The sequence below is a fragment of the Dipteris shenzhenensis genome, chromosome 29, assembly GCF_047967505.1.
Source record: "Dipteris shenzhenensis isolate YYH24624 ecotype China chromosome 29, Dip_SZ_1.0, whole genome shotgun sequence".
NCBI lineage: Eukaryota > Viridiplantae > Streptophyta > Polypodiopsida > Gleicheniales > Dipteridaceae > Dipteris > Dipteris shenzhenensis.
The window spans coordinates 34,161,704-34,233,496 of record NC_141624.1 but is presented as its reverse complement, the minus strand read 5'-3'; the positions used below and the strand labels follow the sequence as shown (position 1 = coordinate 34,233,496).

At 44.7% G+C, this 71,793-nt stretch overlaps 2 protein-coding genes across 4 annotated transcripts; one reads left to right on the top strand and one right to left on the bottom strand.

Moving 5' to 3' along the window:
• The first annotated feature begins 14,061 nt into the window (after positions 1–14,061).
• Positions 14,062–47,973, top strand: LOC147882747 (uncharacterized). Of its 3 annotated transcripts, XM_087400879.1 has the most exons (7): positions 14,109–14,126; positions 14,192–14,284; positions 23,058–23,215; positions 23,444–23,976; positions 24,139–24,339; positions 47,127–47,221; positions 47,337–47,973. In XM_087400879.1, the coding sequence occupies exons 3-6, from the start codon at positions 23,065–23,067 to the stop codon at positions 47,154–47,156; spliced, it is 915 nt and encodes a 304-aa protein (XP_087257005.1). In that variant the 5' UTR covers positions 14,109–14,126; positions 14,192–14,284; positions 23,058–23,064; the 3' UTR covers positions 47,157–47,221; positions 47,337–47,973. The 3 variants fall into 3 exon arrangements, with proteins under 3 accessions (XP_087257003.1, XP_087257005.1, XP_087257004.1); XM_087400877.1 differs by lacking the exon at positions 14,192–14,284 and having other exon boundaries at positions 14,062–14,126; XM_087400878.1 differs by lacking the exon at positions 14,109–14,126 and having other exon boundaries at positions 14,148–14,284.
• A 6,678-nt stretch (positions 47,974–54,651) lies between these two features.
• LOC147882746 (helicase-like transcription factor CHR28) lies at positions 54,652–67,688 on the bottom strand. The gene is made up of 11 exons (XM_087400179.1): positions 67,287–67,688; positions 66,923–67,031; positions 65,766–66,805; positions 65,580–65,657; positions 65,146–65,220; positions 64,055–64,961; positions 57,677–57,807; positions 57,305–57,526; positions 55,816–56,352; positions 55,181–55,390; positions 54,652–55,001 (listed from the first exon to the last, which is right to left on the bottom strand). The coding sequence occupies exons 1-11, from the start codon at positions 67,461–67,463 to the stop codon at positions 54,897–54,899; spliced, it is 3,591 nt and encodes a 1,196-aa protein (XP_087256305.1). The 5' UTR covers positions 67,464–67,688; the 3' UTR covers positions 54,652–54,896.
• Between the last annotated feature and the right edge of the window lie 4,105 nt (positions 67,689–71,793).

Here is a 71,793-nt window from a genome sequence, read left to right as displayed (position 1 = left end):
GCTACATAAAAGCTGGGGTAGAAGGTGCAGGTGTGATACACTACTCTGCTGAAGAAGAGGCCCTAAAACTGACAAGGTATGGCAACTTGTCAAACTTGTATGCTCAATTGTCATGAGCTAAAGGTCTTCTAAAATGTGCATAGCTAAACATCCATTGGCATGGGATGTAACATCTATCATAGGCTCGTCAAGAAGGAGCTGATAGTGTAAAGGCCTAAAAGCCTAGAATATCTTTGAGGAAGCATAAGGTATCCCTGAGGCATATGCGGTGCCGAATGTTGATGTAGGGACTGATCTATAGTTGTGGATCCAACCACTAATCTGCATCATGTAAGGATTGTATACTATAGCCATAAGTGCATGATGAAACACTAAGTCTCCCCAGGTTGCACGATGGCTAAACTTGATGATGCCTATTGGACTGGGGCAGGAGCGCACTGATGCATAGATATCCTCATGCTAAGGAATGATCTATTGATAGAAGGAGGTGGTGATGAGTGAATGGAATCACCTGAAGAGCTGAATACGCTATGGCATGTATCTCCCACATGCGGCTAGAGATGTGAGTGCCTTGTACTAAGGACTTACCTGCTACTGAATAAATGCATGATCACTGAACTCCTCTTGAGTATCTACATCTGATGTGATAGTAGATGGAGTTGGATCCATGCATAAATGTGATGGTTGTACATCACTAGAATCAGGCTATGCTAATGTAGATGGGACTATCTCATGTTGAGGGCTTATTGTGTTAAATGTGCCTCATGCTGAGGGCTTACTACCAAATGTGCCTGATTAGAATGTGTGAGTTGATTCATGCTAACATTTGAAGCATCTGTGTTCGATCGCTCAAGTTCGCATCATAAACTGATACATACCCTGTGGTAATGAATGGTTGAAGAAGGTTCTCTTTCCACTCACGGATCTCGTCCGGAGTCATGATTGGTGTATCATTAATAGCATGATGTGAATAGCTCCATGCTGGAGGTAGTCTAGTGCTCTGTGCAAAAGGCTTACCCATGTACCAAGGAGAGTGTCTACCCATGAGAACACTGTAAAAGAGCTACCATGGTGGGGCTTATGCTCGAGCTACCACCGGGGGATTATGCTAGACCTATAAATCTGAACCTAGTCATGGTGGAAGAATTGCAATGTGCCACTATAACATAATGGTGACAACTGTGTGTTGGGAGGTTGTACAAGGCTGATGTATATGCACGAACTAATGCCAAAATATAGTCAACAAATGTAACTATACATGGGTGGCATATGTGCATGTCAGAAGAATGCAACAATCCTAAAACTAAGAACAAGAACTCTGCTAAGTGTCAAGCTGGTGTGGTGAACTACCGAGTGCTAAGGGACTAAGCTTGTGTCAGTGTGTGAGTGTGTATACTGATGATAGAACCAAAGGGCTGACACCGGTGGGAACTAATCGGGTGATGTGGCAATGGCTGACTTGGCTTGATGGAGTTAGATATCCTCTATGGTGGTGCTAGTCTACAATTATACTACACATGGAAGCGTCAAATGTAGCAAAATGAGTTTTATCTCATCCATTTTTATGTGCTAGATGCACTGCAATGGATCAGGAGGTGGTTTTCGATGAAGAGGATTCAATGATGCTAACCTGTGGAAATGTTAGATGGTAGATCTAAGATGCTCAACACGTAGAGCATGACCTAGCAATCAATTTTGCTTTTTGGAGCACTGTGAAATTCCTTCTGGATTAGAAGTTATGGCCATTTTAAATATGTACCAAATCTTTGTGCCAAAATGATGATGTGGCATGTGGTGACATGGCAGTGGGAGGTCACATATAGAATACAAAGAGTGTGCCTATGTGGCACTCAGTGCTTAGGAGGCAGTGCTAATGTGGACTGTGTGTTCACATGGAGAGGCCAACAGTGTAGGGTGTGCCACTTAGCACTATTGAGGTGTGTTGGATGACAAGGCAACTGAGCTAGCAAGATGCTGAGGTGGATGCTAATGTGGCAAGTGCTCAGAGCAGATGGCATGGGGCCAATGATGTGGCATGAGGACGTGCAATGATGATGTGGCACTAAGGAATAGTCTACTGATGTGTAAGTCAAGATCTGCCATGTGGTAGTAGATAAGGCGATTACGTGGTGTTATGGTGATGTGGCAGGGCAGTTGAGCTACTGACATGGATGTAGGGCTAGTGCTGATGTGGCACTGAACCACTTATGGTACAATGGAGCATTGCTAATGTGGTAGATGGAGAAGGCCACTCTCAACTCCTATCCTCCATGTGGCAGTTGGATATGGAGAGTTTAAAAAGTAAAATATAATAAAGTTTGAAAGTGACAAAAATAATTAAATTAGAACGAAAAAATAATTAAGAAGAAAAGACATTAGGAAGAATTAAAAAAGGGGAAAAGGTAAAATTTTAATAATTAATAAATAAAGGAAAGAAAGGGAAATTTTGGAAAAAAGGACAATTCAAAGGAAAGTAAAATTATTCAAAAAATAGAAAAGTAAAAAATTGAACAGTAAAATAAAGAGAAAAATAAGGGATAAGGGAAAAAAATAAAAAGAAAATAAGGGGCCTTAAGGAAAGCAATAAAAAATAAATTAAAGAAGGGAAAAGGGGAATTAAAGGAAAATGAAAGAGAAAAATTAGAATTATAAATGACTAGGAAGTGAAAATGAAGTTGAAAAAAGTTAAATTAGGAGAGCTAAGTGTGGAATGAGGGGGGTGGTTTGGGGGGGGGGGATGTAGTGGGAAGATGAAGGAACAAGGGTTTAAACAAAAGGAGGAAGGGGTAGGAAGGGTGTGTGTGTATGAGAGAGAGAGATTTTACAACACCCCTTTGCACAGTGAAAAGACAAAAGAGCAAAGCTAGACAATGAAATAGGACTAATTGCATTAACGAAAAAGTTTGCACAAGTCGGTGAATCCATGTTTATAAAGGAAACTAGCAATGGGCCCTTTTATAGAAATGACTTTGTGGAAACTGTATAGAAGTTGAGCTTGAATAAGTCCCAGCAAGCATCACTTTTATTGAAGAGGGGAGTCTACCTACTTGCCACCATCCAAGAAGAAAAACATGGTGAGAACCAGTTAAACCTTAGTTGGGAAGACATGTGTCATAAACACCACTCCCTTGTTATCGGAGTCACAATAAAAATAGACACTTAACCACTGACTTACGAAGCTAGTTATACAAATTATGAATTCAAAGTTATGTGGAGTAATGGTATGATCACTAGAAGTGTGTAGACTTATGTTAAGAGAATTATGGGGGTGATAAAGTGGAGATACAATGAAGAAATAGACATAAGCATTTCCAAAGAATGAATGAAAAATTAAGTTTAATGGACAAAATTATAGTTATGAGCATATAGAAGGTAGGGAGAGAGAAAATATTTAGGAGAGACCATTTAGAAAAGATTAGGCTATATACATAAAGAAGATTGATAAGGGATGTGACTATTTAAAAAGTTTTGCAATATTATGAAACAAAAAAATGGAAAAGAAGGGAAGGGAGAAATTTGAAAAAGTGATAAGGTTTAGAAGTAATATTTACAAACAATTACATAAAAATTATGTTTAAGAAAAAGGGAAAAATTAGGGGGATTAAGGGAAAATATAGGGGGGAAAATAATGGAATTTAAGAGAGATTGCTGAACAAGGAGAGAAATTGAAAGAGGGGTTTGGAAGGGGGGGTTGTCAGGGGGAGATCTAATGAGCAAGTGACCAAACCAATGGAGGAAGGGATAGTAAGTGTGTGTGTGTGCCCACCTTTGCCCTATGTGTGTGTGTGTGTGTGTGTGTACCCACCTTTGGCCCAGTAGGATACAACACACTAGGTGAGACAGTAGGTTATCACCTAGTGTGATGACCTACTATCTGCTCAAAGAGAATAAGAAGTATTGACAAGTAAGTAATGGAAAAGGAATGGAAGAGAAGTACTTGAGTGAGGTAGGTAAACAGTATGGAAGCAAAATGGTTTAACAGATATATGGGTAAGTTGGGGTTATAGTAATATTAGGCAAGAAAAGGAAGTGGACAGTTTTGATAATAATGCAATTTAGAAGAGTTTTATATAAAAAGGGAAAAAATTAACAAGGTAAGTGTAATAAAATAGTGTTTCTAAAAGAGACATGAAAGGAGTCAAAAGGCCAAAAAGCCATAACAACTTAAATGTATTGTTTGGGAGGTGGGAGCCGAAATCAGGGTAGGGTTGTAGAGAGTTTTAGATTCAGAGTGTGACATCTGATGAATAATTCTGCAAGGACAAGAGAGGGATTAGAAAGATGTTTATTAGAAAAAAATAAAACAAATAAAGAACAAGTTAAAGAAGGGAGTCAAGAAGCCAAAACAGCCTTAATGACTTAAGTGTACTATGTGCAACCATCCAGAGTTGTAGGGGAAACGACCTATGTGTGGAAAATTTTACAACACCCCTTTGCATAGTGAAAAGACAAAAGAGTGAAGCTAGACAATGAAATAGGACTAATTGCATTAACGAAAAAGTTTGCACAAGTCGGTGAATCCCTATTTATAAAGGAAACTAGTAGTGGGCCCTTTTGTAGAAATGACTTTGTAGAAACTATATAAAAGTTGAGCTTGGATAAGTCCTGGCAAGCATCACTTTTATTGAAGAGGGGACTCAATAAAAGTGGGGACTCTGCCTACCTGCCACCATCCAACAAGAAAAACATGGTGAAAACCAGTTAAACCTTAGTTGGGAAGATAGGTGTCATGAACACCCCTCCCTTGTTATCGGAGTCACAATAAAAATAAACACTTAAACACTGACTTACGGAGCATTATAAAAATTATGAATTCAAAGTCATTTGGAGTAATGGTATGATCACTAGAAGTGTGTAGAAGTATGTTAAGAGAAGGGAAGGAAGAAAAATGAAAAAGTGATAAGGTTTAGAAGTAATATTTACAAATAATTACATAAAATTTATGTTTAAGAAAAAGGGAAAAATTAGGGGGATTAAGGGAAAATATAGCGGGAAAAATATTGGAATTTAAGAGAGATTACCGAACAAGGAGAGAAATTGAAAGAGGGGTTTGGAAGGGGGGGGGTTTGACGGGGGAAGATCTAATGAGCAAGTGGCCAAACCAATGGAGGAAGGGATAGTAAGTGTGTGTGTGTGTGTGTGTGAGAGAGAGAGAGAGAGAGAGAGAGAGGAGGCAGGGGGTAGGAGGGCTATGTGAGGTGCAATGGAAACCATAGTCCCTCTATGACAGTTTGTATTACTGTCATTCTTAAATATGATAGAGATGGTTAATCTTAAGGATGCCATTGCAGAGGTTTGTTATGGAGTCAAAGGTTTGTGGGTATCATCCACATAGATGACATCTCGCTTATGGGTGTAATGGAGACCTTCGGGACTTTGACATTCTTAAGCACACAAGCTAGGTTTGAGCACCTCTTGAATACCACAAGGCCTTACACGATAATTGACGATAGTAATCTTCTATAAGATGGTGAGGGTGAGGAGTTAAAGGGTGCACAAGTGGTTGATATGAGACAATGCATCATCAAAGAGTGCATCAATTGCAAGAAACATATATGCATGAAATGCCTTTAATGTATACTCCTCCCCCCCTCTACCCTAATCTATATGAAAGGCCTCCCCCCCTACCCTAATCAAGTGCTATTGCAAGGAACATAGATGCATGAAACACCTTTAACATATACTCCTTTGCTCCCTCCCCCCCCCCGACCGTAATCTTTATGAAGGGCACCAACCTTGCATGTTGGCACATTTTTAGGCATGAAAACATAGTGGTGAAAGTACATTGAAGCCTCAAATTCCTTCCTAATTGGATATACCCAATTAAATCTTGAGTAACCATTGATGAAGGTCACAAAATAGAGGTATCCCCCAATAGATAGTGTCCCCATTGGACCTTATACATCACTATGCATCAACTATAATTTTCTAATAGCCTTAATAATCCATCCTTTGGGAATGATTCCCATTTCATTTTGCCCAAAATGCACCCCTGACAAACATGCTTAAAAAGGGGCTCGAGATGTGGCAACTCTAATACGGTATTTTGCCTTTTCAAATATACTATAATACCAAAATTCAAATGATCAAATCATGCACTATATCTGTCATAGCATCTATGATAGTAATGTGATCATGCATCATGTGTCAATATCCCATATTTGTTTAGCTTTTCAAGGCAATGGCAAAATGTGGCCAAGGTAGTCATTTGTCACCATCATTCTTATCATGATGCATGCATCTTTTATCCACGAACTTCACCACTAGTCCTATCCTAGCAATGGCTAAACTTATATTAGGTTCCTCTTTATTTGAAGAACAAATAGAACATTTGAGAATGTAATTGTCTCACAATTTGTAGCAATGAGACCAACCTCACCAACTCCTTCTACCAAATAAGAGGAGTGTTGGAATGGTCACCTCCCCATTTGTAAGCCCCCATATGAGGAGAGCATGGGAGAGGTAGACCAAGGCATGATTAGACTGCTACATGGGCAGCAGAAAGGAGACATTGTGCAGGAACTATGGCGAGGGCATGTAGCCCTAAATCTGGCCTAGCAAGAAAGAGCTTCAAGACAGGTGTACGGGGGCCCTGTGAAGGGCGTGCTGATGGAAACTTCTTTGTTCTCCATCAAAGAAGCCTCCGTACAGCCCTCGTATAATGGGCCCATATAGTGAAGGCCATACGGGGCTGTACAAAGGCTTCTTTGATGGAGAACAAGGCTGCTAGAAGCCTAACAGAGGGCAAGATCTGAAGTGGCCAAAGGCGCCTCCATGGCAGGGCCTTTGGGCCTTGTATGGAGCCTGCAACAAGGCTGGAACAGGGCAAGTCAAAGGACAGAGGCCTACACCTATGGCGGGCTACCACATGGCCAGGTGGGTCTGTGGAACAACCCCCAACCAAAGTCGGTTTACAGACTAGGAGGGGGTAGACTGATCGACCCAAACAGACCTAGGGATCAGCCCTACCAAGTCGGTCCATTTCAGGGCCCCTTGGGCCTATAAAAGGAGTAACATTTGGCCTCATAACATATCACTTGGAGTAGCCCTCAACCAGCAGATAGGACTAGCAGAAGGACCTACCTTGGGCCTACATTCAAGAGGTGAAGGTGACCTAGAACAAGCTATAGACTAAGCTAGAGGTGCTGCCCACCTAGGCTGGCTTCCGGACAGCAAGGTGGATGGGATCTAGATAGAGAGTCTACATACATATGCTCGAGGTGGAGCATGCAAGCTCAGAGATCTAAAAGTGCTTAGCATCTAGTAGGAGAACTTGTTGGTATTGTATCCTATCCTACTTTGTGGATGGATGGAAATATAAAGAGTTGCTTCTATATTTGTCTGTGAGCATTGTCTATTTACTGGCTTGCACATCTATGCACATAAATTAAGAAGTTTGTGATTCCACACCCCACACACACACTGTGTGAGCTCTTGGGCATTACTATCAGTCTTTCATTGTGCATACCCTTTGTTGGGTAATTTCTAACATGGTATCAAAGCCCAAGTAGGAGGCCCACAAGTGTGGGAGCTTGAAGGCAGGGACCTTGTTGAAGGACGACCCTGATTCAGAAGCTCTTGGGAATCAACTTCCACGACTGGAGGATAGTGCCCTTGCGAGATGGAGGGTGACTCAGGTTCAATTAGGTGCATTTGAAGTTCGTGGTCTAAGTGATCCGGAGATGTTCTCTTGTTACAGACCCTCAGAGCATGGTGCCTAGAAGACGCCAAGTTGTTCATTCATTATGAGGGGGACAATTGGAATATTGTTACGGTTGGATTGCTCGAGTTCAAAGGCAAGAATGTGACTGAAGATGGTAGTGCCAGGAGGTGCTACCAAAGATGGACATGTGTACCAGGATGGTGTGCAAAAGTCGAACCAGGCCTAGTGGAGCAGGAGCCACTGGATGAGAAGCCAAGAAAAGATTTCGACATCGAAAAGTTCTAGACGATGACCAGGGAGTACTGGAGCATCATCATCAACGTGTTGGCATTGGGCCTGGATGTGTCGGTGAGAGGGGGTGTTGGAACGGTCACCTCCCCATCTGTAAGCCCCCATATGAGGAGAGCATGGGGGATTAGGTTGCTACATGGGCAGCACAAAGGAGCAGCCCTCAACCAATAGATAGGACTAGCAGAAGGACCTTCCTTGGGCCTACATTTAGGAGGTGAAGGTGACCCAGAACAAGCTGCATACTAAGCTAGCAGTGTTGCCCACTTAGGCTGGCTTTCGAATAGCAAGGTGGAAGGGATCTAGACAGAGAGTCTACATATGCTCGAGGTGGAGCACGCGGGATCAGAGATCTAGAAGTGCTTGGCATCTAGTAGGAGAACCTTGTGATATTATATCCTATCCTACTTTGTGGACAGACAGAAATATAAAGAGTTGCTTCTATATTTGTCTGTGAGCATTGTCTACTTACTGGCTTGCACATCTATGCACATAAGTTAAGAAGTTTGTGATTCCACACCCCACACACACACTGTGTGAGCTCCTGGGCATTACTATCAGTCTTCCACTATGTGTACCCTCTGTTGGGTAATTTCTACAAGGAGTTGTTTACTCGTGTAACTATACTTCCCTGAGGAGGAGATGCAAGTGAAGAAAAAAAATGATGTTGTGAAGTGACGAGCTTTCTAGCACCACTATAAAAATACCAAACATGAACATTTGAAACTTAAAGACATACATCATAAATAGAAGGATTTATATTTGCATTATACGACAAAGGCCGAATAAAGTCTTGTTATCTAGTAGATGCTACTACATTTGTCACTACCATTCCAGCTTCCTTCTACTTCTCCTTCTCAAGCCTCATTCTATGCTCATTAATGTAATGATTAGGCTTACGATATTAATTGAATTTCCCTTTCTTCTTAAATTTCTCACCCTCTTTATTGGCATCCTTGCTGGAAGAATGGGCTAACTCATGCTTGGGATTGCTACCCCCATGTGATGAGGCTTTTCCCTTGCCTCTTTAAGTAGCAACAAAAGCTTGATCCCTAATGGGCAACACTAACTTGTTCTACCATGATTGCTCTTCCTCCAAGAGCATTGAAACTAGCTCATCAAATGTGAGGGAATTAGAAATACATGTCATCAGGAACCTAACAGTAGAGGAAAATTCCTAATAAGTGTTTAGCAATTCACTGAGAACCATGGGATCCAATTAACTATCCACATTGGTTACTCTTTGAATTCCTTAATTTTAGTGAGAAACTTGTTCTGTCTCCTTCCTACATGTATAAGGACTCATGCCTTAGTGAATATGCAACCCATACTTCATTATGCACATGGTATTGACTTGCAAGAACATCCCATGCCCCCTTGGTAGTCTTGCCTTATAATAAACGAGTCGCACACCCGTCTACAACGGGTTAGAGACCCGCTCTGCTGGGTCTCAAGGTGGGATTTTAAAATATCAATAAACAAAAATTCAAGTTTCATATAACCCAATTTACTCAACAAACGCAATTCAATCTATTAGGGGAGCTCTATGTAGATCTATTGTATCCTTTTGAATTTGTTGTCTTTGCTCTATACTCAACAAACACAATTCAACTTATTCGGAGAGCTCTCTCATAGCATACATACACATGAGCATGTGTGCACATCTGTGACATACAAATGTATATATATGTGCATATACACACATATATACATAGGCATATAGCAAGTGCCCCCCCCCTCAAAAACACACACACACACACACACACACACACACACACATATATATAGAGAGAGAGGCTCCTTTTGGCACATGCATTCTAAATTGCTAATCAATTCACCTTGCATGCTTGGATTGGCTTTTGAAATTTTGGCTAACTCTTAACCCATAGCTTTGAGACCTTCCATCTCCTCCTTTTATTACATTAACCTTCAATCTCCTCCTTCCCCCTAAAGTTGAAATTCCATCTCCTCCATTGCATTGACCATCTGTCTCCTTCTTCCTCCCAAATCTTCCTCTTGCCTTTCCACCTCCTCCCCACTCAAATCCTACCTCTTGTCTTTCCACCTCCTCCCCTCTCCAAGCCTCCATCCAAGAGCTTCTTCTTTGTGACACATGGTAAGCTCTTCGCCTCAAAGTTGCCATGTATCCTCTCTTTTTTTTTATCATGCCCATGGTTGATAGGTCAAAGATTTTGGAAAATATCCCTCGTCACTAATTTGCAATCAATTCATGTCCATTAGCACCTCTATGATTCCATCGTGCTTGCTTTGGTGTAGGAGGTGTGGTGGGATCTACTATCATATCATATGTAGATTTGCCCTCTAAATCCTTAGGGGCATAGTACGTTAATGGCAAGACAAGACGTGTTTCAATGCTAGAAGACATGTTCCAAAAGCCCTTGGCAGCCACATCATGTATGACCCCATAAAGGATAGTTGGCACCATTCAATTTAACCTCAATAAAAAGAACATCCCAAAGACATTATTCTAAATGGTAGGCATTATTGCATATCCATTAGAAATGAATTTGAACACAAAAACCTCTACAAATAGGAAACCATAGCAACAAATGCTTGGAAAGAAACAGATTTGATATAAAATCCTCAAATTTTTGATAGGCAAATTGCACATCTATGCTTAAAAATAAGAAAACTTAAACCAAGATATCTCCAATCCATCCTCTATGCTCAGATTGATCAAATCTATACCAACTAGTAATATCAAACTCAAACAACACCTTAGGTTGAGCAAAATAACATGGGAAATGTGTCAAATAAGAAAAATAATTAGATAGAGTACATCAAATGAGTAGTAACAAGTTGACTAGGTCAATTAATTGTCAAATGAAAAGCCTTTATTTTTAAAAGATAGTGTGCTTATGTTAATTAATGTTTGCAATGAATCCTAAGTTAATTGATAATGTGTCCTAAGCTAATTGATGTATGGAATAATCCTATTGAGGGGATTCTTCAATAAATACAGTTGGTTGGGTCGTAAGATGGCTTAGGGTTGAAGGGGCATTACTTGGTAAATATTTACGTAATAAGATTTTGTATGCATGTTCATGTTATGTAATATGACTATCGATCATTGTTAGAACATTATTTACTATGGGTAGTGGTTGTTATTAGTAAATTATCTACTATGAGTGGTGGTGATTATTAGTACATTATTTATTTAGAGTACTGGTCATTATTAGTACATTAACATACCTAAATATATTTTTCATAATGAAAGAGCAAATAGAGGTAGTAGCCCAAGACATCCAAAATCTAAACGGTAAAGCACCAATGGTTGAGGTACCCCAAGAATTGCTCCAAGAGGAGTCAAGCCAATCTACTTGAGAACCAACAACCTCTGACTAAGCAATGCACATAGAGAAACCTGATTCAAGATTCAAGTAGACTAGTGATGAGAAGCAATCCTCACAATAGCCTCATCATTGAGCACACAAGTGCAACCAAGAGATGACGAGACAAATAAAAATGACACCACTAAAACTATCAGAGATCTTTTGAGATCTCAAAATTAATATTAACATAGAGCACTAGATCGAATAACCTTCTTTGCCAAACAATTCACAAAAATGTCATAACCAACTTTAGGCACAATGGATAGGCTAACTACAATTCTTGTTATAAATACCCCGGTGGTAGATGAGGCAACACTTGTAATCACGATGAAAATTAAGAAGCACAATATTCAAGGGGTGATTGTGGATGGTGGATAGGACTCAATATTACATCTAAGTGCTCGATGGATAAGGCTTAAAAATTTTGAAAGCCTTCATATTTTCAAGTCCAAGGACGAGTGTTACCCAAAGGAATGATGCCCAATGTAGTTATCAACATTGGGGGTTTGTACTACATAGTTAGTCTAATTCTCATTCCATGGAGGAGAATGTATACCCTTGCTATTGTGCTGACCCATTGCTATTTTGATGACCCTAGCTAAAAAATGCTAAAGTCATGCATGATTAGGGATTAGAAATAATGACTACCCAAACTAAGGATGCAGAGGTCCCGATCTGACAAACCAAAATAGGAACCCAAAGTGATATAGGCCACAAGAGTTATAATTGGAGGATTAGTTCCAACAAGATGTAGAAATGTTCCTCGTGGAGCTTAACATCCCACTAGTGGGTGAAATTGATTTACTTCAAGTTGCAACTGAGGTAAAGTAGAAATATTGAGTTGAGCTGATAGCTAAGCAAAAGAATATCTATCCCAAGAACTTTATGGAAGATCAAAAAGGCAAAAGGGAAATCAAAGAATTAAGAGCAACCATACAATGTCTAGGGATTGAAAAAATCATCATAGAGTCAATACAATTAAGAGCAACCATACAATGACTAGGGATTGAAAAAATCATCCTAGAGCCAATAAAAGATCTTAATCTAGGACCCAAGGAGACACCTTGAATGGTTGAGGTAGGTCAAGCAGTGATACCTCTCCAATTTAAGCATATCTATTTTTGAAAAATAGGGAAATATTTACATAGATCTTTAAAGAATACCGCTTGAAGTGAACAAATCCCTTTAATAGATGAAATGATCCAAGGTAAGTTTGAGCGACTATCAAGCCCTCAAAATTTGCATGTGATGTGATGATGCTGAAGGTGCACATGGCAATTTGGGACTCAATCGCGTTGATGTCATACTCCATGGTAGGAATCAAGCAAGAACAACGTCTGATGGGGGAAGTGTGAAACTTGGACTTGGGGTACGAATATAGAAGCACACACCTAGTTGCAAGGATGCAAGGATGCTTGAAGAATTAGATGTGGATGAGAAATTATATCACATAGGCCACACCATTCAAGGAGGATTGAGTGAATACACACACAATGGGAGAGACGCATGTATATGTTTATTTTTGTGCTACATTTCATTCAAGGTTTCAAATGTCCTTTAGTTCATCATTTCTTGGGGACGTGTCGTTTTCACCTTTCTCCTTTAAAATGATTTTTTTAAATTCGAGACCATTCGACTATCGATAAAAACTCTCTTACAATAATGAAGATGTGTGTTTCAATAAAAGGTAAGAGTCAAAAGGTTTGGTTTGATTTTGAGAAGCAAAGTAAGAAAATGATTGTAAATAACAAAGTGGGGCATAGTTCATAACAAACACTGATTTGTTGAGTACGATGGTAGCAGGTCACATGCATTTAAGAGACAATGAAGACGATGATTGTGAAATTCCCTCACTAGGGAATTGGTTTTGTGATGTATTAACAGAACCTAGATTGGTTTTGAATGTGCCCCACATACTAGTGAGGATTTTAGGAAGTCGGTGATGTCAAAGTATTGACAGAACTTTGAAATCATTTTGTGATGTCAAGTATTGACAGAACCTAGATTGGTTTTGAATGTGTCCCACATAAAAGTGAGGATTTCACAAAGTTGGTAACACACAAATGTTTGGACTTGTGCAAATGGGGAAACAAGGTGAATGAGGCCCACCTGAAAAAAAATAATATTCATATGGTTTATTCTTTTAAGAAAGCTGCAAGGGAAATTTATTTTCTCACTCTTGTAAAATACCACTTAGAATTCCAAGTCATCACTTAAGCACTAACTAAGGATGCAATGCCAATAATAAACCCATGTACATCACATTTCACCATTGTATAATGCAACAACATCGGATATTCATTCTTGTCCTTTCTTTTCTGAAGGAGGTACTTACATGTCCCTCCCTCTTCATATGTCAATCAAAAAAGTGGTGAAACACACCCCCTTTTGTAGTAAAGAAAGTGTACATGTAGTGATAGGAGGAGCTTGCCTACCTACAACATACACACATATTGCAGCTAGCATTCTTGAAGGCAGGCCAAAATGGTGTGGAGTTCGGTAATGGCAAAGATTATTTTGGAGAAAGGCATACGAAAGAGAAGAAAGAGTGAATGAAGGGAGAAAGTGTAGGAAAAAAGTATGCCAAGTCTTGATAAGCAACAAGGTGAAAATGTAACTAAGTGTGCCAAAGGGGATGGGACAACGTGACCATTAGATGAGGAAAAACCTTTAAATCCCCTCTAACATTCTCCTATTCTTCCATAGGCATTTGCCTTTGGCATGCCAAAAACATATATACGAGAGGCAACAGAGAGGGGCACTGCTCCATCAAAATCGCCCTGAAATCGTTCGAAGACCGACCGCCAGCAAGAGAGAACAAGGTGCTCCTTTTCAATCCTCTCAAATGCTTTTGCCATCCCCTCAAAAAGTTCGTGTCGCTTTGTAGGTGGAAATTCGTATGGCACTTCCATCTCCCGGCTTTCCCAGGGCCTATGAGAAGCCTGGTGGTTCCTCATCCCTAGACCGCCTGACATCCTCGGTAATCCTTCCAACCATCAAGACATGATCGCCGCCTCCGTTTCGTTTCCAATAATGCTTACCCTCCCACAAAAATGGAACATAGACACCGGAAACTAGCTCAGGTTTATATGTAAGGCAAGGGTGTTGGATGGAACACTACCTCAGCAGTGAACTGATCGGAAATACACCTCGAGCCTGTCTGCCCAAGAGGAGAAGCATCCCCAAGAGATTCACCCAGACCCCGTTAGCTAAAGAAGGGCAAACTTCCATCCATGGATTGCGATTCGCTACGATGAGGGGAGGTAGTACTCATATATTTGGCCAAATTAGATACGACACGAGACATTAAACAAAATTATTTGCTAGCATATCCCAATTCGCTCCTTTGTTTCTGATTTTGGCTCTGCTTCCATGGGTCCTGGTATCACGCCAGAGGAGAACGATTCTTGGCGTGCTAGCTGAAGAGCAATTCAAAGGGCCTTTAGTTTCTTGTGATGATTGAGGGTTATACTTGATTCATGTGTCACACTCCGTTTCCTTGACGTCCTCAGTCGTTGCATCACAAATTCTAGAACAGTTTTCACTTTGGCAAATCAATAAATCGTAGACTATCAAATTTAGATCGTGGGCTGACTGGCTCTTTTATGGCAAGTTGCGCTTTTACTCACCGGGATTGCGGTGAAACATAGTATTAGCGTTGAAAGATTTTCTGAATCTGGCGAATAAAAACTATAGGAAGGGTCATGTCGGAGCAGAACTAGTCTTGGCGTGGCAATTCTTGCGAACAGGGCCTTGTATAAACAATGAATACAATGGATGCAAAGACTTTTAAGCCAGTCTAATCCTACAGACTACCCGACTTGTACATGCAGGCCAAAACTCCTCCGAATGTGCAAACCTGCCATGTGGCAGCACACCACTTCTCCTCCTGTCTGCTGGATGTTCCTGCACTGCCCCAACGTCCAAATCAGCTCCAAACATGTCCAATCTAATCCGGGATGCTGCGCAGCTATGCTGCTCTGTCTGCAGACCGTTTCCAACCTGTCCTGACCTGGAGAACACCTCCAGACATGCCCTGGATGCAGTGCAGGTCTGTAGACCTGCTTGCTGCCTTCTTTCCTGGACCAGACAGCCTCGTGTTGCTGCCTTTGCAGCTCCAAATATCCCCTGGGTGCTGCAGTCTGCTTGCAGACCTTTGACATGAATCGGACAGCTTTGCATTGCTGTATCTTCACCGCTCCAGGTACTCCTGCAAAAGTCGCAGTCATCTGCCAGTCTTTGGGTGACGGAGGAGGGGAAGGAGAGGAAGAAGAGCTCGTTGGATTTCTTGAAAGGGCAGCTATATGTGACGTTGTGAGGGCAGATTGCTGGTGGTCAGCAGCTTTGTGAAGCGGGGTTGGGGTTAGAGGCAAAGAAAGTGCCTCTTCAGGGAAGGACATAAAACCAGGAGGAGCTTTTCCAGGGTTCCAACAGTGAACAGGTGTTGTCAACAGTGCAAGGGAAGTGAAAGTCGGATTCGCCTTCTACATGCAATCCCGGAAAAGGGCCAAGATCTTTGTCACGGAAGAGGAAGGTGCGAGGAGGCCTGCTCTCACGGTGGCGAACGGCTGGCTATTAGCGTTGTTGATGCTGAGGGGAACAACTAATTGTGCATTCACTTGTACACCATGTGGAGGTTGTAGAACTTGTCTTCTTGGAGAGGTAGAGGCATTTGAGGCAACTATGAGAGTAATCATCTGGCAGTAACATGGTGAAGGATGCATTGTTGTGTGCTTTGATATTTTAAGCCAAGAGCTATGGAGAGGACATGGGCCAACATCCCATAACTATCTCTGAAGAGGCAGTAGAAACGCCCTCGGATCTCATAGTAAACAGGACACCTGAAGATAAAGTGCTCCTCTGTTTCAACCTCCTGCATGTCACACAATGTGCATATGCGCCTTTCCTTAGGTAACCGCTCTGCTCGATACGAAGTCTATGTGAAGAGACCCGGAACTGCCCAAGGGAGATCCTCAGCGAGTGGGGTAGGTGAATTTGCGTGTATCCTGGTGGATCAATGAAACCCTCCACTGTGATATGTAGGAAGTGATCTCTGTAGAAGCTCATCTTCACTGGAAGATCACTCGGGCCCAACCAAGTCCAGAATGTGTGTAGCTGTAGTAGATCCTCACAGATAACTTGGTTGACCTCATGTAATAGGAGGGGAGAGAAAGGAGCGTCCATGCTGTACTAGAAAGGAGGTAGTCTGTCCATGTGGAGCCCTAGTCTTGCAAACCATCTCTCTGTGTGTGCATACCAACACCTCTGATCTCTCCCTGCTGCGAGTGCCATAGAAAAGGACAGTGCTAGCCATGGTATCTTGCTACGTTCGGATGTGTAATCCCCATACTCCTTGACTCGGTACAGATATGTAATGACCTGTAGCTGTAATGGGGGTGACCCAAACTCCGCCCGAATGATCTGGTGAGGGACAGATGGCTTACCACGGATCATTCGTGATAACATGAGAACCTGTAGCCGCTCCACCCTGGCCCACTCTGTATCCAACAAATCTGGCCCCTAGCATGGGCTGCCGTACATCTGTGCAAGGCGGACCAAGGAGTCAAAAAGCAACCCTTTGGTCCGTGGATCCTGAAAATGAGAGCGGAAGCACTGTCTCTCTAGCCAATGAAGCATATCCTCTGCTTAGGCGCGCCTACATCATGGGTCTCATGGTGAAGGTGGGTCTGTATGATGAAACTATCTCAACAGGGGACTCATCAAATGTGAAATGCTCATTGCGCATGACGACTCAAGATGTATTGAAGATCATAACCTGGTTTTACCCAAGTTGACCTTCAAATCATGAGACTCACAAAAGGATTGTAGTGCGTCAAGGTGTCTCTGGAACCCCTCTGTTGAGGAAGACAAGAGAGCCACGCCATCTGTAATACCCGGATCAGCGTGCCTGCGAGAGAGCAGCCTACCCCACCCTGTGCGTGCATCACTGTCTCGAGCTCGTCGATGTAGAGGCCAAACAAGGTAGGTGATAATGGGCATCCTTGTTTGACCCCGATCGTGCTCATGATCTCGTCTGTCCATCCAGATCCTGTTCGGACTCTGCTTGAAACTCGCTCATAAAGTGCCATGACAGCCCAAATGATATCCTAGTCGTAACCGAGATCCTGTAGGCATCGTATGAGGCGGCTCTCGGAACGGTGTCGAATGCCTTGCGGAAGTCCACAAAGCAATAGTAAACCCTCTGCTTCCGTGCCCTCGCCTCCTTGATGATACATCTGAGCGTGAGAATGTGGTCCATGGTCCCATGATCCCGCCTGAAACCGGCTTGTCTCGTTGCTTTGAGTCCTCGACACTCCGCAAATTTGCTGACCTCAGAATCAAGTACTCATGCATAAATCTTGGACATGACATGTCCAATCATGATGGTCTTGTAGTTCTCCGGGTTCATGGGATCCTCTGCCTTGTGGATGGGTGAGATAGTGTTGATGGTCCAGGTGCGTGGAAACCCCAAGCAAACGGCTTCATTAAATAGCTTGGCTAAGATCGGGGCTTGGAGGTTAATCCCATATGCAATAAACTTAGTGCATAGTCCCTCATGATCCTTTGCTCGGCCATTATGAAGTTTCATTACGGCATCCTTTACCCCCCCTTAGTGAAGAGGGTGCAGGATGTGGGGCATGGCATATGTGATAGGTTAGGGGTTGGCTGATTTGGGATATCATAGAGCGTGCGTGCATAATTAGACCACACCTGAGTGTGAGTGAGTGATGGGGGGGACCGTCCCTATAGAAATCTCCGCCAGAATTCCTTAGAGTTGTTACTGAACAGAATGTTTAGTAGCTCCTCGTTCCGACGCACGAAGTCAAGTTTCTTCCTGCGTACCAAACGGCGGTACTCGCATAGTGTCTCTGGTTTGCTCGGAAGGCTGTTTTTTGTTTCGAATCTGAGCTGATGGCGTAAAGCCTTACACTCATCATCGTACGAGCTATTATAGGGTACGGTCCTAGGAGGTGGTGGGTGGGTGGAAGTGTGGGGAAAGGCGTGAAGAGCGGCCTCGTGTAGTGAGCAAGTGACTAGGGCAGCACGGTCTTTTAGTAAGGGTATAAAGTCAATGTATGCGAGAAGTATGTATAGACGGCCAGAGTAAGTAGGTGAGTGATCGCGATCAAAGCGTATATCATGGTAAGTGGAGTAAGAGCTCAACGGGGTCGAAAGTAATGTGCGGCGGGAAGTAGAAATGCTAAAGAAAAGATAGGTATGGTCGGCCCCTAGAGGGAGACGTGCTATGGTAAAGTCAGTGATGCAAGATGTGAAGGCAGGGAATCCCATGATGTAGTCCACAACACTGAAGCCTCCCCCATGTTGAAAGCAAGTGAAGCCACTTGATGCGGGCCATCTGTCAAGACCATTATAAATAATGAGATCATGCATCCTGTCGAGGTCTAATAGGGCCTGCCCATAGGATGTGAGCGGTCCTCGTCTATCAGCCGAAACTCATAGCATACCTGCCTCCTCAAGGTCAATGTCTAGCAGTAGAGTGGAATCATCCCTGAAGTCGAGGAGTGGTGCCTGACAAGCGCATGTTCTCGCGTTGAAGTCCCCAACTAAGAGGACTTCCCCGCGGCTAGAGAAGTCAACGATGGACTGATACAGAGCAGCAAATGGGGATGTCTCATCCTCCCCTCGAATATCTCTGGCAAAGCGGAAGGTCTCGGGGGGAAGTAGCAAACTACGATAAACAAATCTCGGCTATCCACGTGTCGGATTCGAATTCAGAGAAACCTGGAGTGTGGATCTCTCTGCTCCACTAAGATGGTCCCCAAAAGTGTGGACCTGTAAAGGACTGCGACTCTTCTGATCCTCAAACCCCTCCTGTATCCCTTGTCTCATCTCTGTAGGCAGACTCCCATATATACCCGCTGACTACTGGTAGTGGGCGCTCTGGACTCTGATGTGTCTCTGTGTAAAAGACTATGTCGTGACCTGTATGGGATTCCGAGAAGTTCCCTGGTTCTAACCATAAGGTACCATTACAGTTCTAGATGGTACAAGATAGGGTCTCGGATGTCTGGGTCTCATAGACCCCGCCCCCCTATGCGGGAGGAGAGGTGGGTGCCCGACTGGGCCTGTTAGGAGTCGTCCGTCCCGTACTACTGTCCACTTTCCCTCTTTGCGGGCCTGATCCTACTGCTGCAATAGGAAACGCCTCTCCTCAACCTGTAGTGGAGTGAGGTCCTCGTCCATGGAGATTGCTGGCTGGTCTTGTAAGGCTGACCTACGATGCAAAGCCGAAAGCCGTGCCTAGGCATCATGGAACCGGATGATAAGGGGTTGCTCTCGGTTGGGGTCCCTCCCAACCTGCCACGCTCTCTCAATCTTGTGCTCAGTTGCCCCTAGGGTAGTGGTCACGAAGACCTGTGCATCTGCCATCGGGGTAGCCTCAGTGCGGGGAATCCCACGTACTCTGATGTTGAGAGCCTTGCTGGCTCTCTGTTGCTGCTCCAAGAGGGTAGCCGAAACGGTTACCCTTGTAGGTTCTCATTTGGCTACGTCGACCCATCTGGACGTCTCCTCGATTGGCAGATTGCATGCTCGCAATTTGTGCCTCCACCACTGGGGTGCTTCTTGGGACTGTACGTACAGTAGTGACCTCCTGTCGGAGCTGTGAGATCTAGTGTCTGAGCCCCTAAATAAGATCAGCCTAGGCTCGGATAGCCTGAGATTGCTCCTATATGAGTCGTGCTTGTTCCTAAGTGAAACGTGTCTGCTCCTGTGCGAAGCGTGACAGCTTGCTCTCGGATGCTCTGGACCTCCATCAACAAATACTCCCAAGCCTCTAATGGGTCATCTCGTCCGTGCTCTAACGGAAACTGATAGGAATGTGGTCTGAAGGTGAGTAAGAGACTGGAGACTGGGTGATGACTGGGTAAGATGGGTGCGGTATGGGGATGATGAGGCGATCCCAGCAGGGTGAGGGAGTGTGGGCTGACTGAGAGGCACGGAAGAGAGAAAGGTCGAGTAGTGCGGAACAGTGTATGACCCCTCCAAAGTAGGTGTCATAATCGGAGAGAGAATTGTAGCGGGAGAAGAAGGGAGAGATGATGTCAGTGACAACCCCTCTCTCCTAGGGGAGGATGGAACAATTGATGTCATGGGTAGGGGTATATCAGAGCCAGTAGTTGTAGTAGAGGCTGTGGGCGGAACTGGAGCTGAGAGAGGGGCTGGAACTGGAACTAGAGCTGACACTGAGGCTGAAGCTGAGGCTGGCGCTGAAGCTGAGTATGAGGATGTAGCTGAGACCGAGACTGAAGCTGAAGCTGAAGCTGAGGCTGTGGCTGAAGCTGAGGCGGAAGTGGGCCGCGCCTTTGCTTTGCTGTCCACTCCAAGTCCACTACGGTTGTATCGTGTGTTCACATCTTCGGGTTTCAGCTGTGTCTGTTTTTTTTTTGTGGCTTTATCTGTATCCTTGCCACCTTTTCCCATTTCGTTTGATTGACCTGTGTTCGGTGCAGGTCTTAGTGCAGGAGCGGGAGCTCCCTCCCCATGATGGGAGGTACCTGGGGGGCTGAAAAGAGGCTGAGGGGTGGCGGGGGGCTAGTAGGGAAGGGGGAGGTGACTGGAGAGCAAGCGGGGGTGGCTGAGGGGTAGCGTGAGTAGCTGAGGGATCGCGAGAGGGTGGATGAAGGATGGCGGGGAGCTAAAGGGTGGCGGGGTGGCTGGAGTGGAGGAGGCAGAGTGGAAGGGGAGGAGGGGGCACAGCAGAGGGAGCTGCAGCAGGCGGGGGGAGCAGCAGCAGATGGCTGGAGTGGAGTGGGGGGAGCTGCAGCAGACAGGAGGCGAGGCAGGAGGGGTGGAGGCGGCGCTGCAGGAGGCGGGGGGAGCTGCAGCAGGTGGCGGGGGCTGCAGGGGCGTGCTTCCCAAATGATTCACTTCAGTAGGAGGTGCAGTAGGCTAGCTAAGATTTGGCAACATCCAGAGCATGGGCCTAGGGATGGGTAGGCTTTTTGGATGGTAGATGCGACACAAAGGAGTAGCAAGGAGCTTCCAGTCCCAGGCCCTTAGACGGAGACACACTCTGTAGGAGCGAGAGAGAGCCTTGAGACATGACTTAGTCTCCATAGAGAGACTCAGAGAGCAAGATCTATGCTCCCTGTGGCTCAGTGATATGTACGAGAGTGCGAGCAGTGACCTCCAGGCCATAGAGGTTCGGTGAGCTGAGTTCTCATACCAGTCCTTCCAAGCCAAATGTGTTTAGCAAGGAGACAGGATGACCAGGCGGTTCTTCTAGACCGTTGGTCCATGTTTAGCTAAGACGCAGCTTCAGTGGGTGCGAGATGCACACGGACCCTCAAGAGATTCTTGAGATGACCACAGACTCCTATCGGTATTTGTTCCAATCTGAGGAGTCGTCTCCCTTGGTTCTTCTAGCTCGAGAGGCCGTGTGGGATTAGGTGCTGACAGTAGTACCGCCAGGCTTGAGCAGGCAGTTAGAGGCACCATTCACTGATGAGGAGCTTTGGAAGGCCCTCAAGTCCCTCCCACCTCAGAAGTGCCTTGGGGAGGATGACTTCACCCCCAGCATTCTTTCAGAGCTTTTGGGAGCTCATTCTCACCCCACTGCGGCTGGCTTGTCAGGAGATCTTTGTCTCAGGCTCACTTCTCAGTCGTTGAGCCGGGGTTGGATTTGTTTGATCCCAAAAAGGGGAGATAGTTCAGCCAAGCTTGTGGTTGAGACCCCACCTTTTCGACATCATCCATGGCAGCAGTGGGTTGGGCTTGGGAGGAGTCACCGCCTCTAGCTATCCTTCTCAAGAAAGGATATTTCTTCAAGAGATGTGTGATAGGGGCTTCCCTTTTGGCAAATGAAATGCAGATAGGAGGAGGAGAAAAATGTTGGCCAACTGTTTAAAGATAGATTTGTGGAAGTTACTAGGCTTGCATACCCTTTGTTGGTGAGGAGTTTCTGTCCATAGTAGCAACGTTTCGTTAAGGTTTCCAATATCTTCCATCATTGCAGCAGGCTCTTGCGGATTTGCTCCATTTTTAGGAGGTTCTCGTGGGTCGACTGCTATGGAGTTCGACTAAATGCCGCATTGAAGCAATGGTTTTGTTTTTCCTTGTGGGAAAACTCACCAAGGCCTTGAAATATCGTTGCCTTGCCCTTTGTTCACCTTGCAGTAGGTTCTTGTGTTACTACTCCCTTCTTAGGAGTAGGTTCTTGTGTAGCTACTTCCGGTTTATTCTTCGTTGGTGGTGTTGTAGACTCAAACCTTTTAGGGTCTCTCTTCTATATGTCATGGATTGGCTCTAGGTCAATGACGATATAACATGGATATTATTGTCACAAATCGACTGGAATGTGTATGGCTGACATTATCTACTACTTAGTTGTGCGGTCATGGAAAAAGGCATAAAATGTGATAGGGCGGTTGTCAAAGCTGCTGTGTATTTTTCGATTGAAGCATTGACGCATGGCACTACTTGCCAAGATGCAAGAAGATGCTCCCACCTTCCCCCAAACCCAGCTGAAGATTGTTTTGTGCTTTGCTTGGATTATTTTAACAGGCATATGATAATTTGAATGCCTATGTGGTTATTTTGATTACTGGTCTTTGTGTCTGGTCTGGGAAAAAAATTTTGGTTCTTTTGGCTTACCAATCTTGTTGTGAAGGATGGTGCAATATATCTTAGTAGCTGGCTGTGGTCTCTTCACCACTGTTTTTTCACCTTCCTTTTTTGTGTACATTTGGGGTGATTTCAAGGACGGAAGAATTTTTTTTCCTTGTTTGCAGTTTTCCAATGGAGGAAGAGGAGGACTACTACTTGATCCTCGGCCTAACAGCTGGACTGCAAGGGGGAAATACCACTTCAGTTGCAGCAATACGCAAAGCATACCATGCTCGAGCATTGGTTTGCCACCCTGACAAAAGGCCTGATGATCCTCTTGCAGGTAATTAAACCCTGCTGCGCTGATTGAATAAATGATTGTGTAGCTTGTCACAGATGTATCTGATGAGAAGATAGCTGCATCACAATGGTTGTGAGTTCAAGCCATATTTCCCATTCTACATATTTTGTTGCACAGTTTCCTGGTCATGTTTTGAGAAAACTGACTGCTGGTTTTGTACATTTCACTCAAACTTGTCAGAGAAGACACTGATACTATCTATCTTTACAGCTGCTGAATTTCAAAAACTACAAAAGGCATACGATGTGTTGTCTGATGAAAAAGCTCGCAAAGCTTATGATGACCTGCTCAGTGTCAGGAAGGCCAGATTGGAAAGAGAAAATCAGATCAGCTCCAAGCGAAGAAAGATGATGAAGGATCTAGTGGAGCGTGAGCGTGCCTTTGAAGCCCAACAGAAAGAAAAGGCCGAAGAAGAAAGGGCTTCCAAGCGTTTGCAAGAGGAAATAGAACGGATTCGTGCCATGCGTCGTCAAAAGGTTTCTCGTGGCATGTTTCCTGAATCAGATAAACAGCCAAACACAGACAAGTCAAAAACATCAGCAAAGGGAGTGGAAACCACAGACAAGGAAAAAATATTAAAGGTATCATGGCTGCCATCAGACAGTGGAGGTAGTGACTATTCTGCAGTTAGATTGAAAGGTATTTTCCAGCAGTTTGGAAGGGTTGAAGACATTGTTATTCGACCAAAGAATGCCAATAAGAAAAGCTCTGCATTGGTGGTTATGAGTTCAAGAGCAGAAGTGGTAAATATGATCAATGTAGACCTAGCCTGTCCTTGTTGTGGAATTTGACGTGCTTTGTTAGCCGCTTTCAGTATGTGTAGTTTCTAATGTGCTTCTCGGCTTCTATGGTACCTGTGATGTGAAAATAGTTTCTGATCCTGATCGCTGTCTGGCCTGGAGTAGGTTGCTGCCACAAAGAGTCATTGTGGAGATACTGCAAATCCTTTGCTTGTTGTGCCTTTGGCAGCTCAGAGTGCTTCAGGTGAAAACTTTGCCTCAGTAGCTGCTGCAGGAAATAGCACTCATGCAGAGGGGAGTTTGGGCAATATAATTGGTTCTGGTTACCATGACTACGAAGATGCCATTCTCAAAAAGATGCGGAAAGTAAGTTCACATGGGCTTATCATTACCATATTTGCAACAGCTAGAACCGAGAAATGTTCTGAAAACTGAATGACAGTTCCACAAAAATTCATTTAAACTGGATAGGCGCCCAATGGAAAACTAGCAACAGTCTAATTGCACAATTCTATAGGTTCTCTCATAAAAAAAGGCTATAATACAAGAAAAGTAATGAAGAAACTACGCTCTATCTTGTCATTGGTCTTTAGAATTTTGGCTGGAATCAAATTCCGAAGTGGGGAGCTTCAAAGCCCATGTTCTTTTGAGTTCTTAGGTTTCTTCTATGTTTGAATGTCATCTGCTCTTAGGTACCTGTTTAGTTTTGATTTTTCCCCACTTCCTTATCTTATTAGTTTTTATTACAATTAAATATTATATAAATAACTAATTTAAAAATTATGAGAATAATTATTTCCTTGGTGTTTCATTTGTTTTCTGATATGTGTTTTGCTTTATCTTTGTTTCCTTGTGTTAACACGAGTGTTTCTTTTGTTTTTGATATTTTAACCTAATTTAACTCCCGTCATAGACATCGAGCCGTGGGTAGGGGTGCCCAGTTAGTGGCCCTTGTTAAAGTTTAGTATCTCCTGATGTATCATCTGTAGAGTACGAGTGAGGATGAGGAAAGAATAGGTGGGGGTTGGCTGTGTACCTGGGCATGTGTCTTTGCCAGGGTCTTGTGGAGGATCCACCCTGGGGCAGATCTGGCTGCTTGCAGGCTGCACCTAGGTGCGACACAGGTTGTGGGGGTCTGTACAGCTCAGGTCAGAGGTCCTTTGGGCCTGTTTGCAGGCCACCTTCGAGAGGCACTGATTGCGGCTGTTGCAGGGGGTGTAGGACAGTTTAGGCCTGCCCCTGGGCTCTTTTGCTGCTGCCAGGTGGTTGAAACATGGGGGGGGGGGCAACCAGGCCCCTAACCATTCAATGACCCGACCTACAGGTCGGGTTACAGCCGTCGGCCAGCCTGGTCAGCTGGTTGCCCAGGCTGGCTAAGTGTGACAATTGTCTTGACCAGCAATGGGGGGTCCAAGGGCTCCGTAATCCCTCCCGCCAAGAGTCCAGGATCGCCTCGTCAATCTCCTATATCCTGGTGCTTGCTTATCGGAGATAAGAGAGAGCTTGTCTACGAGCCTTTGTCTCTCTGGGAAGTCATCTCCAAGTCCCGAAGGATCTGGCCGGTCCACTGTCCCATTGTGTCCACCCGATATGAGTCCGATGCCCAAGCATGTGCCCCTTTGAGTCTCTGACCTCCGGGTGCCAGATGAGCGGCTGTCTCTCAAACTCCTCTCTGCAAGACATCCTAGCCCGGATGAGTCCTGCCAATCTCTACCACACTCCGTAGAGGCTCCGCATCAGTGGAGAACCCTTCCCTATTAGCGGAGCCTCGAAGAAAATCCACCTATAGGACTGCTGCCACTGGCCCCCAATGCGAGGCGTGTCCCAAGAAGCCCCCATTGTAGTAGGAGCTTCCAAGGCTCCACCCCCGGGGTGAGGCCTTGCGCTATCAGCTTGCCCAAGAGGGCTCTACTTTGCATCTCAAGATCAATAATGCCAAGTATACCTTGTGCCTGGGGCAAAATCACTATCTGCCAAGCCACCCTGGCCCCGGTGTTTCGGGTGCCATCCGATCCCTACTAGAGAAGTACCGAACCAATCGGTGTAGCTGCCCCATGCAACCTCGGTGAAAGAACCAACAAGAAGCGATGTACCAAGATGTGGCAAGGAGTACCTGGTTCACCACTAGAGCATGCCTTGCAGGAGAGTTTCGAAGAGCTGCAGTATAGGAGCTTCTACCGAACACACTCCAGGACGGGGCTGAACTGCTGCTCTGCCGAAATATCAATGCCCACCTGACAGCCCAGATATCTAGCCATCTCTCCTTTCGGGATCCATCGAAAGCCAAAATCTTTGCCCTAGCCTCGAACCTCCTGGCTCTCCTCCGTGCCTGTGAAGAAGCCAACAGATTTGGTCCAATTTATGCAAGCTACGGAGGCTTCGCAATAAATGGATAATGCACCTCTGTCCCTCTCTAGACTAGCTGTAGAACTATCAACATAGAGTGCTGTATCATCTGTGAACTCCGAATCTTGGAGCTCCTCCTGTCGGATCGGCAACCTCATCCTTGTAAGGCCAAGTGTCTGAGAACGCAGAAAATAGGCCAGGGATTTTGCCACAAAAAGGAAAAGATAAGGAGCCAAGGAACATCCCTGTCTCATTGAACGGGAGAGCTGGAAGGTCTCGCCTATATGGCCTCCGATGATCACCTGGTTGGAGCTGCCTGTATATAAAGCTGGGATCCCTCTGATCCACCTCTCTGAAAAGCAGAGTCTCTGCATAGTCCCCTCCAGGAAGAACCACTCAACTCTAACATACGCCTTCTCGAAATCCAGGAGAAGGATAGCGAGAGGCTGTGCCTTCTCTCTGGCCCAGTCAACTACCTCCTTGAAGGTGAAGATATTATCCAGGATGCTGCATTCCTGGACAAAACGGTTACGCGTCTCTTGAATGACATCCGGAAGGTGGGGTCTCAAGCACACTCAAGCGCAGACTCAAGACTTTAGCCAATCTTGTAAGCTGTGTCTAGAAGGGTGATTGGTCTCCATTGTTGAATATCTGCTCTGTCTTCCCCCTTCAGAATCAGGCATATCCAATCTCTGCTCAGGGAATGAGGAAGAAGTCATTAGTCAAAGATGCTGACTTCAAGCGTCAGACAACAGTGCCATCCCCTCTCGAGGAGAGTTGCGGAGATTTGGTCTCCAGTAGTGGACAGAAGCGGGGGTGTTTGCACTTCCATAGCCCAAACTCTAGGCCCATATGTGTTTGATCTGAGAGAGCTCATAGGAGGTGGACTGGTTTGAGGATGGGAGACTCTAGGTTCGGGATATTGAACATATATGCACACGCTTGTCAATAGCATCGGTTTTCTTTCTGGAGAGGGCTTACCAAGAGCCTCCCCAATGTGGACTCCTGAATTTGTTGGGAGGAGACTTTGACAATCTAGAGTTTGAGGAGGACAAGTAGGATGGAACTTCCCTCTTAGTGATGCCGTTGTTAGAGCACGGTACTTGGGAGTAGTTCATCTTCACGGTTAGTGGCCGTGATCCTTGGTGTGAGGCAGAGTTTTCTAGGCTTTTGGGCAGCCTCTGCTGATACTCCTTCGGCCAAAGATGGCATGATGGACTACTTGAGACTAAATAGATCATACGTGGAGAATTGGGCAATGCTTAGAGCCAGAGCCATGAGCATTTTGGCAGCGACAGTACTGTCAGGACATTCCCCCCTCCCCAATGGTGCTTCACTTGGAGCAGCCCGATCGTGGACTCCCTTAGAAGGGGGTTTGGATTCCTGATGTGTTGCAGGGCGTCCAACAGGCATTGCAGAGATGTGGCAGCAGACAAATGTTTCCCCACAGAGAGATGGGCCAATTGGTAGCAGATGCATGCTGAGTTACAGCCACATGCAATTCAAAGACGGCACTCTCTCCGGAAGCGAGAGAGAGCATTGAGACGAGACTTGGCATCCACAGAGAGACTCAAAGAGCAAGATCCGGCCTCTCGCTTGGAGACAGATACGAGAGTGCACGGCTTAAAATCCATGCCATAGAGAGACTCCAAGAGCAAGATGCAGCCTCCCGCTTGGAGACAGATATGAGAGTGCACGGCTTAAAATCCATGCCAGAGAGATCTGTGGGGCAGAGTTTTGCCACCACTCCTCTAGGGAGCACTGGGTCTAACAGGAGGATCGAATGATGAGGCAGTTTTCCAGAACACTAGCCCACTCTCATCAGGAAACCAGCTCTAGCATCTATGTGATAAGAGTGGCTAGATTTGCTCGGACCCCGAGAAGATTCTTGAGATGGCCACCTCCTTCTATTGACAACTCTTTCAATCAGAGGAGGAGTTCTTGCAACCAGGGACTCAATTTAGGTGCACACTTCTGTACTGGTCTTCCCGTGCACTAGCAAGCAAGTGGAAGCCCTGTTTATAGATGGTGAGCTCTTGGAGGGCCTCAAGACCCTCCCATCATAGAATTGCTTGGGTCAGGAACAACGTCCTTCTTCAAGTGCTTTTGGGAGTGCATTCATACTTCCCTGCGGTTGGCCTTCGAGGAGATCTTTGACTCTCGATTGCTTCCCAAGTCACTCAGTCAGGGCTGGATTTATTTGAACTCGAAGGGAGAGACCACTCAAGTATTTGTAAAGGACACTTGATCCCCCTTTTTTTTTTTTTTCAAAGAAAGGAACCTTCTATTAATGCTTGAAAGATTTTGTACACGAAGGTGCTGAGTATGAAAAAACCAGAAAAGGCTGAAAGAAAAACCGACCTGTTCGAGAGAAGCCCAGCTCACTGCCTAGGGGATCTTTGGAACTGGGGTTAACAGCCCAGTGGGGGGACTATACAGCCAGCGAATCCCTCACGGAGTGAAGATGTAGAAAACACCTGCAGGCCAAGCCTTGTAAAAACGAGCACGCCTCTCAATAGTCGCCCTGGAGCCTGGAGTCCCGCGCTCCCAAGTGGACCGTAGAGTGTAAATGATATCCTGCCAGATGGCAACCAAGGTAGCCGAGGGTGGAACCGGGTGCTCTCCCATCACAAGACTGCACCGAGCCACGCAAATGTTCCAAGCCGTGATGCTGGCTACCACCTCCCAAACACTATCCTCCCTAGGAGGAGGAGCTAGGGTGTCAAGGGGGACTGCCTTGTGGAGTGCAATCCTCTGAATGGTGTGACACTGTATCCGGTAGGCTAGGGAGATCTCATCAATCTAAAATGCGTATCCTCCCTTTGTCAACCAAGCCACCATCCCCCAGGTGTAGTCTCTGTGTATGCTCTGCATGCGTGTCATGATTCTGACGACTCTCATCTAGATCCTCGCTGCGCTACGACAGCTCCATAGGCAGTGTGGGATAGTCTCCAGGACACCATCTGAGCAGCAGTCGCACTGCCCCTCCACTTGCATCTGCTTCAACCACGGGCCGATGGGCAAGCCTCCGTGGGCTACCAGCCAGAAGAAGTATGAAATCTTCCTCGGCAGAAGAAGTATGAAATCTTCCTCGGCCGCAAGCTGGACCACATCCGCATCCAAAACCTGGAGCGAACATCAACGGGGCACTCTCTGGGTCACCCAGTGTCTTTCCCTTGAGGGAGTCCACCTCAACGAGTCCATCTGAAGGCTCCTGCCAATCCATGTGGTGTAGGAAAATAAAGGCACCTCATCTATCGTCTTAGCTAGGCCGCCCCTGGAGGGCCAGAACCACTTCCCTGGGTCCCACTGGACCTCCCTCAGGGGTCTATCCTCCCATAGCCAAAGGCGCCATCGAGAGGCGTCGTGCTCTGAGATACTGGGATCAATGTGCCACTCCTTCCCCAAGCGTCCTACCACTCTGATCATCTGCCAATGTATTATATCAAGACTCCCATCCATCTCAGGGTCACTCCCAGTGAGTGGTTGAAGCAGGCCTCCAGGTCCTACGCGGAAGAAGCCGGGGTGCATGTTGCCGCTGCATCAAAATCCTCAAGGGAACACTAGTACGGGAAAATTGCCCCAACCATCTGCTGTCTCTCCAAATGTGAAGTCCTTCCCACCAGGACTCAGGAATGGCTAGGTCAATCTCGCCCATCCGCTGCCCTGCCCCTCTCAAATGCGCTAGGGCGTCAAGCCTCGCCTTTGCCTCCATAGGTAGTCTGCTCCAACGACCAAAAGACCTTGCTGGACCATTGTCCCATTGTGTCCAGCCAATGTGAGTCCGCTGCCCAAGCATACGTCCCTCTTGATCTCTGACCTCTAGGTGCCACATAAGGGGCTGGCGCTCAAACTCCTCTCTGCATCTGGGCGGAGCACGGATGAGGCCCCTTGCTAGTCTCTGCCAAACCCTGTGGAGGCTCCTCTTCAAGGGGGAGCCCTTCCTCGTAAGGAGGGCCTCTGAGAAGATCCATCTATGTGAAGGCTGCCACTGTCCCCCAGTGCGTGGGGTGTTCCTCAGAAGCCCTGTCTGTAAGAGGAGCTTCCAAGACTCGGCACCTGGGGTGAGGCCACGAACCACCAACTTGCCCAGAAGGGCCCTGCTCTGCATCTCCGGATCAATGATACCCAAGCCTCCCAGTGCCTGCGGCATGATCACCGTCTGCCAAGCTACTCGAGCCCTAGTGTTCCTCGTGCCATCTGAACTTGCCCAAAGGAAGTTTCATACCAACCGTCGGAGCTGCCCAATGCATCCTCTGTGCCAACAGGAGGCAATATACCAGGCAGGTTTGCCACTAAGGTGTGACCTACGAGGGAGAGTTTGACCGAGCTCCAATAGAGAAGCTTGCATCGAACACACTCAAGGACCGGGGCAATCTACTGCTCTGCTGAGATGTCAATACCCACCTGGCATCCGAGGTATCTCGCTGTCTGGCCCTGTGGTATCCATGTGAAACCAAAGTCACTCCCTCACTCATGGATCTCCTGTGTCTCCTCAAAGTGTTGAGACTAGGCATCTCCAGGGGTGGCTGGCCAACCAGCTCCCACGCAGCAAGGGGGGCCAGAGGGGGTAGGCTGGCCGACCAGCCAGGCTTTGGCCGACCAGCTGGTCGGCCCAGTTGGCTGACCGACCAGGCTGGTCGGTCTAGGCAATCTGGCCGACTCCCCCCTGGCCTTCCCTATAAAAGGGACTCCTTCCCTTCACTTCCCTTACTACTCCCTGCAGCTCCTCAAGGCCCAAGTACACAGCCTGCTCCTGACCATCCCCTCAGAGCCCCCTCTCAGCTGCTCAGTTGGCTGCCCACACTCCCGCAGCAGATCTTCCCTCTTCAGGGCTCCTGCCTCCTCGCACAGGCCTCTACAGTTCCCTTTGTTCGAAGGTTCCTGCCTCTTCACCCAGGCTCCTTCAGCCTCCTCTTCTCTAGGCTCTTGCCTCCTCAGTTCAGGCTCCTCTAGCCTCTTCACTCCAGGCCCCTGCCTCTTCGCTTCAGGCTTCTCCTGCCTCCGTGCTCTCAGGCTGCAGCCTTCTTGTGCCCCCCTTCTGATGTTTCAGCTTAGCCTCTTCTGCAGCCTCCTTGTGCTCCCTTTCCTCTGCTTCAGTTCAGCCTCTCCTGCAGCTCCTGTTTTCTTATCTTATTCAAGATATCTTGTATTTCAGTTGCTGCCCTGGTTTAAGGGCTGAGTTACAGCAGATCAGTTGTGGCACATTTTGTTATCTCTAGTGTTCTCTGTGTGGTTCTATAATTTCAGTTTGTTTGCATCTTCCGCTGCCATTTTTAATATGGTATCAGAGCACCAGGATACTCTCTGATCTGGGAACTTATATTGATGAAGTTGAAGAAGTTTGTCCTCGTCAGCAACTCTCTTTCCCACTGACTACAGAGCTCTCTTCTTCCCCCCCTATATATATATTTTTTTGCTGCCTGTCGGCAGCCCTGTTCTAGACCTTGATCTTTTCTTCAGCCCCTTGTTGCTGTCCACTCCCTGGTTTTAGTTATGGCTGATGAAACAAAGGATTCTACTCCGGATCTTCGCGTTTCCCCTATGTCCAGTTTCTTTCAAGAGTCTGACAAGCCTGTACGTATTCCCACTCTTCCTACATTTCCAGATGCTCGGCAGTTAGATGGGACCAACTATTCTCTTTGGAAAATTCAGATGGCGTCTGTATTGGAATCTTATGATCTTGCTGAGTTTGTTGATCCCGGGATCCCTCGTCCGTCACCTGAGGAGGAGCCACATGCTTCTCTTATCTGGGATAAATTGAATGCTCGTGTACGCTCGTTCATCTTTCTCAATTGTCAACCAGGGGTTCTCAATCATATCAAGCATCTTACTTCTGCACGTGCTATTTGGGAATTTCTTGATGGCATGTATCTTCGCGTCACTCCCATGAAACGTATTTCCTTGGAAGTTCAGCTTCGTCGCCTCGATCCGGCTACTTCCCCTTCCATACGGGACCACATCAACAAAATGCAGAGCATGCATCAGGACATTCTCCATGCAGGCAAGGCTATCTCCTCCGAAGATATGGCTATTACTCTCTTATCTCATGTTATTACTGACAGTCGATATGCAGCATTCTATTCTTCTCTTATTACCTCTGGCCGCCTCAGCACCATCACTTGGGAGGAACTTGTCCCCATGATGATGGATCAGGAGGAACAGTTCACTAAAACCTCTGATGGTTCTTCTGAGGCTCTTGTGGCCCACCGTCCCAAATCACGATCCAAGAATGCCCCGTCCTCTGCCAATAACTCATCTCCTTCAGATCCCTCCACCAGTGACCGTCCTGCTCCCAAAGGTAATTGCAATCACTGTGGCACTCCTGGCCATTATTGGCACAATTGTCCCTACCGTAAACACAAACGAGCTGACGCACCCCTGGCCGCTGCGGCTGATGCTTCCCTTACCCCCACTCCTGCATTTGTTCACCTTGAGCTCTTGAATTCGGTACCCCTTCCTGCAACAGAGTCATTGGCTCTCCATAGCTCCGATGCTCGTGAATGGATTGTTGATAGTGGGGCCTCTCGGCATATGACCCCCTCCTCCTCGCTGCTCCAGGATCTCACTCCTCATTCTGGTCGTGTCTGCATCGGCGATAAGCACTCTATTCCTGTTCATTCAGAGGGCTCTCTTGATATTATTCCTGATGGCAAAGGGGGTAAACACTCTTCTCGTGTTCTTTATGTTCCGTCTCTCGGCTTTCATCTCCTTTCGGTTCATCAGATTTGTCAAAACAATATGAAGGTTGAGTTTGAAGCGGCCTCTGTTACCATCCGCGATCGTGCTACTGGACAGCCGGTTTGGACCGGCCATTCTACTAATGGTATCTACAAGCTTGTCGCCCTTCCCTCCCTTACAGGAACCTCTCTTGGCGACCTTTGGCATTATCGGTTTGGTCATCTACACATTGATGCTCTCCATCGTGCTTTCCGTGATCAGCTTGTCCTCGGCCTCCCTAACGTCGGCACTCGCCAAGGTCTCTGTCCCTCTTGTATATTGGGCAAACAACATCGCGAGCCGTTCGCCCATCATGCCTCTCGCCGTGCCACCGTTCCGCTTAGTCTTGTTCACCTCGACCTATGTGGCCCTATGCAGATTATGTCACTGGGGGGAGCCTCGTACTACATGCTCCTTGTTGATGACTTCAGTCGCTATTCATGGATCTATTTTCTTTCCCACAAGGATCTGGCTTTCAGTCGTTTCCAGACCTGGCTAGCCATGGTGGAAAAAGAATCCAATCACTCTCTCAAAATTCTTCGTGCTGATAAAGGTGGTGAGTTCACCTCTCTCGAGTTTGATCGGTTCTTGAGTAGTCATGGTGTCAAACGGGAATTTGCCAACACAGGTACCCCTTCTGATAATGGCGTGGTTGAACGTAAACATCGTACCGGCGTTGAAATGGCTCGGACCATGCTAACTCACAGTCAACTCCCTCAGTCTCTCTGGGCCGAGGCCATGATGACCGCCATCCATACTCTTAACCGCTCTCCGACATCAGCAACCCCAGGCATGACCCCTTATCAGGCTTACTATGGATCTAAGCCCGATGTTTCCCATTTTCGGGTATTTGGCTGTGATGCTTATGTTCATATTCCTAAATCTGATCGTGGAAAGCTTGATCCTAAGTCCCACAAGCTCTTGTTCGTAGGCTACAACTCCGTCTCCACTGGATATCGCCTCTATGATCCTCGCTGCCGCATTATCTCCGTGAGCAGGATGTCCTTTTGTTCCTCGTCCCTCACACCGTTCCGTAATTGGTGTCCGGTGGATATTCAAAACAAAATACGCCTCTGATGGTTCTGTCGACAAGTATAAAGCTCGGCTGGTGGCTAAAGGCTATGCCCAACGACCCGGCATCGACTATGGGGAGACCTTTGCACCTACCGCCCGGATGAGCACCATCCGAACGATCCTTGCTCTTGCAGCCCACCATCATTGGCCCATCTTTCAAATGGACGTCAAATCTGCATTTTTGAATGGTGATCTTCATGAAGAGGTATATGTGGATCAGCCACCCGGCTTCATTAATTCTCGTTCTCCTTTCATGGTCTGTCGCCTTCGCAAGGCCCTCTACGGTCTCAAGCAAGCTCCTCGGGCCTGGAATCAGCGTATTGATACCTTCTTCTGTCGCCAAGGACTTCTTCGCTCTCTGGCTGATCCCAATCTTTATCTTTTTCATGAAGGACAGCTTCATACCTTCATCATCCTTTATGTGGATGATCTAATCCTTACTGGGAGTCATACCAATCATATCCTTGCCATTAAAGTTGCTCTTCAAACTGAATTTGAGATGACGGATATGGGCCTTCTCCATTTTTTCTTGGGTCTTGAGATTTGGCAGACTAAGAGGGGGTATTTTGTCTCTCAGCAACGCAATGTTCACGAGCTCCTCGAAACTTTCCACATGGCTGACTGTCGGCCCATCACTTCTCCCATGGATCCCAACTCTAAACTCTCTGCTTCTGGGTCCACTGCTTATCCTGATGCCTCCCTCTACCGCCAGCTTGTTGGATCTCTTCTCTGGCTACTTGACACTCGACTGGATCTCGGCTTCTCTGTCGGCACCCTCAGTACCTTCATGCAAACCCCTTCGCTTTCTCATTGGCAAGCTGCTTGACGTCTCCTCCGCTATCTTCAGGGGACCTCTACTTTCGGGCTCTTATATACTGCCGGTGGTTCCTCTCCTTCCCCGCTCACTCTTCGAGGTTGGAGTGACTCCGATTGGGCTGGCGACCCCGATTCTCGCCGCTCTACCACGGGCTATGTTTTCTCCTTTGGCTCTGCGGCTATCTCCTGGTCCAGTAAACGCCAACCCACGGTCGCCCTATCTTCCACCGAGGCTGAGTATCGGGCTATGTGTAGTGCCACCTGTGAGGCTGTGTGGCTTCGGCGCCTTCTTCTCGATTGTGGTTTTCAGCAACCCACTCCTACCACACTTTTTTGTGACAATCAAAGCTGTATTGCCCTTGCTCGCAATTCGGTTTTCCATGCTCGGACAAAACACATTGAAATTCAGTACCACTACACGCGAGAGAAGGTTCTTGACGGTACCATTGTGCTCCTATTCAGCACCACTTCCGACAACGTCGCCGACATATTTACCAAACCTGTTTCTCCTCCCCTTCTCCAACGTCATACCAGCTCTCTGGGTCTTGTGCCACACCCTGGAGCTGAGAGGGGGTGTTGAGACTAGGCATCTCCAGGGGTGGCTGGCCAACCAGCTCCCACGCAGCAAGGGGGGCCAGAGGGGGTAGGCTGGCCGACCAGCTGGTCGGCCCAGTTGGCTGACCGACGAGGCTGGTCGGTCTAGGCAATCTGGCCGACTCCCCCCTGACCTTCCCTATAAAAGGGACTCCTTCCCTTCACTTGCCTTACTACTCCCTGCAGCTCCTCAAGGCCCAAGTACACAGCCTGCTCCTGACCATCCCCTCAAAGCCCCTTCTCAGCTGCTCAGTTGGCTGCCCACACTCCCGCAGCAGATCTTCCCTCTTTAGGGCTCCTGCCTCCTCGCACAGGCCTCTACAGTTCCCTTTGTTCCAAGGTTCCTGCCTCTTCACCCAGGCTCCTTCAGCCTCCTCTTCTCTAGGCTCTTGCCTCCTCAGTTCAGGCTCCTCTAGCCTCTTCGCTCCAGGCCCCTGCCTCTTCGCTTCAGGCTTCTCCTGCCTCCGTGCTCTCAGGCTGCAGCCTTCTTGTGCCCCCCTTCTGCTGTTTCAGCTTAGCCTCTTCTGCAGCCTCCTTGTGCTCCCTTTCCTCTGCTTCAGTTCAGCCTCTCCTGCAGCTCCTGTTTTCTTATCTTATTCAAGATATCTTGTATTTCAGTTGCTGCCCTGGTTTAAGGGCTGAGTTACAGGAGATCAGTTGTGGCACATTTTGTTATCTCTAGTGTTCTCTGTGTGGTTCTATAATTTCAGTTTGTTTGCATCTTCCGCTGCCATTTTTAATACAAAGCCCGTGAAGAAGCCTATGGATTTCGTCCAGTTGATCCGTGCGCCCGACACAAGAGATAGCCAAGGCGCCTCTGACTCTCTCTAGACTCGCTATGGTGCCCTCAACATACAAGGCTGTGTCATCTGCAAACTCCGAGTCAAGGAGCTCCTCTTGCTGTCTAATTGAGAGCCTCAACCGTGTGAGACCCGCCACCTGTGACCTCAAGTAGTAGCCCAGAGCCTCCGCTACAAACAAGAAGAGGAAGGGAGCTAGGGGGCAGCCCTGGCGGACTGAGCGAGAGAGAGGAAAGGCCTCGCCTGTGTGTCCTCCGACATATAGCGCTGAAACTCCTTTGACCCATCGGTCTGAGAAACCCAATCTCCTCATAGTGCCCTCGAGGAAAGACCACTCCACCTTGTCATAGGCCTTCTCGAAGTCCAGGAGAAGGATGGCAAGTGGCTGTGACTCCTCCCTGTACCAATCCATTGCCTCCCAGAATGTGAAGATGTTGTCCAGGATGCTGCGCTCCTGGACAAACCCAGTCTGTGTGTCATGGATGATGTCGGTAAGATGGGGCCGTAACCGCAAACTCAAGACCTTGGCGCGGATCTTGTATGCAGTATCAAGCAAAGTGATCGGCCTCCACTGTCGGATATCTGATCTATCTCCCCCTTTCGGGATCAAACAAATCCACTCTTGCGCAAGGACTGAGGGAGAAGGCTTGTGTCGAAAATCTCTAGGGAAGCTAAACGGAAAGGGGTGGAGATAATCTCCCAAAGGTTCCGGAAGAAGGCCGGAGTCAAGCCATCCTCCCTCGGGCATTTCTAGGTCGGGAGAGCCTTGAGGGCTTCCCAGAGCTCCTCATCTGTGAAAGGCTCCTCAAGTCTGCTGCATAGGTTCCGCGAGACTACTGTTGGAACGTGATCCCAAACTAGCTCTCGGGCCACAAGACCGGTTGGGATCATCCTCTCTGTCTGAAAGAGCTGGCTATAGAAACCGGTGGTCATGTCAAGAATCTCCTACAGGTTAGTGTGCATGATACCCTGCGAGTCGCGGAGATGCTGTAGATGTGTGTCAGTCAATTGGGGCCCAATGGTCTGAAAGAACTGCTTCGTCATCCTATCCCCTTGCTGTACCCATGAGGTTGGGAGGAATGATAGGAGAACTCAGCCCGCCGCAGCTCCGTGTCCTAAAGCTCGAGACGAGCGCTCTCCAATCTATCATGAAGCCACTGAGACACTGGGTCCTGCTCCCTGAGCCTCTCGATGGAGGTGAGGTCTCTCCTCAAAGCCCACTCGTGCTCTTGAAGGGTTTTCCTCCGCCTGAGGGCGTGAGCCTGCAGCTCCATACTGCTCTTTTGAATCGCATCGGCAACCCACGCGGCCCAGCCCTCACTCGGTGCCATCTCGTGCTCCCAAATCTCTGCCATAACCTGCTGAATCTCCTCGTCCTGCAAGAGGTCCTCTGGGATGCGAATCCCCTTCTGGGGGAGACCTCGGCGGGGCTGATCCTAGTGAAGTACCACTGGAAAGTGGTCGGAAACTCACTATGGTTGAGCTCATGAGGACAGGGGAGTCGGGAACAAGGCTCTCCTGTGGGTGGGTGCCTGTCTTAGAAAGACTGACTTGTGTGATTTTGCCGAGGGTTTGGAGGGCGAGTAGTCAGTGTTTGTGCGGTGTCATACTAGGGTGGATACCGGCTCAGTACCGATCTTCCGTGCCCACTTCATCATGAAGGAGGCTTCCACCCCGAACAAATCTGCACACGTCTGGAGGGGCGAGGAGTGTGCTTGGTCCACCTTTGCCTCCATCGGCAATCTGATAACTCCCGTCGCTAAACCACACATCGGCTCCTCCTACGTGAAGCTCAGCTGAAAGTTCACCTCCGCGCCATGGGCGTACCAAATATCTAGTCCCTGTGGTCCCATCCACTCGTCCATCATGAGCATAACCTAATTACCCAAAATAGCATCAAACACGTCCAGGGACCACTTCTCCAACCTTGTGGAGGCAAACAAAAATCTCCAAATGGGGTGTGTCTGAGATCCCACTGCATTGATCAAGCCCCCCTTGCGGGGTTGAAGGACCATGAGCGTGATCTCCAATGGTAGAGGGTATGAGTCCGGAATCTCCAGATAGTTCCAAGGTCCTAACCTTCGAAAGTCCCGTGGTAAGGGACGCCCAAGCTGGAGGTTGGGAGCTGCTGGCCGGGGGGATGAGCCTCGTCTCTCAGGATCCCTCTCTAAGCGGATCTGTTGTTGCGATGAGGCAGCAGAAGGGGCGGTCGTCGTTCCCTTGCCTGATGGCAGGGGTATCGAAGCGGAAGAAGCTACTACTGAAGCGGAGAGGGGAGCGGCAGGAGAGAGAGAGGTCGAGACGCGGGGGACAGAGGGCGGGGGGCGGGTGGTGAGAGATCATCGGAGGAAGGGGGAGAAGAGGAGGAGGGAAAAGGGTGACCTCAAGCCCCTCCGCTGATCAGGCTTGCCAGGGCTCTAGATTGGCTCCTCCGCAGCCCTCGTCGGGCTAGCGACTGCAGCTTCTGCCATCGCCGCATCTAGAGCTCTTGGGGCTCTCTGCTATTGCAAGGGTGGGCGCAGAGGCTAGACTTCCGAAGCTGGAGGATCGGTTGGATGGCAGAGGCTCCCGCTTTTGGGGGGGGCTCTTGCTGTTCCTCTTTCGAGGCCTCTCAGTCAACCGTGTTCCTCTCCCTGTGGTTGGCCCTCTGTCTGCGGCGTTTGCGGGCCTACTTGCTTGTTTTCTTATTCTTTTTAACCTGTGTACAATTCTTTTTCGAGGGGGTAACCCATGGGGTCTGAGACTCCTGCTGCTCCTGCCTGAGAGGGCGCTGAACTCGGGCCTGCTGACTCTGCCTACTCTGTGGAGGAGGGGGAGGAGGCACGCGAGGGAGGCCACGGGGGCAATCTTTGGCGAGGTGGCCCATCTGTTTGCATTGAAGACACTGGCCTAGTAACCCGGAGATCTCCACCCTCTGGCGAAGTGTGCCCCCTTCCAGGGTCTCGAGAAGGATCAACTTTGGGAGGGACTCCGGGCTCTCCACCACCAGTCTGATCCTGGGGACTCCATCATTTGCTAGAACGGAGGCGGTCGTCTCTGGCAGGGACTCTAGCATCGTGCCAAATGCCCGGCCAATGGAAGGGAGGATGGCTCGATACTCCTTGGGGAGCCCTAGGAAACGGAGTGTAACCGAAAACCGTGGAACATCGTGTGTCGTATCCATGTCCTCCATTGTGAACCCATGATACCAAGGAAAGAGGTAGACAAGGTGCGGGCCAAGGAGTATGGGGCTCTGCTCCACAAGTGTCGAGGCGGTGTCAGGGGAGCTCAGCTCGATGAGGAAAACGCCTAGTCCATAGATGGTGACCTCCTGGATGTGGTCGCCCTCTAATGTTAAGCTCACCTGGATCCACTCTCGCACCTGTCTCCGTGTAGGCGTGAGGCCCACAATTCTGCCAAGCGCCTTGTCCTGGAGGGACTAAACTACCTATTGTACCTGTTGCTTGTCAGTTGGGGAAATAAGAACCTTGACGGTTGTGGGAGTCGAGGGTGCTGCCATAGAGCCCCTCTGGCCAGACCACAGGTTGCCACCAAGATTTTCTTTCATCGTAACAAACACGAAAGCTCCCGCTACAGGGAGGCAAATGAAAAAGAAAAGAAAGAACGAGGAGGTGAGGCGAGGCGGAAAGGTGGAGGAGAGAGAAAGGGAGGGCGGCAGGGAAAGTAGAGGGGAGGAGAGGAAGGAGGGAGAGGAGGAGGAGAAATGAAGAGGAGGAAGGAGGGCGGGAGAGGCGGGAGAAGAGGAGGAGGGGGGAGGTGGAGTGGCGAGGGGGGTGCACTGACGGGAGGAGGGCAGAAAGACGGGAGGAAGTGCAGGGCGGCAAGGAGGGGGAGTGGAAGGCAAGGAGGCGGAAGGAGGGCGGAAGGAGGGGTGGAGCAGAGGAGAAGGCAGGGCGGGGGGCGGAGCAAGGGGCAGCGGCACGGGGTAGAAGGCAGGGCAGGGGAGAAGGCAGGGCAGGGAGCAGCAAGGGGAGGAGGCGCGGGGCGGGGGCAAGGTGGGGGGCAGAGGTGGAGCGGGGAGGGCAGGGCAGAGCAGAGAGGAAGGAGGGGCGATAAAGAGCGAGGGCGAGGGCGAGGCAGGGAGGAGGGGCGATGAAGAGGAGGGGGCAGCGGATGGAGCAGACAAGAGCCGCGGGCAGCAGGGGGAGCTCACGGAGCAGCTGCTCCATTCCTTGTTCTAATGTATATATATTAGAGTTAATACCCACGTGGTGCATTTTTTAACCCCCTAATTCAAAAACTAGGACTCGAGGTGGAGCACGGGGGCTCGAGTCTAGAGATAGCCAGCAGATAGGAGAAGTACCTTGTGGTAAGATCAGAGGACCACACCATTGGTGGGACTCTGGATCTATCTCTTTTGTATTGTGTCCATAGTTTTGGACGGAAATATATTATTTTGGTGGTTTCTCTATCTGGCTGGTTCATTGTCTATTGATGAGTCTGCACATCTATTTTATGCACATAAGTTAAGAACTTTGTGATTCCACACCCCACACACACACAGTGTGAGCTCCTGGGCATTACTATGAGTCTTCCACTGTGCGTACCCTCTGTTGGGTCATTTCTAACATTGTATCAGAGCCCAAGTAGGAGGCTCACAGGTGGGGGAGCCTCCTACTTGATTCAGAAGCTCTAGGGAATCGACTTCCACGACTGGAGGATTGTGCCCTTGCGAGAAGGAGGGTGAGTTAGGTTCAGTTAGGTGTGTTCAAAGTTCTGGTCTACTGAAAATTGAGTTTGGTTGACTTTGCTGTGTGGTATAAATAGCAAAGATGTCGACCTCAATAGCCTCTTTAGCCCTTGCTCTCCCTTCCTCCTCCCCCAGTTTTCTCTCATTCACTATCCCTAACTTTGAAGAGTCTGGGAAACTAGACAGGACCAACGACCTGATCTAGAAAGTGAAGATCCGAAGTCATTTAGTGGCTTGGAAGTTGCGGAAGCTAACCACGGGAGTGGAGGCGAAGCCGGAGGACAAGTAGACAGAGAGGAGCTCGAAGCTTGGGAAGACAGAGATGCCCATGCCCTGGCATTAATCATAGGGACTATGGCGGACTCTGTTCTTCCACATATCCAGATGGCCGAGACGTCGGTAGAGGCGTGGGTCACTCCGAAGAATCTGTACGAGACGGACAACACCTCTCGGATTTTGCTTCTTCAGCATCAACTCTACAATCTTGATATGGAAGAAGGAGATATGGTACATAGCCACTTGACGAAGGTCAAGGTGGTGAGGGATCAGTTGGCAGCAGTTGGTCAGAAGACAGACTCATGCCATTTGGCTACTGAGGAGACTACCTCGGAGTTTCAAGAGCTTTGTTGCGATTGTGACAGCAGGACAAAGGACCAAACCTCTGACGTTTGAGGAGTTGGGTCCACTACTGCTACAGGAGGAAGCTCGAGAGAAGCTCTATAACAAGGACAAAGACGACAAGGCGATGCTGGCAAAGGATTACGCTAGTAAAGGAAAGGGCAAGCCTAAGGGTGGCAAGTCCAAGAAAGACGACTCTGATGACGAGGAGACTTCCAAGAGGAGGAAGAAGAAGTGCTTCTACTGTGATACGCCAGGACATTTTGCAAAGGACTGCTGAAAGAAGAAAAAATAAAAAGGAGTCCGACTTAGATTTAGAGGGAGAGGCCAAAGCAAATGTGGTGATCAAAGAGTTGTTCCTGGTGACATCACCGAGTGTTACCGAGGTCATATATGTTGACCAAGAAATCACAATGAGGATGTCTGACATAGAGATGTGGGTCGACGAGGAGTCAGATGCCTTTGTGAAGATGAAGGACAGCATGGAGCGCTTGGTACCTTCCAGGTGCGTGGCTGTTGACACTAACACGAGGGTGGATTCCATGGAAGGCCCTAGGGTCTCATGGTCAGATGGATGCTGTACTTCAAAAGGGGATAGTAAAGGATTACACATGCTCTTGGTGGGTGCCTCATTGAAGTACAGGGTTTGCTTTCAGAGCAAACACACAGGCAATACAATAGTCTGGTATGTACTTGATATTTTGCATTTGAGCCTTTATAACATGCTGTGGAGAGACTCTGCTCTTCAGTTGTCCCAAGTGATACGAGATTGGAAGGAATTGGCCTTCTTCAAAGGCAGAAGGGGAAGTATTGGTGCTTCTTCAAATCTCGGACACAGATTGCTAGAAGGTGATGGACAAAGAGTACTGAAGCCAGAAGAGTACCTGCTTGAGAACTCAGCGAGAGTTCATGGTCCAGGTTATCTGGAAATCATTGGTTGCAGACTTTGCTAAAGGAAGGACGGGTTGAAACAGACCCTCAGAGCATGGTGCCTAGAACACTCTAGGTTGTTCACTCATTATAAGGGGGACGTTTGGAAGATTGTGATGGCTGGATTGCTCGAGTTCGAAGACGGGAACGTGACTGAAGGAGGTGGTGCCAGGAGGTGCTACTAGAGATGGACTTGTGTACCAGGATGGTGTGCAGAACCAGACCTGGTGGAGCAGGAGCCACTGGATGGAAAGCCAAGAAGAGAACATCGTCATCAACGTGTTGGCATTGGGCCGAGATGTGTCGGTGAGAGGGGGTGTTGGAAAGGTCACCTCCCCAACTGTAAGCCCCCATATGAGGAGAGCATGGGGGAGGTAGATTAGGGGATATTGGGGCTGCCACATGGGCAGCACACAGAAAGGGCAGAGGCTGCCACATGGGCAGCACACAGTCTGCCATGTGGGCAGCTGTTAAAGCAAGAATCCATGGGCTTGCAAAAGAGGCGCTGCAACAGGACTGCTCCTAACTAACATTAAACACTACTAAGTTTAGTAGAATTTGCAGGAAAGTTTAAAGTAGTGTAGTACCTTATGTTTAGGAAAAGGGTAGGAGAGGAAGATCATGGGCTGGATTTTCAACAGGGACTTGTTGATGGGATATCTCAAGGTGTATGCCCCAGGCACACCTTGGGTTCTATGTGTGTGCTAGAGGCACAGTTAGGTGCCCATAAGCACTGTTAGGTGGTGGTAGATGCCACATAGGATGATTGAGAGATTCTAGGAGCTGATTGAGGAGATGATTGAGGAGATGATTGTGGAGCTTGGTGGCTCATGTAGAGGTGCCTACGTATGGACCTCACCTTTCTTCATTCTATAAGCAAGCAAGCATTCTCTCATTTCGTGTTCAGCTTCATGCTTTCCTTTCACTTCTTCAACACTTGTGAGGGGCTGCACAAGGACAGGAGGAAGTCAATCCTTTTTAGAATTCAGCTTTGTATTGAACTCTTGCTGTATATTCTATTTCAGTAATGAAGTACAAGTCATGAATGAATTGCCAAGTACAACTAGAGCCCTTATATAGGTATGGCCCAGGGTAGTACAAAGCAGTATTGCTTATGGGATTACCTCCTAGGATGCCACGTGGCAACTTATGGTATCCCCTTAAAAAAAGGATAAAAACACTTACAAGCCAATAAAGGCCTTTCTACTAACTTTAGCCTAAGTAAAAAGTAACCCTCTGCTACAATCCTCCCTCCTCAAATAGAAATTTGTCCTCAAATTTGAAAAGGCTGTAACCTGGACATACAATGCTCCTTGTAAACCTAAACAGCTCAATTCTGGTCATATCAGCTGAGCAATGAAGTTTCTCAGTCAAATACCTCCCTGTAGGCATGCTGATCTGTAAATGGATCAGATAATATTCCCAAAAATCAAGCAACCGGGTGGCAGAGCTATGCTGTCCAATATAACAGATCTGATCATAAAATCCAGTAAGACATGCTGATCTGAGAAAGGATAGCGAATGCTGGCTGCAACATGTCCATATTGGCATATAGCAAGAGAAAATCAGATCTGCTCATAAAGATGCAATTTTGGCCATAGAATTCAGCTAAGCAATTGAGGGTACTGCTCCACAATTATAGATGGCTGCCAAGAAGACTCCTTATCAGGTAGACCTCTCCATTTGATAAGATATTCCATGTAGGACTTGTTACTCAACACATGATCTCTAAATCCAAGGATCTTTTCAGGTATATACTCAATCTAGCCCTCTTCATCCATAGGAGGTAGCTCTTGCATAACTTGCTCCTTAGGCCGCAAATACTTCTTGAGAAGTGATACATGGAATACTTTGTGTATTCTAGAGGATGGTGGAAGCTCCAACTCATAAGCCACTTCCCCAACTTTCCTCAAAACCTTGTAAGGTCTATAATACCTATGAGCAAGTTTAACATTGGTGTTACCTTTCAAAGAAGCATGCCTAGACTTACGTAATCTGAGAAATACATAATCCCCTTCTTCAAAATGAATATCTCTTCTATACTCATCAGCATAATCCTTGATCCTTGTTTGGGCCCTTATCATATTATCTTTACATTGCTGTAATAAAGCAGTCATGTGAGCCAAATCATCCTTGGCTTGCTGGCGTTGATGGAACATGAGCTTTACAACCAAACATGGCTTCAAAAGGGCTCATACCAATTGAAGTGTGCTTGGTGGTATTATAACAAAACTCAGCTAGATGCAACCATTGGTCCCACGATGCTTGGGTCTCAAAGCAAAAATGCCTTAGATACTCTTCCAACCAGCGGTTAACCCTCTCTGTTTGTCCATCAGTTTGAGGGTGATCTACTATACTTGGGGTAAGAAGTGTTCCCATAGAAGTGAAAAGCTCTTGCCAAAAATGCCCCATGAACTTAGCATCATGATCACTCACAATTTCCTAAGGGAGTCCATGTAATTTAAACACATTCTCCATGAATTGCTTAGCCACCTTGGAAGCTGTAAATTGTGTCTTAGTAGGAATGAAGCGGGCAGCTTTAGTAAGTCTGTCAATAACCACAAAGATGCTGTTCCAACCCTTAGAGGTCACTGGTAGACCTGTAATAAAGTCCATGCTGATATGTGTCCATTTACCTTGAGGTATAGGTAGAGGTTGTAGTAGACCAGCTGGTCTCAGATTCAACTCCGTGTTTTGTTGACAGGGCTTACAGCTTTGAACATAAGCAAGAACATCCTTCCACAGCCCCTTCAGTAAAAACTCTGTTTTACCTTATCATACGTCTTGTTGAGGCCTATATGCCCAGCCATAGGAGACGAGTGAAATTCCTGCAAGATTAGCAACTTATAGGAGGAATTTTCAGTAAGAAATATTTTATCATTATACCACAAGAGCCCATTGTGCAACTTGAAATTGGGATACTGCTGACTGTCAGGATCTTGCAAGTCTTGGAACATAGCAGTTGCTTGAGGATCATTGAGATACTCTTCTTGAATGCCATGGATCCAATCTTTATAAACCTCAGTAATAGATGACAAAGTACAAGCCCATATCCTGGAAAGAGAATCTGCCACAATATTTTCTTTGCCCATCTTGTAATCTATGTCAAAGTCATAGTTTTGCACAATGGATAGCCATCTCCTTTGCTTGGTTGATAGAGAAGACTGAGATAGAAAATATATGAGAGTCTTACGATCAGTCTTGACCTTGAAATGGCTGCCATAAATGTAGTGGTGCCACTTTTTGATTGCATGAAGTATTGCCAACATCTCTTGGTCATAAATGTGGAAACTTGACTCCTTGTCATCCAATTTCCGACTTTCAAAGGCAATAACTCCATGACTCTGCTTTAGGACAGCTCCAATGCCCCTTCCACTAGCTTCAGCCTCAATTATAAAAGGTTGAGAGAAGTCAGGACATACCAAGATAGGCGCTGAAGTTAATGCCTCCTTTAATGCTTCAAAGCTCTTATTGGCACTGTCAGACCATTGGAAAGCATTCTTTTTTAGAAGATCACTGAGAGGAGCTGCCAATTTGGCAAAATGCCTTATAAATCTTTTATAAAATGATGCTAGACCAAGGAAACCTCTCAGCTGGGTGATATTCTGAGGTATAGGCCAATCCTTTACACACTTTACCTTGCTGGGACCCACCTTAATGCCACTACTGCTGACAATATGGCTCAAATATTCCACTTCTTCAGCCATGAAAGTGCATTTACTTGATTTGGCATACAACTGGTGTGTCCTCAATACCTCCAATACTTGTTGGACATGCAATAAATGCTCTTCTTTTGTTTTGCTGTAGATCAATATATCATCAAAGAATACCAACACAAATTTATAGAGGAAAGGCTGCAATACCTTGTTCATTAGGGCCTGGAAAGTTGCAGGTGCATTGGTTAGACCAAATGCCATCACTTTGAATTGATAAAGCCCACGTTCTATCCTGAAGGCAGTTTTATGTTCTAGGATCAATGCATAAAGTGCCTCACCATTGACTGCATTGCAGAGCGGCAAGGAGGTCTGAGTGAACCCACTGAAGCTTCATATGTTCATTTTTGAGTGCCGATGAAGCTATTTGGGGGGTATGCATTCTATTGATATTTTGTGGTTTTGTGGCGTTAGGTGAGGTCCCTACTTGCAATTTTTACTTTTCTTTTACTGATGATCATATCCCACGTGCGCGCAAACTTCGGGGTCTCTTCAGGATGCTTATTCCCTTCAGGCCCAATTGGAAGTCTTTTATTACTGTTTCTAGTTTTGAGTAGTAGCTGTTCCACTCTGGGACAGCTATGAATGTACATTCTTTTTATGAAAAGTTTCTTTTACACACAAAAAAAGTGTATGTGTGTATCGTTTTCTTACTGATGTCTGGACCTATGCGTGATGGAGTTTATGGTTTTCAACCTTATGAGTGACTAGCATGAGATTGAAACTGCACTATGTTTTGTTTTTAGAGGATGAGTTTGGGCATATTCTTGGATTCATATAAATGCTGAAGTACAATCTTAACATCAAGGTATGTATATTATACATGACCATGGTGGTGGTATTTTCTTGCAGAAAGCTGAAGCATTGAAGTCAAGTGAATGAAGTGATTTGAACTTCAAATTCTAAATCAAATCAGGCACAAGCAATAAGTCTTTGACATCTAAAAGGTTTTTTTTTTTGGACTATTCTGTTTACTTGCTATAGCTTAAAAAGCTTGTCTTTTGGGGTTATGTTGCCAAAATTTTATGCAGAAACCCTCATTATACCAATTATTGCATTCAGGTGAAAGTCTCCATCTTGATGCGGATTCCTTTCTCTGTCCAAAATGGCATTCAAAGCTCAGAAACATACTATGCTAATGGAAATTGCGGATAGCTTGCTGACCATGCATTGCTTTGTAATATCCTATAGCTTTTAATTCAACAACACGGTTCTCGCGGATATGAAAGGGGCTTGTCAGCAATTGAATTCAGGATACACACAATACATAGCTGTTAGTGCTTCACCTTGCAATTTTATTGTAGCACTTTGATCACCAAGGCTAGTGCCTATGGGTTTACAAGGGGAGGAAAATTGTTTAGGCTACTCTGACAGGAAAATAATAAGATATCATAGAGCATAGGCTTTCTTTAGTTGTAAAAGTATGGGCATAGCTATCTTTCCATATTAGTGGATATTGACACTGTTCCATATAAGATACGAAAAAAGCATCGGATAATTGCTGGACAAAAGCAAGATATAAGGTATTATCTGAAATTTGTAAAATCCAATTGGGCAAAAAACGTATAGAGAGGAATTTGGTGGGAGTCCAAGATTAAATGTAAGCATAGCTCCTAAAATATCTAGGTACATGTCACTAAATGCCCTTTTCCCTTGAAAAAGGGCTTAGGAAATGATAAAATTTCTATGAAATATGACTTGAGAGACACTTAACTTGTTATTATCAGTGTTCATTTCAGCTTCAGAAATATTGAAATCATGGCAATAGAAGCATATCATGTCACTTTTCATGTAATTCTTAAGAGACAAAGTGGACACATGGACCCTTATTTATGAACAAGGACAACTAGTGTTTAATGAGATTTCATTAATAGGAAGACGAGCTTTGGACTTTGTAGACCTTTTCATGAGAATGTTCAAAAGAAATCATACACGATACTTTGGCAATGTTGACGTTATTTCTTGTGGAGATTTCTATCAAGAAAACCCAATAAAAGACTCATGGCCATTTCAACTAGAAAAAGACACATTATAAACAATGGCAAACATAGACTGGCTAATAAAAACAACTATGCTATGAACTAAACAAACAACAATATAAAATAATAATGAATTTGTAGAAGCTTTAAACTCATTAAGGAAATGCACCCACACAAAAGAACAAATAGATGTGAACAAACCTTGCTTCTATAAACCACCACAAGATCATACTTTTCCACATCTATACTTAACAAACTTCATTAAAATTGCACAACATCTATACTTAACAAACTTCATTAAAATTGCAATATGTTAACAAATAAACACAATACAACGATCGATTAATTTACTGATAGCACATATCATTCTTCTAGAATTTAGAAAACCTCAAAGCGACATACAGACTAAGAACAATAATACAAATAAAATAAGGAATGTTCATTGAATTATGTTGAGGAAATATTAACCAACAAGGTGAACTAGTAAATGGTGCAAATGGAGTTTTCATAACTATGTCCAAATACAACAATAAAGACTTCATACGGATAGAATTTTAAACCTTAGACATAAGAAACGAAACAAGACATAGTAACATGGATGCATATGAAACGAATATAAAATCAAAATTTACATTAATATTTTGAATTACAAAAGAAGTACAAATTGGTCCATTAAGATCAAGCATTCTAAATTTCCAATTCAACAAGTTACAACTAGAACAAGTTACAAAGCACAAGGACTTACTATGGAGAAATTAACATTTTCACCAATGAATGTTCATACACATGGAACTTGCATACACAACAATTTCACATGTAAAAAAATTAAGCAACCTTTATTTACTTGAACCACTTAAACAAGAACCTTGCTTCATAGAAAAAGATGTTCCCAAAGAAATGGAAAGACTAACAAATGAATCAAAATGGAAATTTAGAGTAAAAGTAAACAAAATTTTAAAATATACTATTCTCATACAATGTTTAAATACTAGATCATTACCAAGATATAAGAAAGACATATGAAACACAATACATCCATAAATTCAAGCATTATCTACTTGCAAGGGACTAAGTTAAAAGTTGTAATCTAGATTTTTTCGGATAATTTTGAATTTATAAATAATCACTTTACTTGCATGTTGACACAAAAATTCATCACCACTAAAAACATATAAAAATTTACACATTATGGTAATAGAAATAAAATAGCTCATATGATAGTGCAAAACAAAAGATACATAATTTTTACAATACAAAGACCCCCATCAAAGAACTATAATATGTTCATTCATAGAATAGGTTCTTATAATTCCAAACAAAATTACTAGGTGACTCCAATCTTGAAATCTCTCAAAAAACACCGTGATCATAACCCTAGAGCAAATCATGAATCCTTTCAATTCCAAGGTGCAATTCAAGGAGACTACATCACCTTATGGGACACAACTAGATCACACTTGGATCAACATAGCAAATCCAAGATAACAAATTTGGAACTACATACACATACTAGACAAACCACTCCATAACTTATATATACGCATGAAAATCATATAGCTTGTCTTATAAAAATAATGCATCACCATTGAAAACATAGACCAATATTAGTACATATTCCAAGATGTCTATAACTTCTAAAAGGTAGGACCATAATGGTTTGTCGCTTGTTTTCCCACAAAACCAATCAACACTTGAGGAAAAAAGACTTTGTGAAGCATTTAAGGGTTGAAAATGACATAAAATTTATGTTTTCACCAAACAATATGATATTCAACATGGAAAATTAGTTTTTCCATTTAAAACTTCTTTTTGACCATATCATTAGGGCTTAATCCTAAAAGCACATTCCCACACAGGGCAAATGCTCTACTATGAAAAGTGGGACACTCGAATTTAGGTGATCTTGTTATTTGTTTAGCTTTAGGAGAGCAAAAAATCTCCGTTAGCATGCAAGATTGGGTGACGTTAGGCGTGAAATCACAAGCTACCTTCATTTCAAGCTGTGAGGAGGCCAACACATTGGTGTAGGCCATCCACCTTGCTTGATTTTGCATGTCTCAATTATTGTACTAGAACAAAGCTTCACTTTAGTGCACCTTCTTTGTTTTATGCATGGGAAAGTGCTCTAAGTCTGGGTTCAAAACTATAGGCTCCCGATAGCCCTTATCTTCCTAGCACGTGTCTACGATTTGTTGTCCGTGCATTCACACATCTTGCCCACCAACCAATGTTTGGCCAACCATTGCATTCATTTTTCATATTGTTTTGGTCAAAATATTGTGCTAAGAAACCATGTGAATTTTTTACCGCTTCATTGTGATTGGCCTCCTCGCATAGAGTGTGGTGGTGCAAGGCCCAAAGAAATTCCCAAAAAACGAGGCCATTAGGTGGATGCCCATGTCACTTGTTGATGGGCTTTGCTACTGAATGTTCTAAATGGCGAGTTCTAGATATGAGAATTAGATTGGCCTTGCATACCTATCCTTATCTTAGCCTCTTCGTTTGAGTCCAACCTAACGTCATAAACATCGACATGGACCTACTATCCACCAATTAAAATTTGCACAAGGTCCTCAAGGGTTTCACAACCATCCGCCCACTGTGCAAAAGAAAATGAACTAGCAAGTGAGTCATGCCCAGGCATGGAACAAAAGTTGGGTAGTGTCACAAACCCTCCCAAGAGAGTGTCTAATAGAATTTAGCCAATCATCAGCGTGTGATGTTGGACAACATTATTCAGTACGTTGGGTGAAAGATTAATAATTGTCTACCCTTGTGAAGGCACAGACCCTTTGTGTCTACCCTTTATGAAGGTGTGGACTTGACCTTTGATAGACGAGCCCCATTTTGTTGCGTGGACATCAACCACCATCGAACTTTGCATGTCCAACGGTTGCTTGTGAAACCAGCTTAAGGATGGATGGGAGAAATGCGATAATTCATTAAATGAAAAACCATTACAAACACAAAGTCAAGAAAGCAAAAAATAAAAAGAAAATAGCAACAAATGAATTTGAAACTTAAAAAATTTACTTAAAAATGTTTGGAAGTTGCTCTCAATACACAATAAAGTAATGTTTGAGGGGGGAGGTCCGCTCACTTCCGTAGGTGATACGGGAGGCCTAAGGCCACTGATGTGAGAAGCGTGAAATGGGTGATGCGTAGACCTATTTCACAACTCTACATCGACTGCACTACACTGTGTGATGCGTGAACCTAGACACAACACTACGTCGAAGGTGCTACGAAGTGCTGATTGCTAGAATCTGAACAGGAAAAACAAACCCGGAAAGGAGATGGAATAACATTGATGACAGATAATGTAGAAAGCAGTAGACAAGAGCATAACGCGAGCAAGTGTGTAACATAAAATGAAAGGGACCAATCTCTCTGAAGCTGAGATCAAAGATCACTCATCCACGGTAGCAATACACCATAACAATGCAATAGGCTAGCTCGTAGCTCTAGCCTCTCTGCTTCTCACTCTCAATCCCTGTACAATGCTCAATGAATTCCCATCCCCCTCATCTCCCCTCTTCACCCTCACCTTCCGAGTGGGAATCCCTCCCTCTCTCCTATTGGTTGTCCCCTCATCCTTAGCCATCCCGCCGCAGCTGAGTCTCTTCATGTGTTGTGCAACAGCCAGCTTGTGCCGAGTCAATGCGTTGTAGCTACTCCATGTGCATCGCCTACAGCCACCCTATATCTAACAAGGCACCGCTAGATGAAACATTTGTGCCACCTATGAGTTTGGTCTGCAGAGGTTGGCGGAGATCGACTGTGTGACATGAAGGCCCTTGACGCATGGCCATGTGCTTGGGTGATATGTCCTCCTGATGACCATGTCCCCATGTGACTATGCCATTTTGGTGACCATGTCCTCTCCATGACTTGTGTCATCTTGTGACCCTATCACCTCCATGACTTGTGTCATCCTTGTGACCATGTCTCGCCAAGTTTAACATATCATCCTTCATCGCCTAACAAAGTGATTGGACATAGTTGGTCTTGCATGATCTCTGTATAACAAGTACATTATTGCAATTAAAGATACTCCAATACATGAATGCCTCTCTTGTAAACATCTAGTATTCAAGAAACCAACTAGTTACATAAAAGAAGACATGCATAATCAGATAATTAACAAAACACCATCCTTGACACCTTTCAAGATAAAACATCGTATTTGCATAGATTCCAAAAAAAGCAATACAATTAAATAAAAAACCAAATACTTCACACTCATCAAATCAAATAAACAAAGAATTGGATGATAAGGAGCTTTTAAATGTTGTTGAAGAGTGATTAGTCAATCCTACAATAGGATTTACTCTTCTAAAACAAGACACTCTCTATTGTTTGGGGAATAAATGTTGAAAGTCCAATCTTACATCCACCAATCAAACGTAAAATCCACTATGCTCCAGGGGGGGAAACGATGTTGTGTCCAACAACAATTACGAGGAGAAGAGAAACTGAAAAATAATACAAGTTCCTCCACTAATGCTAGACGCAGGAGAGAAAAAAGTACTCGATGATGTGTTGGACATTCGAGAGGTACTATCCCCAAGTGTATGTTTAAGTTGCCAGCTATCCTATTGTTTTGTAGCCTTCCATCCATTTTGTTTTTGGCTCATCATAGCAAGCATATAATGTTCCATAAATCCTCATTGTTTGTCATGTGGGCTTGGTGAATCAATATTAAGTAATGCTTGCCTTTATGGGATTTTGCTAGCTCCTCCATATTTTGTTGCCATTTCCCACATTTTGATAGCATGTTTTGCCTAAAATGTTTGGCAATGGTCTACTGCTGCTTGGCATTACATGCTGAAATGTAGGCATACAAGCTCACCTTGGCTACTAGATAGGTGAGAAGGATTGTCAGGTCAATACAAGGGGTTGTAGAGTTTGTTTGCATTCTTATCTCAAAGATTTGGCAATGAAGGCTCAAATATAGGGGCATGGAGAAGGGGATACTGTGTTTTAATTCTATTACAGAATTGGGTATCATGTTTCGTGTATGAGAGTGTCATGTTCCAATGAGAGGTTCTTAGTTTTGTAGTTGGGACTTTACCTTAGGCCAATTCCAAGTTTGCTTCTTGTATTTTTCAATAAAGGTCCAAGTGGCCCCTTCTACTTTGTTTTAGAAATTACCAATTTTCATCATCTTCTTTGACATACTTTTTTGTCGTACCTCAATTCATAACGTTCATAGACATGTATTTAGTACATTTCATATTCAGCTAAATGTGGGACATGGGAACCCAAACGGTAAAGTCACTTAGTGAAGAATTGTAACTCTAAGTGTGCCGCACTCCAATGAGAGATTCTTAGCTTTGAAGTTGGGACTTTATCTTGCAAAAGGCTAGTACCAATTTTTCTTCTTATGTTATCCTATAATGCTCCAAGTAGCAGGCCATTGCACTTATTTTAGAAAGTGAGTTTTGAGTGTCTTCATTTCCACAATTTTTGGTTTGCCCTCTATTTAATTAATTTATAACAAGAATCGATATGTATTAATAACTTTTATTCTAATTGCCGCCACATCTTGCCCTATATGCTGCCAATATGTCGGCCTATCTGCTGTCAGCCATTTCTACCTCGATCTGCCCATGCCACACCAATACCCCGTGGCCACATGGCAGCTCCTCAAATCGCCCCCTTCCTATGCAGGTGTCCTGTTCAATCGATCTCCTCAAGATGCACTTTTACAAGTGGGCAGTAACCCTTCTAACCCCTCAATTAATCCAACCCTTTTGGTTGAGAAAGAGACTGTTAGAGTCTTCAACCATTGAGGATTTAATAAGTTCGGCCACATGTAAGTCGATTAGTGGTTGCATCCATGTAGTTAGTAGGCTAGTATACAATAATTAGCATCGCAAACATTTGTAGAAGTGAGGCTGAGAATACTAATGCATGAAACATATAAATTTTATCACTTGCCATGTTCCGTTGTCACGCAATACTCAATTTCATTCCCAAACGATACATTGATCCAAACACCTCTGCTGAATCAGCCAGACTGAGTATTGGATGTCTGACTACAGAAGCTCGCATGGAATATTAAATTCAAATCTTGACAAAATAAGCTCTTCATTCTGCAAGGGTATCCTCAGGTAGATCTGATACAAGCAGACTCAAGAACCCTCTTACAAAAAGAATCCCAAGTAGATTCAGCTTGCAGTTGATGTCACTCTGCTTCAAAATGACTGTCAGATGTCTTATGTCAATACCAATCACCAATCACCAATTGTTAAAAGAAAAATTCTCCTTGGCCCAATGAAATTTCATTGGCTGATTTGAATACAACTATAACCTGGGTGTTAGCAAAAAGATGTACAGTTTCCTTGGATCTATCAATGGAAACTGACATCAAGGAAGGGCTTTTCATCAAGAAACCTCAAGTGAAGCCCAGCTTCGGTGGCACTTTGTGTCCACATCTGTGCAAGACTAGCTCCGTGGACTATTAACAGCGAGCCCAGGCACATTATGTATATTGATACATTCCTCAAAAATCACCTTTAAGCTCAAGCCATTGCAGACTGCAACCCTCCCTTCACGAAATTAAGATGCCATATATGCCAATTTGTACACAATGAGCTAATGATCGCATTTCCAATATGATAATGCCTGATGTCAACAATCACATACGAAACAAGTATCTCATCTCGTCAACTGTCAGCCTTGTTCCCTGATCTGTACTTGCATCCTCACCAAAGGCAGATGCAACCATCTGTTTTTTTCTATCCTGTAAAATCAAATAGCTGAATTCAGAGAGAATAGTTCATTGCTAGTATGGGTGTCAAGACATCCAACAACCAAAAAAAAGCAGCCCATTTGCAACAACCAACTCTAAAAATGCATTCTTTACATGCATAATAATATTCCTAATCAATTTCACAAACAGAGATCTAATCTGGGCAAGACCTGCAGAGCCAAAATTCGATCTTCAATGGTGTTTTTCACTGTAAAACGTGAAACGTGGACATCCCGAGTCTGGCCAATCCTATGAGCACGATCAATAGCTTGCTCTTCAGTAGTTGGATTCCACCACACGTCTATAAGGAGTACATGTGAGGCTGCAACCATATTCAGACCCAAACTCGCAGCTTTCAGTGACATAATCATTACTGTCACCTGAGAAAAACAAAAAAAAAGTCTTTGTGATCAGTAGTGTCCGTGTAAATGCTGTTATGTTTACCTATGATATGATGTAATTTGGGAAACAAGAAAGAGACCGTTTTTTCCAGTGCCTAAAAGAAAATATCAGTTAAATTGTTTAGAGACATATACAACATTGACCTAATAATATGCAAAATCTTCTCCTTCCAAAAAGTAGGGATGGGAAACTGGCAACACCTTGCATACATAACATGAATAGAAAAATTGTGACAAATTTCATATGCTAGAAGAGCTTATTGTTCCTAGAAACTAGCAATGCAGATCTTGCATGTACACTTGTCGAGGATAAAAGCACAATGCAAGGAGTTGAAACCATAAGACGAATTCCATGATAAGAGAAGGGGAACGGATAATGGATAATGGAGAGGAAAGAGACTAACCTTGGGTAAAAGCTTGAAGTCAGAAAGGGCACGGTCTCGCGACTGAATGGACATTGTCCCGTCAAGCCTCCGGTAGCAGAAGCCCTCTTTTTTAAGAGAAAATTCCAACAAATCCAGCATGCTAGTCCATTGTGAGAATACGATCGCTTTTTCTGTCCTCACCTCTTCAGCGTCTGTGGATAAGACTTCATTGTCCAATCTGTCTACTGAAGCTTCTAGCTTTGTAGTCCTTGAGCTTTCTAGTGATGGAAGAGCACGCAAGGTATCTATTACAGCCTTGATTTTAGAGGAAGACTCTGGAACATCCTTCAGACTAGATTCTGAGAGTGGGTCAGCCGGAGGTTCAGCAACCTGCCTCTCAGCATCACCACTAGAATACTTCAAGGCAGACAAAGAATAAGCCGCCGATGAGTTCAGAGGGGCATGACATTTCGGATGTGGACAACTTGCACAATCGTCGTGTGTCAATCTATCAGATATACATTGCCTGCAGAAGACATGACCACACAGAGTAATGATTGCATCATCTGGAGCATCCTGCAAAACCAAAACAGACGAAACATATTGTGACTTCGGGCCCCAGAATCAAACATTGTTATTCTTAAGAATCACTTTGTCTAATGACGAAGACCAGGATTATTCTAAAACAACTACTAACAGAAATTAATCCTATCATATGGCCATATTGTATATCTATTTAAAGAAATACTAAGCACATTTCCATTTACACAAGATGCCTAAGACGTGATGCCAACATACTCCACCGTCCACAAAATTGGACACTCAATTTTACTAAAGCCCTTTAGACCCAAAAATTGATGCGACGCTCTTCACTTACTAAAGAATTGAAATGTCCGACAGGCGACGACAGCCCTTGCTGGCTATCTTGCAACAAACCTTGTGAAAAGGGAAACCTGCCATCAGTTTTCAGTTATCCCCCTATTCTCACCATGCATAGCAAACTGAACTCCAGGCACACAAAGCCATCATAAACTGAATGGTTAAAGACCGTGTCGAGGAAATTATCTGAAAGCCAGTCTCTCTGCTTCCCTATGGGCCGGCCAACAACAACTACATATTTGATATAATGTTAAATGCAGCAACTTAAGAGTACAAGTCAAACATATGTGGCCCATTGTCTATCCTCAGACGACCATAGGAGAGGCATATGAAGAATCTTCATGTAGTACTGCTTGTACTTCCAATCACACAAGAAAAATTATGAGCATGTACAGAGAATCGAGAGAAAATACCAAGCCTCTCTCATTCATCTTGTTTAAAAGCTACGAAAAAAGGCTGCCCTTATGCGATTGCTTGATGTTTGAAGATGCAGAACCTACTTGTAGGTGCTCAAAATAGGGACAGATACGTATTCACGATTGTTTTCACCACTTCCCTTCAATATAAATAAATAGAAATCTCTTTGGTACAAAAAATAAAAGAACTTTTGTACAAAAATGCTCCAGCTGTTTTCCCAAAGGAGGCTTACCAAGCATATGTTGCATGTGTCCCGATTCCTTTCCAAGACGGACAAGAGAATTGCCCGTTTCTCATTAGATAATTTGCTCACAGACTCGGCAGTACTCTTCTGCACAGCATCTGAGTGATGACCTTTAACAAGATGAGGATGATCACATGCTTGCCGAAGGCGTAAAAGCATCCATAAAATATTTACATAGTTGCTCTGCACAGTTCCACTTGCAGCATACATCTACACAACACATACACAGAGCAATGCAATTAATCTTCTATTGGCCACATTAGACAACATACAGCTTCATTGCCCTCACGCTAACAGCATCACCTAGCTGACTTAGAAAACTCTGGAGAATACCATAAGCTCCAAAACCAACCAGCATACCCTGAATTGCTCACGAGACTGAGTCTCAAGATTAGTGTAAAAAGCCCGTTCTTTTGCACTGAACTCAACTTGCTGCAGCCTAACGCTCTTTTTAGGTAAAATGATAATTGGCTCACCATCAATTAAAGTCGCTGCACAGACAGCAGACAATATTGTCAAACAATGGGCAAATCCAAAAGGAAACCATCCACAACCCTTCAATGTATCAGAAGATCCATGCACACGACATTTAAATCCCTCCCCAATTCAAATTCAATAAGCAGGACACCTGAACTTCTAAGTCCCACTTCTGGAAAATTTCATTCTGCACTTGAAAATTGTTTTCTGTCCTTACGTTTGTCGGGCTGATCACAGAGTGAAGTCTATAATCTTTGAGCTGATGCAAACTTGCCTACTGCGGTCTTGGGACAATAAATTATCAGTTCCATTCATACAAGTAAGACGTACAAATTTGACAAAATCACAGACATGGTCCTGTACTCATCCTTTGTTGGATATCCTACATAGACTTTTAATCCTCTTAAGTCACTCTTCCAACACATTAGAATTCCGGGTCTCTTGTCAGCATGTCTTTCAAACCTCTGTCAGATATCTGTCCCACAATGCCTCTGTCAAAATGTTGTACACCTTGCATGAATAACCACAATCCTTTGGGGAAAATAACGAGCCCTGACAGGTATGGTCATGTAAGCTTGGTGCATTGCTAGCAAGGCAACGTCAATCTTCCCTTGTCTAGGTTATGTACTGAACAGATGTCCTGAAGAACTGGATAGATGATAGGCAATGTTTTGCTGTGTAACCACCGTCCTTCACGCTGCATAGGCCAGATGCGTTCATGCATTTAACTTAAGCCCTTCTTGACCTAAAGGTGAGATCATCAATTTGCAGATGCTGCCTTTGATAGATGTTACAATCCAATATTTCACTAAGCTCTGCCTATTCCTGATTTCTTTGCCAAACACCAGCCCATCATAACTAAAATACCAAAATTTTGAAGTACTCTCCTATGAGTGGCTCATACCTCTCATTGTCCAAGTTCAAATTCCCGAAACTATGCATGGTTTCCAGGATTATTTTTCCAGAATTCTGACAGATAAGTGCCCATATTTGCTTATCTCAGAACAGTGAAACAGTGAGGGGAAAAGCCCATTATGGAAACTTTCCATTTAGTTATATTAAGAAACAGCACAATCCCGCTCTTTCCGTGCAACTTACTTGTGACCAAACAAGAGTCATACCTCTATACAAAAAAACAGTGGGGCACATCCTCTCCCATACATGGAACTCCCAACATAATATACCTAGATGAATCCAGGAACATTCCCAAACTCATCCTCTAAAAACACAACATAGTGCAGTTTCAATCTCACGATAGTCACTCATAAGATTGAAAACCATAAACTCCATCACGCATAGCAGGGACTAGCTACTATGACATCCCCACTGACGTCATCAGCGCCCAACAATGGGTGTAGACCATAGTATAAAGTACGCTCTCACACATACAAATCCACACACCCACACATACTTGAGCATCCATTTATACAAAGTCTTCGTACTGAGTTTCTATCGGCACTCCGGAGGTGAAGGGCAAACTCAGCCATGACGAAGGCTAGCACTAAAGGAGAAGGCTAATCAAAAAGTAGTCCAAATCTCTTCATTCAAGCATAAATATGCTTCAACATGCATGTCAAAACCTTGGGAATTCCTTGTGTCAACAATAACACTCATATCCAGTGCATTCTGAAAACTTATGGGGCCTGCATTATACCTTGTCGGCTCAAAATTGCTCCAAAAAACAAAACACGCTAAAAATTCCAGAGTGTTTGTGTTTGCCCGTCATCATAACAGCTGTGAATCTTTGTGGATTCAAGCCCCAAGCCACATCCACATGTTAAGAGCTTCCATGAGTCCTCACAGAAATGCTGGAATGTACAATCCTGACCACCATTGAATAAGGCATGCTAGTGTAGTGATATCGCTGCCACAAATTTCAGCCCTCGAGCTTTGTTAATATGTTCTAGTGGCACTCAAATCGTGGCAACTAAGAGCTTCAAGGACTGTTCAGCTTCCCCATCATGCTGACTTTTTACCAAAACTGTCACATCTAACAACATATGCAAATTCGCTTTGGCATTCCTTGCTTTCCACTACCTTGTCTGTTGTTTCTGTTCTTTTAATGGAAAGCATAACTTGGCATCCCTTGCGTTCAACTACTTGTCTGCTGTATTTTTTTCTTTTAAGGAAAATATACATTGCCCATTACTCATCTCTTCGTCAAAAACCCTCCCCTCAAAGTTGTCATGTTTGGAGTATCCAAGAGTGAGCACGTTTGATTTAGTCTCAAGTTGACCATCATAATCTCTGTTTCAAGGCATCTATTGTTGTACCTTATGTGTGCAGACTTCCATTAGGGGTTTTACCTCCCAGTTGCATCATTGCTTGGCTTGTAGCCATTCATTGCGACTTCAAAAATAATTTATCATTGCTATTAGCATGCTGATGTGCCCAGCAGTCATCATTTTTTTGCTGTGAGAGGGGTGTGTGCGGGGGGAAGAGGTAGAGAAATAAATAATTAAATATATATAACCATCTTCAAAGGTTTCACGGGCCTATGAGACAAATATACATCCAAAACCGATCCAAGTCCAAGCCCAAGGGAGAGCAACGCAGCTCCTGTGGAGTGTGTAAAGCAGCTCCAACATTATTACAAAGCATTACTATGCTAGTCATATGATAGGATAACCATCATTACATCAGTTTAAGACTACAAGCCTTTGACCTCATAAAGAGAGACCCCCCTTTTTTTTTCTGGTGGTGTGTGTGTTTGGGGGGGGGGGGGGGAGGGGGGGGGGTTTGTGAAAGAGAGAAAGCTGTGCTTTCCAGCTACTCTTTCTAGGACACGTTCCATGAAAGGCAAGGGATAGTGGTCGCGCCTGGTGGTAGCATTGACTTTTTTCAGATCCACACATACTCGAATCTTTCCATTCTTCTTTAGGACTATCACGATGGGTGACACCCAGTCTGTATGCTCTATCTCATGAATCCTGCATCTATGAGTTTTTGGATCTCCTCTCTCACTATGAGTACACATTTGGGATTCATAGGATAGGGACGCTGACGCACTGGCCTGACATCGTCTAGCATGGGTATCGTGTGCTGCACAACTTCAACGGGCACACCCTTCATACCCGTGTATTTCCAGGCCATGCAATCCTTGTACTCTCGAAGGAGGGCAATTAAACCATTCTCCTTGTTGGGGGTGAGGTCATTTGCGATGAATACTCGTTGTGGGTCCTTCCCTTCCGGCACGAAGTAGAGGTAGACCGTAGAAGTAGAAGGGAGAGTAGAGGTCACATAATAAGAGGTGGTACAATGAATGGAGTCAGCATCTCCATTCCATGCCATAGGAATCTATCCCACAAACCCCTATTTTTTTAATGCATTCTCTATTGCCTTTTCTTCCTGTCTCTTTTTGGGTTTTGATTGTTGATCTCCACATCATTTCTTACTATAACAATAGATTTGTTACCGTTGCTAAGTGAATGTATGATGTCAGGAAAGGATGGTAATGCAGCCCGTTGGATAGCTCAAAGAATAGAGTACCAATAACAATAAAAGGTTGGCTCAAATTAAAAGCCAGGGAATACGCCTCTTTAATTCAAAGAACCCACTACTACAAGAATAAAGCCACTACTACAAGAATAAAGGAAGATGTCCATTCTCTTGGTGCAAAACGAGAAAAGAGGCCAAAAAGCAGTGATCATAAGAAGGCTTCTCTTTGTCTTGGTGCCCAAGGAAAGAAAGACTGAAATGGAGTGGATCAAAGTTTGAATGATTCTAGGAGACCAAGGATCCGACAAGGTCAAAGATCTCCCTGCCGTACTCAGTCTACAGGAACATATTTACATCGTGCAATGTTGCATGAGAAGTTCAAGTCTCAAATTAGTCTATATAAGTCTACATGAATCCACCAAACTCATCCTCTTAAAACACAACACAATGTGCCGTTTCAATCTCATAATAGTCACTCATAAGATTGAAAACCATAAACTCCATCGTGCATAGCAAGGACTAGCTACTATGACATCCCCACTGATGTCATCAGAGCTCGTAGACCATAGTACAAACATATGCTCTCACACATACAAATCCACACACCCACACATATTTGAGTGAGCATCCATTTACACAAAGGTCTTTGTAATGAGTTTCTGTCAACGCTCCGGAGGTGAAGGGCAGACTCAACCATGACAAAGGCTAGCACTAAAGGAGAAGGCTAATCGAAAAGTAGTCCACATTCTCTCCATTCAAGCTACAACTGCTTGTGAAGACGTATAATCATTTTAGTTTCTCCCATACGAGCATCTAAGCAAAAAAGGCTTAGACAATCTAGCTGACAGGGCAACACACCACATAAGATGGGAAGAATTTATCGCAATATCAGCAGGGTGCAACATGGACAAAAACTTCACAAGGTGAAATTTGCATGTCCACTAATACGGCAGAAGCATATATCTTGGTGAATCCACGAACATGCCCAAACTCATCCTCTAAAAACACAACACATAGTGCAGTTTCAATCTCATGATAGTCAATTCAATTAGTCTACCTAGGCAATTATTGAAGTGACAAGATCCCAGGCACTGGTAATCTACCCTAGGGGTGTGTGATATGCAGCTAGAAGTTTATCACTCTTCCCCATCTAAGATTATCTTCATACTTCACTGCTTTATCCTATCCTATTTGCTAGAATCCTAGGACTTCCCAGACAAAAGTTCCAATCACATATACCTAGATGAATCCAGGAACATTCCCAAACTCATCCTCTAAAAACACAACATAGTGCAGTTTCAATCTCATGATAGTCACTCACAAGGTTGAAAACCATAAACTCCATCATGCATAGCAGGGACTAGCTACTATGACATCCCCACTGACGTCATCAGCACCCAACAGTGGGTGTAGACCATAGTATAAAAATATACTCTCACACATACAAATCCACACACCCACACATACTTGAGCATCAATTTATACAAAGTCTTCATACTGAGTTTCTGCCGGCACTCCGGAGGTGAAGGGCAGACTCAGCCATGATGAAGGCTAGCACTAAAGGAGAACATGATGAAGGCTAGCACTAAAGGAGAAGGCTAATCAAAAGGTAGTCCAAAATCTCTTCATTCAAGCTACAACTGCTTGTGAAGTCTATACATTTTCATTTTAGTCTCTCCCCAACGAGCATCTAAATCTAAATCTAGCTGATAGGGCAACGCACCATTTAAGATAGAAAGAATTATCACAATACCAGCAGGCCGCAACTTGGACGAAAACTTCACGAGGTGAAATTTGCATGTTCCAATCACATCCTAACTTCCCTATCGATGGAACTCCCATATTGGACTCACAGCACAAGTTTGCCAACCTTACAATAGGTGGGACATTCCATGCGAGTAGATACAGTCCGTGTGCACATGTTTTAGCACCTTGAATTGCATACTTCTTGCAGTAAGACTTGCTCAATCATCTGGATTGTGGTTTCAAGCTGATCACTGAAACTAGACCATAAACTGCTGCACTCATAAACTGCACTCATATTCAATTTCGGGACACTAAGATTCTAAAAAACTATCTCAGAATTGAAAGTCATAAAGGTGCTTCAATGATGGGATTCAAACCCCAAAATTTCCTTTTTCTCAATATGTATAAAAACAACACTACACAGGAGCAGTACCAGATCTTGTTTCAACTAACTGTCAGAGAAGCGCCCTCCCATCAGAGTCCTATGATCCATCAGGGGATAGACAACCTTGTGATGCCACTGCCTACATATAGAGTGGAAAATAAGACACCTCTGATTCTTCATCAGACAATGGAGCTGGACAGGAATAATACATGGATGACCAAGTATGTGTACTTACTCTTTTTCTCAAATTTTTCTACCTAGGCTAATATACTTGACCATGCCTGATTCTAAAAATGTATGAATTCCTCCTCTCCTCTGCATTATGTCTAATACTTCTACCTAGACTAGTATACTTGACCATGCCTGATTCTTAAAAGTGTACATGGAGCAGTAATCACTGAATCAACATCTCAGCCATTACAGTATTAAACTGAAGTGTACTCCAAGCTTGGCAATCACAAACTAGAAAAACTGCAACTTGGCTGTTCAACAGGCACACTAGCTATAACAAAATTCACACATCCATACAAAAGGTTCCAAGCACTCCTCCGGAGGGCAGATTCAGGCAAGACCAAGGACTAGCAAGTAGCAAACAGATAGTTCAATGGTGACTAACCTTCAATACTTACACATTGAAAAAACTTGAAATTTTAACTAAAATTGAAAGAACAGAGGAGTAGCGGAATTCTCACTCTTTGTCCGCCGCAGCATGACCTTCGGCAGAATATACTGTAGTTTTCTATAGCCATAGCTTGGATCTCGTGCTATCGGGTCTTTTATTTCTGACCGGAAAGCTTTATAAGCACAAAAAGGGTCATATTTCAGAAATCTAAAATAACTGTACAAATCATCAATTGCATTCTGTATCGGTGTTCCAGATAAACACCATCGCCGCTTTGCCCTCAGGCCCCAACATGCACGAGCAGCCTGCGTCCTGCGATTTTTGATATTCTGTGCTTCATCTAACACCACCCTGAACCAAGCCACCTTTGCTAAGGGTCCAGAATCTGACGTATCCAATGCATCAGTATCACCCTTTTTGCCTTTCGCCTTCTTCTTTTTACCAACTGCTGCTGATTTCTGTTTTTCTTCAGAGCTCGTTAAGCCACTTAGGCCATAATGAGCTGGATTCCTTTCATCTGCTTCCTTCTCGTCTGGCAAGGGTTGCTTTGGAACCTCCATGCTAACTATTGCATAGGTTGTCAATACGACATCGTACTTAGCAAGCTCAGAAGGATCCTTTGTTCTGTTGCTACCATGATACAAGAGCACAGACAATCCAGCAGCTTCAGTTACCTTATCCTTTAACTCCTGTGCCCACTGTCTCAAGACACTTGTAGGACACACAACTAAAGTGCCAGCAGATGGTCGGCCTTTTGGAACTAGAAACGTTTTCTCTTGAGGTTGTCTGTCCAAGGTACAGCCCCATCCTAACTGTGCCGGCTTTTTTTCTTCATCACCGTGCAAACCCTCCTCGTCATCAAGGTCAACAGCTGAAGCTTCCCAACAGACTTGTTTTAATCCCTCTGTGGAAGAACTGGCTGCTGGAGGCTTGGATTTCAAAATTAGAGCAATCGTGGAGACAGTCTTACCAAGGCCCTGCACAAAATAATGCCGCCAAACGTGATCAATTCCAAGAGCAAACTTATCAGCTCACGTTGTTTCAGAGATACCACACATTCCTAGCAAACGAAGCAGATACTTTGAAACTTGACATTGGCTTGCACTGAAATCTCAAATTTTCAGGAGAGCAAATGGCCTCATAGATGGCAATCGAGAAGACCTGATCATCTGCAAGTATCCCCCCCGCACATTCAGCTCCTTTTTCCTTCTTTTCCATCCATGCAACAGCCATCCTCTGCAGGTAGTGCTTAAAATTAAAAACTTATTAAACTTGGACCTTTACACTGAATATATTAGGGTCTCAGTTTTTTATTTCAGTACAGTGAATATATTCAGGTCACAGTTTAGAGATAACATCGACATCAGTACACAAGACCACGTCTCCTAAAGTTACACCTTGTGATTCCAATATGGGCCAGAAACCTGACTTTCACTTCAATCCAGGTATCCTGAAACCCTCCATCTCAAAACTAGTTTGTTACCTTTACTTGAGGATTGCAAGTGTGCACGCTGCTTGAAGAATTTCTGTAGTCTCAAGGCCACATTGTGTTTATCATACAGAGTGATGCATAGATCACACCTTGCAAAAATTACCTGGTGTTTAAGAAGTGGAACAGCCATAAGTCCCTCGTCTGGGCTGGCTTCTTCTCTGAACACCATATCATCAAGACCCTGGGCATTCAACAACGCAGTCATTTCATTCAAGGTTGCTTATAAAGCCATGATGCCAGTGTATATTTTAAAACTTCAAAGACCAGATAGTTCCAGGGAGTAACAAACCTTTAACAGCCCCCGTGACTGAGGTTCTTTATTATGTGCAGGGGCATGATCCTTTGCTGAACCAATTTGAGGTCCAAGGGTGGATGGAAGAACCCTTTTTGATCCACTGTCAGTTGATCCGCTTGTAGAATACACCCTTTCAGGTGTTGAATCGGGCTTGGGATATAGACCGCCAATGCCTCTTATACCTTGTGCTGCTTCTATAAAAGGGGTTGAATGTAGCGTTTGATCCAAAAGGTTTAGGCCTGGCTTCATAAATCCTGCTGGCCCGTACCCAAAGAGGGCAAATGCTGATGATGAGTTATAAGAAGAAATGCCAGCTTGTGATTCATGTAATTCCCGAACCTTGTTTGGTTTGGTACTTAGGTTGGGGACCTCTTCATGTGGTAGAGTTCGAGCGGAAATTTCTTTAGGGTGTTTTTGTCCAGGTTCCACCCAGCTTGGAAGTTTCCTTGGAACAGCTGATGATGAGTTATAAGAAGAAAGTGCGGCCTGTGCTTCATGCAAGTCCCGATCATTACTGGGCTTACTGTTCACTTTGGGGACCTCTTCGTGTCGTAGGGGTCGAGCGGAAATTTCTTTAGCCTGCTTTTGTCCAGGTTCCACCCAGCTTGGAAGCTTCCTTTTGCCTCTGAACTCGCAGTCATCCCTATTAAATTCAGCCTCGCAATCACTGTCTGTATCGGTCAAGTCCACTAATACCGGGCCTTCGGCTTGACCTTTTGTGTGTTGTGCTAAGGTAGTGGTCGTGCTGGAGCCATTGCTTTTCAGATCCCACCTGTCGTGTTCCAATAAGTTTGTGGCCCCGAAACCCTCATTTGCACGCTCCCCCGTATTGCCATTACTTGACCCTTGTAACATCTGAACCCATGCAGAAAGGCTCTGAGACCCATCTTCATTCCTAGGCCGTTCATCACTGTCAAACGACAATTCGGATTGTTGACTAAAACCGTCCGATTGTGAGGACTCGGCAGTCTCACCCACCGACCTTTCCTCGTGCTTCTCAGTTTTCTGCATCTTCCAGGCCTGCCATTCTCGGTCTGATAAGACACAATTACGTTACACAAACAGAGGGATATAAAACCTTGGCCAACGTATTTTTTGTTTTAAAGCAAGAGATGCACGTTCTATGCGACTGGTTGTAATCTAAGATGCACCTTGACTAGTATCTTCCATGTACTGCTCGGGCGACGGAGCTGGGCAAGAGGCTTGCTCGGGACATTGAACTGCAGGGGAGACTGGCGAAACTGCTGGTACTTTTGGCTCCTGCGAACAAAACACAGAAATCCTAGATGTAAAACGAAAACATCCGAACTCCAAAAAATTTTACGGTGGCACTCCAATCGCCCGCAATAATCAATCTTGCACCTAACTACCCCGCAGCTGACTCCCCCATGCTAGCTCACTGCATGAAACGTTCAACCAAAGAACTAAATTTCCCGAAACCCCCAAACCCCCTGCAAACCGCAAATCTAAATGGTCAAATCCGTTTCGAGCGAGATCAGGGGAGGGAGAACCAACCGCGCCAATGTAATCAGCGAGCTTCTCGGGATCGGGGGGTTCCTGCATGATCAAGTCGAAGGTGTCGAAATCCATATTGACATCGTCGTCACAGAGCAAGCGGTCGAGGGGCTCAGGGAAATGCGAAGGGTCAAGGTGGGAAGGGGAGAAGCACCAGGAGTGGAAGGGGGAATCCATAGCTGGGGGGGGAGCATGGAGAAGAAGAAAATGGCTATGGCGAGATATGGCTATGGTGGCTATGGCGATTGAAGACCTTGAATTCACAGAAAAAAAAAAAGAGATGAAGATGAAGATTATGATTTGACGAAGTCGGGGGTTTACTACTCTGTCTTTGGTTTTCCTCTGGAAAAAAAAAGGCAATAGTTCCAAGTACTTTCCCCTCTTCCAAACACACCCTTAGAACCTTCCGAGTCTCGGAAGGAAATTTCCCTCATAGAAAGGGAGGAGGTATGTCTCTCTCTGGGTCTCATATTCTCCCCTCGCGAAGTTTCCCCTCAGGTGCATCCGGTCAGCTCGCCTTCATAGGCTTCTCCAGGACACGGCCCCTCCCCTCGGATTCAGTCTTCACACCTAGCCCTGTTGGCTCCTCCTTCTGCTCGAGGCATCATCGAGTCGGGCCTCGAGTCGGGCCTCAAGGGGAAGGCTTGTTAGCAAAATGCTTGTTGGAGACCCAAGGGGGAGGCTCCTCTAGCCAATGTTTGATGGAGCCCCAGAGATGGTTGGGGTATTCATTTGCATCATTGAGCCCTTGGCTCCTTCCACTCCAAGCACTACCGAGTGGGGCCTCGAGGGTGGGCTCCTCTAGCCAATGTGTGATGGAGATCCAGAGATGGATGGAATATGTTGTTTCTCATTCTCACGTTCACTCAGGAAGTTTCTTCACACCTAGCCCCCTCGGCTCTTCCTTTCGCTCCAGGCATCATCGAGTCGGGGGTAGGCTCGTCTAGCAAAATGCTTGTTGGAGACCCAGGGGGGAGGCTCCTCTAGCCAATGTTTGATGGAGCCCCAGAGATGGTTGGGGTATTCATTTGCATCATCGAGCCCTTGGCTCCTTCTACTCCAAGCACTACCGAGTGGGGCCTCGAGGGTGGGTTCCTCTAGCCAGTGTGTGATGGACATCCAGAGATGGATGGAATATTTTGTTTCTCATTCTCACGTTCACTCAGGAAGTTTCCTCAAGTGTCTATTCTCACCTCCAGCCTCTCACCCCTTCTCACCTCCAGCCTCTCACCCCTTCTCACCTCCAGCCTCTCGCCCCTTCCACTTCAAGCCTCTCGCCCCTTCCACACTTCCACTTCACCTCCCAAGTCTCTCTTGGCTCTCCCCAAACTCAATGGTCTACCGTCTATACTTGAATATTCACCTCACCATCCTCCACCTACTCTCCCATGCTCATCAAGACCTTTGCCTCTCAATTTTAAATGACCAACCTTGCCTTATACAATCACCCAACCCATCCCATCATCTAAGATCCTCTAGGAAGTTTTCCAATCCTTATGTCCCACCAAAGCTTCCCCCTACCCCCCTCACCACGCCTCCAATTTCTCCAAGAAGTCATGGCTAATGGACTCACATGGCTTCTCTAGGGAATCTATACCCTATTGGCAACATTGCTCAAATGGCTTGATGCTTGGATTCTGTATGAGTAGTTAGTTCTAGCCAATTCATAATGGCCAAGTGAAGACCACTTCTTGAGGGTAAAGGGTGTTTGAGGGATGAGCTTCACTTTTTTCTATTTGGGGATATGATATACTCCACCTTATAAGGGTCACGTGTATTTTGGTCCCCTTTTGATTGCTTTTTTTATTGGCCTACCCTACACTTAAAATTTGAGTGATGATTGTTTTCAAGGCAAAACCGAGTGCACACCTTTCACTTGTTTTGAAATTTGAAGATGCTTTATTGTTTATTTATAACTTTTTATGCTGCAAGTCTTATGTCATGGAGGGGAAAAAAGAGGGAAAATAGGTATTTCTGCTATGCTATGCCAAATGCACTAGGGGAAATAAAGGGCAAATACATAGGTATTTCCAATATGCTATGCAAAATTCACCAAGGGAAATAGAGTGCAAATACGTGGGAAATAGGGGGGACCATGGGAAATCGAACTCAATGCTCTCGACCTGGGTGATATTTTCGACAACCATGAGAACCATTGATGTGACACTTCTCTACTATTGATATGGCATTTCTTTATAGCCCTCTCTCATTTCCCTTTGGAATGTTATGTCATGCACCAAGGGAAAATCTTCCAAAACATGCTCTTCCAAGGGATAAACATCCAAAAAAGCCATCCTTATTCCTCTTTTTCTCCTTCATGTATGTCTTATCAGACACACTTCTAGTGAGATAGGATCCCTTTTCTTGATATTCGGGCCTTCTTTCATGCATGTCATGATGGAATATTAACGCTAGTCATTTTTTGCTCATATTGTTAGAATAATTGCATTGTTGGATGTCTTGAGACACTTTCAATTTCTACAAGAAGTCATATGGACCATATTGTTTCACATGCAACATTGGTTGGTCCTTTGTACTCAACATCCATTGATGATAAAGCCATTGTTGATTCTTACTTTGAAATGACAAGGGTGCTAATCTATTGGTAAATGTATATCCATTGGTCAATTGGTATATCATACAAAAATTGTGAATTGGAAATATTTAAACCATGGTCTCATGTGCCTTTAAGATATTTAGATATGTTCTTACTACATGATGATGATTTTTCTTGGAGTTTTTCATAAACTAACTAAGAATAGTTGAATAATAAATGTTTGGCCTAGTGTTGTCAAATGTATCAAGTTAGCCAATAAGTTGTCTCAAATGGTAGAGAGGATCTATGTCCAAAGATTTGTCACTATGCTATTTTATGGGATTTGTGAGTGGCTTGTAGTAGTGCATATAAAACTTTTTCAAAACTTCTTGGGTATATATTCCATGTATCAATATGTTTCTCTCCAAATGAAGATGTCTATGTCTTGCATGTCAAAATTAATAGGAATTGTTACTAGGAGCTGTCAATTCACTTTTGAAATGAGTTGGCCATTTGAACCTTTGATAAGATAATCAAAATAGAGCACACAATAAGTATGGCTTGTGATGGTCTAAATCCAAAGTTTGAAAATCAATTTTGTATGTTAGCATTTGATGCCCTTAGTGCCTATACAATTCATATGAGAATTTGTGCAATCTACAAACTTTGTTTCTTGTCCTTGGAACACATAGACTCCTTCTAGCAATGCCATGTAGATTTTGTTATCCAGATAACCATTCAAGAATATGTTGGCTATAGACATCTTTGCAAAATTGGTGTAAAATTCTCTTCATAATATGTTCCATATTCCTAGGAATAACCCTTTGCAATTAACCTTGTTTTGTATTTATTAGATTGTTCATGTCAAGAAATCTTAAGTCTATAAACAAATTTGCAACTTCTTCTACTGCCAAATATTAAGATTGATTTTCATACAAGGATTATACCCTTCATCCATTGCATTTTGATGTTCTAAAACTTTAACTATTTATTTAAAAGTTGTAGTTTCGTGATCTTAGCCACAAATGCAAAATTACTTCAATAAGTCGACCGTTTTTCCTCTTTTCTTAACCTTTTTGAAAGTTTTTCTATTATTCAAGTCTTTGCATCATCCATAATTTCATGCATTTTTGTTGCTTCCCTTTTCTTTATGTAGTCATAGCATTTAATATAATTTTAAAATTTGCTACCAATGAGATTCTCTTAATAATGAAAGTGGAAGATGGTGGTGGCACTGAGATAGTTGTAGGCTAATCATATTTCGGTGGTGGTAGTGAATTTGTTGTAGAGTAATCACATTAATATGATGCTTCATTAATGAACATCTTTGGAGATAAGAAGTCTTCTCTTAGTGGGATCATAAAGATGGTATGCCTGAGGGGATTCTTCATTTTAACTTATAAAGGCATATTTGATAGACTTCACATCAAGATGGTATGCCTTAAATTCTTCATAGTAACCTGTAAAGAGATGTTTGATAGACTTCTCATCGAGATGGTATGCCTTGGATTCTTTGTTGCAACTTGTAAAAGCATGTTTGATAGACTTAACACCAAGTTTGTTCTTGTGTTCATTTGGAACATCAACATACAAGAGAGCCAAATAATCTAAAAATGATTGACTAAAGACTTGACACCCTATAAATGCTTCTTTCATAGTAATGTTTTCAAGATTGTAGTAAGACTATTCATCAAATGTATTGATGTTGCACATGCTTCGATTCCCGCCGTGAACCCCATGAGAGAATGAGCGATGAATGATTGTTGCCACGTTTCGTCATCGGATTGGCAGACCCGAAGCTGCATGACCACTTAATGGTTATGAATCCCACTTCCTTCAAACTCTGCAGCAAGGTAGCTATCCGTATAATTGATAATATGATGGGATAAGGTTGTCCAGGACAAAATTACAACTTCATCAGAGGTATCACAGTTGGTAAGGTCTTTCAGCAGTACGAAGCTTGCCAAGAAG

Excerpts from the sequence above, each read along its gene's own strand:
- LOC147882747 (XM_087400877.1), top strand. The coding sequence starts at position 23,065 with ATGGAGGAAGAGGAGGACTACTACTTGATCCTCGGCCTAACAGCTGGA. Across the intron at positions 23,216-23,443 it reads GCCTGATGATCCTCTTGCAG|CTGCTGAATTTCAAAAACTA; the intron begins GTAATTAAACCC and ends CTATCTTTACAG. Across the intron at positions 24,340-47,126 it reads TTCTCAAAAAGATGCGGAAA|AAAGCTGAAGCATTGAAGTC; the intron begins GTAAGTTCACAT and ends ATTTTCTTGCAG.
- LOC147882746 (XM_087400179.1), bottom strand. The coding sequence starts at position 67,463 with ATGGATTCCCCCTTCCACTCCTGGTGCTTCTCCCCTTCCCACCTTGAC. Across the intron at positions 65,658-65,765 it reads AGTCACGGGGGCTGTTAAAG|GGTCTTGATGATATGGTGTT; the intron begins GTTTGTTACTCC and ends TTGAATGCCCAG. Across the intron at positions 56,353-57,304 it reads ACACATGCAACATATGCTTG|GATGCTCCAGATGATGCAAT; the intron begins GTAAGCCTCCTT and ends TTGGTTTTGCAG.